Below are 72,089 nucleotides of genomic sequence, written 5' to 3'. Positions count from 1 at the left end.
GTGTTATGAAACATCTTCAACAAAATCAACGGTACATAATCCAATAATGGCAAAACAGTGTATCACAAGTAACTCTAAGACTATCGTCCCCCAGTGTTACAAGATCAGAGCATGACCGACGCGACCCAACATAACCGGATAAACTCTACGAGTCATCCTCACCAATCGCTTAAGCCACTACTTCAATCTGAAATCATCAAAGTAAGGGTGAGACTACATCATAATTAAGTAGCATTATAAATCGTCAGATATAGAATTCATAAGCAATTATCCACCCTACTTAGCATATTCAGATTTATCAATTCATACCAATCATAAGAACAAGTCAAAAGTTTGCACCAATAACACCACACAATCATAACACCGGATTTCATCCTGACATGTCACAGTTTATACAAAGACCACGCAGACTCTTATGCATGTGGTACCATACATGGGCTAAACCCATCCAACTGATCTTTTTCATCACCAAGATACAGTTCAACCAGCACAAATTCCTCACAATGGGAATTATGCCCACCATTTTGATCCACAAACATCACCGGGATCCATCACCAAAATGCTTATGAATGAATGCACACATATGACATACTTACAACATCACCGATCCGATAAAAAACATCGTCTCACATAACTCAACATAGTTATCACCAACAAGTATGTACATGTATCATGCATCATTCAAAACAAATCAAATTATCATTATACGATCACAACAATCACCACATGATCAAAATGAACAGTGTCATTACCAATAACTCACCAAAAGCAACACCGAATGATATATTCGGTTTCAACACCATCTACAATTATATCATATATAATTCACACCACATATAACGTCAAATCACAGTTATATCATTACAACATCACCACATTGTCACATTAACCAAATCATGCACACAATGTACAAAACACGCCATAAACGAAATAAATCAAGATTTTCAAAACAAAATCAAGTTATTTTTTTTTCTTTAATTTATATCGTAGAGTATTTAATTTAAGAAACAACGTCCAAAACAGCGTCTAAAACGGACTTACGGTTCAAAAATTAGAAGCTTTTAAAGTTAGAATAGTTTTCAAAACGTGCTGCTGGAATTTGTACTAGAACCCGGTTCCTCCCACATGGGAACCGGTTTCTGGACCCAAAAATGCTATTTTTAACGTTCTAAAACAGTGGAACCCGGTGCCTCCCACATGGGAACCGGTTCCCACGAACCCAGTAGCTGAAAAACATGATTTTTAAGGCTTTTATGCATCCCAAACACATACCAACTCATACCATTACGAAATTGATCACCAATAACATCAAAATACTCCAAATACATGATTCTAATGCACAAACAACATACCATAACACCATGTAACAATACTTCATCACCAATTGCAGTCAATTCATCAAATCATGCATGTCAGTGTTGGTATTTTACAAAACCTAACATTCCAAATAGAGATTCTAATTCCTTAATTCAATCCTATCATCATCAAAATCATAATACCATATAATTAGAGTAATTACCCCTTACCTTGGCCAAAGATTTCTCGATTGGTTTTCTTCTTCTTTGTTCCTCTTTACGTATCAGCTTTCCAATCTCTCATATCCCTGCTCTGCTTTTCACGTTCCTTTTTCCTTTCTCCCAATTCCTTATTATTTTTATAAAATAACCTTTAACTAGAATAAGACCTTTACTAATATAACACCCTCTCATTCCTTAACACCACACATGGCCCAACATCATAAACCATTCTTTTCTAATTAAATTCCACAAACCACTAATAATTCTAATTATTAATTAAATTTCCAATTAACTTAGAAATTAAAATATACGGGTGTTACAACTCTCCCCCACTAAAAGAGTTTTCGTCCTCGAAAACATACCCCAAGTGAAAAGTTCCGGATAAGAGTCCTTCATCTGACTCTCCCGTTCTCAGTTAAAACTTTCTTAGTCGAACCTCAAAGTTCATCTGACATAACCAACATAAGCATGTCTCATGCATTCAATCTCAGCTCTTACGTCGCATTTGACCATCCCAAGGTATACCACTCGCTATATCTCCAAAGGTTAACGACAATGAAACGTCGAGGTGCGATCCATACAATACGCTCAATAACTGAATAATACAATTACACAATCCATGGTATGATCACAACTGATCAACACTGCAGTAATGGATTCCATCTACCCACGTACCAACCTTAGACACACTCTTCCATCTGAGCGATAAAGTAATACTTACACTTACTCAAAACAATTTCCTGAGTTACTACATCTATTAAAACATTCCCACCATCAGAACGAGTACTCGCAAGTAGTTATAATAACACACCTCATCAGCCTCAATATACCATTGCCTACAAAATAGCTCAATATACCATTGGTTCAAACACATGAGGTTCAGAATCAAGAATAGGATGTTTTCCTTTATGTTAGAACAAGATTTGTTCTGATCAATTATCTTAGTTTTGATGATAACAATAATATGAATTTTGCTTAAGATAATATGGTACTCTAATCCAATGCAATTTCCCTTTCAGGAAATATATATATAAAGAGTACGCATAATTCAGCGCTCAGAAGCTTTGTCTCAAAGGGTTCAGCATGCAACATCAGAACATGGTCTGGCAAGACATCAGAAGATGGTCGAAGCAGAATCAGAACATGGGTCTATGGAAGCATCAGAAGAACGAGATCAGAAGCACTGAAGTTCTGATGGTATCACGCTCAGAAGCACTTCAAGGTCAGAAGATCAGAAGATGCTATGCACCAAGCTGTTTGACTCTGATGATATTCAAACGTTGTATTCACAAACATCAGATCAGAAGAAAGTACAAGTGGCAAGCTACGCTGACTGACAAAAGGAACGTTAAAAGCTACTAAAGGCTACGTCAGTAGACACAGCGTGAACAAGGCTCGAGGTAGTTGACAAAAGCGTATAACATTAAATGCGATGCTGTACGGAACACGCAAAGCATTAAATGCATTCAACGGTCATCTTCTCCAACGCCTATAAATATGAAGTTCTGATGAGAAGCAAGGTTAACGATCCTGAACAATATAATTCAAATTAACTTGCTGAAACTCTGTTCAAATCCAAAGCTCAGAATCTTCATCTTCATCAAAGCTCACTACATTGCTTTTGTAATATATTAGTGAGATTAAGCTTAAACGATTAAGAGAAATATCACAGTTGTGATTATCGCTTTTAAGAAGCATTTGTAATACTCTTAGATTGATTACATTAAGTTGTAAGGAACTAGAGTGATCGTGTGGATCAGAATACTCTAGGAAGTCTTAGGAGTGAACTAAGCAGATTGTAACTAGAGTGATCGTGTTGATCAGTAGACTCTAGAAAAGTCTTAGAGGGTATCTAAGCAGTTGTTCCTGGAGTGATCAGTGTGTGATCAGAAGACTCTGGAAGACTTAGTTGCTGACTAAGTGGAAAACCATTGTAATCCGTGCGATTAGTGGATTAAATCCTCAGTTGAGGTAAATCATCTCTGCGGGGGTGGACTGGAGTAGTTTAGTTAACAACGAACCAGGATAAAAATAACTGTGCAATTTATTTTTATCTGTCAAGTTTTTAAAGCTACACTTATTCAAACCCCCCCTTTCTAAGTGTTTTTCTATCCTTCAATTGGTATCAGAGCGCCGGTTCTAAGGTGCAAGCACTTAACCGTGTTTAGAAAAGATTCAGGAAGAGAAAAACGCTTCAGTAAAAGATGGTTGATGAAAGTGAAAAGTCTACACCTACACCTGCATCTACATCTGGCTCTGCTGAGCAATACAACGGTAACAATGGTTATACTAGACCGCCGGTATTTGATGGTGAAAACTTTGAATACTGGAAAGATAAACTGGAAAGTTACTTTCTTGGTCTAGATGGTGATCTATGGGATCTTCTGATGGATGGTTACAAACATCCAGTAAATGCCAGAGGCGTAAAGCTGACAAGGCAAGAAATGGATGATGATCAGAAAAAGCTTTTCAGGAATCATCATAAATACAGAACTGTTTTGCTGAATGCTATCTCTCATGCTGAGTATGAGAAGATATCTAACAGGGAAACGGCCTATGACATATATGAGTCCTTGAAAATGACTCATGAAGGAAATGCTCAAGTCAAGGAGACTAAAGCTCTAGCTTTAATCCAGAAGTATGAAGCCTTCAAGATGGAGGATGATGAAGACATTGAAAAGATGTTTTCAAGATTTCAAACTCTTACTGCTGGATTGAGAGTTCTTGACAAGGGATACACCAAGGCTGATCATGTAAAGAAGATCATCAGAAGCTTACCCAGAAGATGGGGTCCTATGGTGACTGCATTCAAGATTGCAAAGAATCTGAATGAAGTTTCTCTGGAAGAGCTTATGAGTGCCTTGAGAAGTCATGAAATAGAGCTGGACGCAAATGAGCCTCAAAAGAAAGGTAAGTCTATTGCATTAAAATCCAATATCAAGAAATGCACTAACGCTTTTCAGGCTAGAGAAGAAGATCCTGAAGAATCAGAATCTGAAGAAGAAGATGAACTGTCCTTAATCTCCAGAAGGCTGAATCAACTCTGGAAGACCAAGCAAAGGAAGTTCAGAGGCTTCAGAAGTTCAAAGAAATTTGAACGTGGAGAATCTTCTGATGACAGAAGATTTGACAAGAAGAAAGTCATGTGCTATGAATGCAATGAGCCTGGACACTACAAGAATGAATGTCCAAATCTTCAGAAGGAAAATCCCAAGAAGAAGTTTCATAAGAAGAAAAGTCTTATGGCAACCTGGGATGAGTCAGAAGATGATTCAGACTCTGAAGATGAGCAGGCTAACTGTGCGCTGATGGCGACAGAAGATGACGAATCAGAATCTACATCAGAATCAGATTCTGAAGAGGTATTTTCTGAACTTACTAGAGATGAGTTAGTTTCCGGTCTAACTGAACTTCTGGAACTCAAGTCTCAGATTAGTCTCAAATACAAAAAGCTGAAAAAGCTATTTGAATTTGAAACAAAGAAGCTTGAGTTGGAAAATTCTGAATTAAAAGAAAAACTTTTAAAATTATCCAATAATGTTGGATCTCCTTCTGATTCAGAAAAATCCACTCCTAGTCTAAACCATATTCTGAAAGAATATGATTTAAGTTTCAGGAAGTTCTTATCTAGAAGTATTGGCAGAAGTCAGCTAGCTTCTATGATATATGCTGTGTCTGGAAACAAAAGAGTTGGCATTGGTTTTGAGGGTAAAACCCCATACAAACTTGAACCTGTTGATGAAATGAAACTCACATACAAGCCATTGTATGATCAGTTCAAGTATGGCCACTCCCATGATATTAGGCACACTTCACATGCTCAAAGTTTTCACTTAACACACACCAAAAAGCATGTGACACAACCTAGGAAATATCATGAAACTCACATTAAAAATTATCATGCTGTTCCTCCTATTGCTTACAATGTTAAACCCAAGTTCAATCAGAACTTGAGAAAATCTAACAAGAAAGGACCCAAGAAAATGTGGGTACCTAAGGATAAGATTATTCCTATTGCAGATATCCTTGACTGCAAAAAGGACAAAGCACAACATGTCATGGTACCTGGACTCTGGATGCTCGCGACACATGACAGGAAGAAGGTCTATGTTCCAAGACCTGGTGCTTAAGTCTGGAGGAGAAGTCAAGTTTGGAGGAGATCAGAAGGGCAAGATAATTGGCTCTGGAACTATAAAGTCTGGTAACTCTCCTTCCATTTCTAATGTACTTCTTGTAGAAGGATTAACACATAACCTCTTATCTATCAGTCAATTGAGTGACAATGGTTATGATATAATCTTTAATCAAGAGTCTTGCAAGGCTGTAAATCAGAAGGATGGCTCAATCCTATTTACAGGCAAGAGGAAGAACAACATTTATAAGACAGATCTGCAAGATCTTATGAGTCAGAAGGTGACTTGTCTTATGTCTGTTTCTGAAGAGCAGTGGGTCTGGCACAGAAGATTAGGTCATGCTAGTTTGAGAAAGATTTCTCAGATTAACAAACTGAATCTGGTCAGAGGACTCCCTAATCTGAAATTCAAATCAAATGCTCTTTGTGAAGCATGTCAGAAGGGCAAGTTCTCCAAACCTGCATTCAAGTCCAAGAATGTTGTTTCTACCTGAAGGCCATTAGAACTCTTGCACATTGATCTGTTTGGCCCAGTCAAAACAGCATCTGTCAGAGGGAAGAAATATGGATTAGTCATCGTAGATGATTATAGCCGCTGGACATGGGTAAAATTCTTGAAACACAAGGATGAGACTCATTCAGTGTTCTTTGATTTCTGCATTCAGATTCAATCTGAAAAAGAGTGTAAAATCATAAAGGTCAGAAGTGATCATGGTGGTGAATTTGAGAACAGATCCTTTGAAGAGTTCTTCAAAGAAAATGGTATTGCCCATGATTTCTCTTGTCCTAGAACTCCACAGCAAAATGGGGTTGTAGAACGAAAGAATAGGACTCTGCAAGAAATGGCCAGAACCATGATCAATGAAACCAATATGGCTAAGCATTTCTGGGCAGAAGCAATAAACACTGCATGCTATATTCAGAATAGAATCTCTATCAGACCTATTCTAAATAAGACTCCTTATGAATTGTGGAAGAATAGAAAGCCCAACATTTCATATTTCCATCCTTTTGGATGTGTATGCTTTATTCTGAACACTAAAGATCATCTTGGTAAGTTTGATTCCAAAGCACAAAAATGTTTCCTTCTTGGATATTCTGAACGCTCAAAAGGCTACAGAGTATACAATACTGAAACATTGATTGTAGAAGAATCAATCAATATCAGGTTTGATGATAAGCTTGGTTCTGAGAAACCAAAGCAGTTTGATAATTTTGCAGATTGTGATATTGATATATCAGAAGTTGTTGAGCCAAGAAGCAACGCATCAGAAGCAGAGCTTCTCAGAAGCAAAGAATCTGAAGATCAAGTATCAGCTTCTCTGGAGGATCTAAGTATTTCTGAAGAACCATCTGTCAGAAGATCATCCAGACTCATCTCTGGTCATTCAGAAGATGTCATTCTTGGAAAGAAGGATGATCCAATCAGAACAAGAGCATTCCTTAAGAACAATGCAGACTGTCAATTAGGTCTTGTATCTTTGATCGAGCCAACTTCTGTTGATCATGCTCTAGAAGATCCAGACTGGATAATTGCTATGCAAGAAGAACTGAATCAGTTTACAAGGAATGATGTTTGGGATCTTGTTCCTAGACCAGATGGATTCAATATAATTGGTACAAAATGGGTCTTCAGAAACAAGCTCAGTGAGAAAGGTGAAGTGGTAAGGAACAAAGCCAGACTGGTGGCTCAGGGTTATAGTCAGCAAGAAGGGATTGATTATACAGAAACCTTTCCACTAGTGGCCAGGTTAGAATCTATTCGTCTATTAATTTCATTTGCCACTCAACATAACATCACTCTTTATCAGATGGATGTCAAGAGTGCCTTCTTAAATGGTTATATAGATGAAGAAGTTTATGTCCATCAACCTCCTGGTTTTGAAGACTCTATGTCTCCTAGTCATGTTTTTAAACTTAAGAAATCATTGTATGGATTGAAACAGGCTCCCAGAGCTTGGTATGAACGCTTAAGTTCTTTCCTTCTGGATAATGGTTTCACTAGAGGAAAAGTGGACACTACTCTCTTTTGTAAAACCTTTAAAAGGGATATTTTAATTTGTCAAATATATGTAGATGATATTATTTTTGGAACATCTAATGCTACACTTGGAAAGGAGTTTGCTAAGTCTATGCAGGCTGAGTTTGAAATGAGCATGATGGGAGAACTCAAGTATTTCCTTGGAATACAAATAAATCAAACATCAGAAGGAACGTATGTTCATCAAACCAAGTATGTGAAGGAACTTCTGAAGAAGTTTAATCTTCTAGACTGCAAAGAAGCCAAAACTCCTATGCATCCAACATGCATCCTAGGTAAGGATGAGGTAAGTAAGAAGGTAGATCAGAAGTTATACAGAGGTATGATTGGATCTCTTCTATATCTGACTGCTTCTAGACCTGACATTCTGTTCAGTGTTTGTTTGTGTGCTAGATTCCAATCAGATCCTAGAGAATCTCATTTAACTGCTGTTAAGAGAATTCTAAGGTATCTGAAAGGTACTACTAATGTTGGCTTAGTTTACAGAAAATCTAAAGAATACAACTTAGTAGGATTCTGCGATGCTGACTATGCTGGAGACAGAATTGAAAGAAAAAGTACTTCAGGAAGTTGCCAATTTCTTGGAAGTCATTTGATCTCTTGGTATAGCAAGAAGCAAGCAACTATTGCTCTATCAACAACAGAAACAGAATATGTCGCTGCTGCTGGTTGTAGTACACAGATGCTCTGGATGAAGAGTCAGTTAGAAGATTATCAGATATTTGAGAGTAACATTCCTATATTCTGTGATAATACTTCTGCTATATGTTTATCTAAGAATCCTATTCTTCATTCAAAAGCTAAACATATTGAGATTAAACATCATTTCATAAGGGACTATGTTCAGAAGGGTGTTATATCTTTGAACTTTGTTGATACAGACCATCAATGGGCTGATATCTTTACAAAACCCCTGGCTGAAGATAGGTTTAAGTTCATTCTGAAGAACATCAGTATGGATTTATGCCCAGAATGAGAAGATGAGAAGTTCTCATGTATGAGTATCTTCTGAAATGAAAATGGATTATTTTTTATATCAGAAGTTCTGATTGAAATCTTTTAGAAATTATGATTCGGTTATTACTAACGTTTCATTGTCTAAGTTGATTCAGAACCTCTTCTAAAGCAAAACAGCTGTTACGTTTTATCTCGGGATGGTAAACCTGTCGTTACTATTCGTGGATAAACGTGCGTGCAGTTGAAGGGACACCGACCATAGGTAACTGTGCTAGTCACCTCATTTGTCTTTATTATCTCTCCTCACGTCACGTAACATTAAATGCTATTCATCATTCGTTTCATTTTATTTTCTTTTAAATACTCTTCAAACTCTTCTCTTTCCCTCTCATCTTTCTCTATCTCCTTGCATTCCTCATCAAGTTTTTCTCTCTCTCTCTTCCATATCAAACCCTACCTGTTCATTTTTCTGCAAACCCATCATGAACTCTTCATCAAGCCCAGGAAATAATGAAAATGATCAAAACAACAAAAGAAAAGCTGTTGAAACATCACCTTCCAAACCCAAAAAGATCAAAATCACCTATGATCCTCTCAAGGTGAATCCATTCGAAGCAATGTTGTCTGGAAACTATTCTAGACGTGTGTTTCATCCTCCTGGTGAAAGCCCTCCATCATCTCCATCTTCTTCCTCATCTTTCAACCTTCAAGACTCAGCTTCCTCTTCATCTAACCCTTCCTCTCCCTTAATCGATTCCGAAGAAATCTCTTCATCTTCACCTGCTGGGAATGCTGTCTCTGGTAAAGATGGTGGAAGATCTGCATCAGAACCAAGTCTCCCTGACTCCTCGCCTGAAAGCCCGAGAAGCAGTCAATGAGGCGTTTCACTCCTTCTTGGCATGCTGGCACAGACTTTGTCTTAGCTAGGGTCTTAGGATTTGGTCTTTGTAGTTTTCTTTTCCTTGTTGCATCTGCTTGTTAAACATAGGAACTTCTTGTAATATCTTTTGATTATTAATGAAAAGTTTCTTTGCTTTTACATTCCAGTGATTCTATTTGTCGTTTTATGCATCTAAATCTTTTGAAATATTCTTTTTGATGTTATGACAAAAAGGGGGAGAAGATAAATGATAAATGATTTGATTAATCTATCAGTTGCTGGGTAAAGCTCCCACACATTTACTAACAAGAACTGCAAGTTCTACATGGTTTAAGTGTTTTGCAGGTATAAAGAAGTGAAGAGAATCTTCAAAGCAAACACAAGAAGCAAAACCATGGAAACTGAAGCAAGCCGAGTGCTGTCAAGCTTCAGAGATCAGAAGCAAGAAAGAAGAATGAATCAGAAGCATTGATAATAGAATTTGATCCATATTTGTCTATCTGATTTAACAAAATTCTATTTGCTCTGATATATTGTTTGCTCTGATACATATAATGTTATGGCTCTGATACATATAATGTGTTCAAACATATATTTTATGTTCTGACTCGTTCATGCTGACTTTTGTCGTTTAGTTTTTGTTCTGTAACATTTCAGGATGTAGAGATGCTCAGATGATGCTCTGGTTTATTCAACAATGTTCTGATACAAATCTAGCATGAAGTGATGTTGGTAGAAATTCAAAGCTCTGAAGCTATCCGAGGGAAGCAGAAATCAGAAGCTGCGAATGTTCTAAAGATCCAGAAAACTCAAATTTTGAAGCTGTCCTAAATGGAAGCAGAAATCAGAAGCTGTGAATGTTCAGAAGATCGAAGAAATTCAAGTTCTGAAGCTGTCCTGAATGGAAGCAGAAATCAGAAGCTGTGAATGTTCAGAAGATCAAAGAAATTCAAGTTCTGAAGCTGTCCTAGATGGAAGCAGGAATCAGAAGCTGTGAGTGTTCTAGGGATCTAAAGAAATTCTAGTTCTGAAGCTGTCCTATGGAAGCAGAAGTCAGAAGCTATGAATTCTCTAAAGACAGAAGCTTATATGATCGTCTCTACCGAAATAATCAGGGAAGTCTTTTATTAAAGTTCTTCGAGTATTTATTTCAGGGGGAGATTATTTATCTCAGGGGGAGATTGTTAATCTCAGGGGGAGACATATTCATATGCTTATGCTATAGCTGTGTAATTTGTCTTTTGCCGTCTGTTCTTTCTGATCGCAAATTCATATCATTTATATATGTTTTTGTCATCATCAAAAAGGGGGAGATTGTTAGAACAAGATTTGTTCTGATCAATTATCTTAGTTTTGATGATAACAATAATATGAATTTTGCTTAAGATAATATGGTACTCTAATCCAATGCAATTTCCCTTTCAGGAAATATATATATAAAGAGTACGCATAATTCAGCGCTCAGAAGCTTTGTCTCAAAGGGTTCAGCATGCAACATCAGAACATGGTCTGGCAAGACATCAGAAGATGGTCGAAGCAGAATCAGAACATGGGTCTATGGAAGCATCAGAAGAACGAGATCAGAAGCACTGAAGTTCTGATGGTATCACGCTCAGAAGCACTTCAAGGTCAGAAGATCAGAAGATGCTATGCACCAAGCTGTTTGACTCTGATGATATTCAAACGTTGTATTCACAAACATCAGATCAGAAGAAAGTACAAGTGGCAAGCTACGCTGACTGACAAAAGGAACGTTAAAAGCTACTAAAGGCTACGTCAGTAGACACAGCGTGAACAAGGCTCGAGGTAGTTGACAAAAGCGTATAACATTAAATGCGATGCTGTACGGAACACGCAAAGCATTAAATGCATTCAACGGTCATCTTCTCCAACGCCTATAAATATGAAGTTCTGATGAGAAGCAAGGTTAACGATCCTGAACAATATAATTCAAATTAACTTGCTGAAACTCTGTTCAAATCCAAAGCTCAGAATCTTCATCTTCATCAAAGCTCACTACATTGCTTTTGTAATATATTAGTGAGATTAAGCTTAAACGATTAAGAGAAATATCACAGTTGTGATTATCGCTTTTAAGAAGCATTTGTAATACTCTTAGATTGATTACATTAAGTTGTAAGGAACTAGAGTGATCGTGTGGATCAGAATACTCTAGGAAGTCTTAGGAGTGAACTAAGCAGATTGTAACTAGAGTGATCGTGTTGATCAGTAGACTCTAGAAAAGTCTTAGAGGGTATCTAAGCAGTTGTTCCTGGAGTGATCAGTGTGTGATCAGAAGACTCTGGAAGACTTAGTTGCTGACTAAGTGGAAAACCATTGTAATCCGTGCGATTAGTGGATTAAATCCTCAGTTGAGGTAAATCATCTCTGCGGGGGTGGACTGGAGTAGTTTAGTTAACAACGAACCAGGATAAAAATAACTGTGCAATTTATTTTTATCTGTCAAGTTTTTAAAGCTACACTTATTCAAACCCCCCCTTTCTAAGTGTTTTTCTATCCTTCACTTTAGACTTGGGGGAAACAAAAGATGGAGGATTAGAAATTTTGGTGGTTGGAGGAGGATTTTTTGGGGCTTTTTCTTGTCAATTTTCAGCTGGAGCTTCTGTTGATATATTTTTTGAAATTAAAACAGGAGCAGAAACAGGCTCAGAGATAGAAATACCTGAAGATTTTTTCTTCTTCTGAGGCTTAGCAGGACCATCTCCAACAGTCTTCCTCTTCTTCTCCTTCTGCTTCTCTTCCTTCCTTGCTTCCTTTTATTCTTCCTTCTTCTTTTCCTTCTTCTATTCCTTCTTCTCTTCCTTTTTCTCTAGTTTCTTTTCTTCTTTCTTCTCCTCTTTCTTTTCTTCTTTCTTTTCCTTCTTATCTTTCCTTCCTTCTGGTTGGTCTAACTTTCTTTTCGTCCTCTTTTCTTTCTCTTTCACTAACTCTGGTACTTGATCAGCTATAGTGAGAGCCTTCTGTTTGCTTATCCATATAGGATCAAAGTTACAACCTTCCTTTTTACACATAGCTATATAGCAGACAACAACGTCAGGATGTTCATTTTTGAAAAAACAATTCAAATTCAGCCAGACCAGGAGCTTTTCTGGTCAGAGCTTCATAGTCCACTCTAGAAGTAGCACCAATGGTCTCAATTAAGCCCATCTTCTTCAGAGTGTTAGCATTCATAGCGCTTCCACTCGTTGCATATATATCCTTGATAATTCCATCTTTCTCCAAATCACCAACAATCCTAGTTTGAACCAGAAGATCTGTAATAATTCTTCCAAAAGGAATATTGTTTCTCTTGTGCTTGGGATTCTTCAATCTGAATTGTTCTCGAGAGTCCCTCACATGATTCCACATGTGGTTGAAAATGATGAAAGCAAGATCCACCTTCTCTTGTTTACCAATACAATACAGAATATATTGTTGATCCTTGTTGACATAGTTGGGGGAAACAATTGTCTTTCTATGATAGATGCAACCCAGAAGGATCTTAGCCCAGATTCTGTAAGGAGACTTCAGTTCCTTGATTTCTGTAGACTCTTTTCCAGACTTGAAGATTTCTGCACACACATCATTCCAATCTTTTCTTCCTACTATTGCTCCAGAAGCACCTTCAACAGTTTCCAAACCAAACAATTTTCTTACCAAATTTTCAGTAATGGAGAACGGTTCGCCATGAACAATAGAAAGAATAGCTTTAGGCATGATTGTTGCATGAACCCAAAATTCTTTGACCAAATCTGGATAAACTGGTCCACAAAAACCGTAGAAGAATGCTTCCCATTTTTGAAAAATCATGTAATCCTTTAGAAGAATGTCATGTTCTTCAAGATTATCAAAATCGACCATCATTTCACAGATAACTTCTAAATCATCCAAAGGAATCAAACAAGTCTTTTGCGGAATAAGTTGTTGTTGCTGTTGATCTTGATCTTGTTATTGTTGATGCTGAGAAGACGAAACATTTTTGGGATTTGATGAAGAAGCCATTGAAGCACAACTGAGATTTTTGGGTTTCTTACTTTTAGGGTTTTTGAAAAGAGACAATAGAAGGCATAAATGCATAAATAAAAGATGATGAATGCGTGAAAAGAGAAGAAATGGTTATGATAAGTATTTAAATAGACACATACTTCAAAACAAAGTGCAATGAAGTTCTGAAAGGGAGCAGTTACAGAATGCAAAGAATCAATCACATTTAATGTTGAATGACGTTAGTGGAGAAAGCGTGAGATTTGAAAAGATTTGCACAGTTACCTAGGGCGGCATCTCATCAACTGCACGCATGCTTGTCCCTTCAGAATGAACACGTGGTCATCATCTAGAATAGCTGGTGATAACTGTTTTGCTTTAACAGAAGTTCTGTATCATACTTAGATATATGAAACGTTAGGAATAACAGAATCAGAGTATGTAAATAATCATACATAGACAGAACATCTGATAAGAAAATAAATAACCATTTCAAATCTAATCCATATATCAGATCTTCTCATAATCTTCATTCTGGGCATAAATCCATACTGATAATCTACAAAATGAACTTAAACCTATCTTCAGCAAGGGGTTTTGTAAAGATATCAGCCCACTGATGTTCTGTATCCACAAAGTTTAAAGAAAGAACACCCTTCTGAACTTAGTCCCTAATAAAGTGATGTTTAATCTCTATATGTTTAGCCTTAGAATGTAAAATAGGATTTTTAGATAAACAGATAACAAAAGTATTATTAAAGAATATAGAAATGTTACTCTCATATATCTGATAGTCTTTTAGCTGACTTTTCATCCAGAGCATCTGTGTACTACATCCAGCAACAACAACATATTATGCTATTGTTGTAGAGAGGGCAATTGTGGCTTGCTTCTTGCTATACCAGGAGATCAGGTGACTTCCCAGAAACTGACAGCTTCCAGAAGTACTTTTCCTTTCAACTCTATCTCCAGCGTAATCAGCATCACAAAATCCTACTAAGTTGTATTCTTCAGATCTTCTGTAGACTAAACCAACATTAGTAGTACCTTTCAGATACCTCAGAATTCTCTTAACAACAGTTAAGTGAGATTCTCTAGGATCTGATAGGAATCTAGCACAGAGGAATACACTGAATAAAATATCAGGTCTAGAAGCAGTAAGATATAGAAGAGATCCTATCATACCTTTGTAGATTTTTTGATCTACCTTCTTGCTTACCTCATCCTTACCTAATACGCACGTTGGATGCATTGGAGTCTTTGCTTCTTTGCTTTCAGACAGATTAAACTTCTTCAGAAGCTCTTTGACATACTTAGTCTGATGAACATAGGTTCCTTCAGAAGTTTGATTAATCTGGACCCTAAGGAAGTACTTGAGTTCTCCTATCATGCTCATCTCAAACTCTTCCTACATAGACTTAGCAAACTCCTTTCCAAGTATAGCATTAGATGTTCCAAATATAATATCATCAACATATATTTGACAAATTAAAATATCCTTTTTAAAGGTTTTACAAAAGAGAGTTGTGTCCACTTTTCCTCTAGTGAAACCATTATCCAGAAGGAAAGAACTTAATCTTTCATACCAAGCTCTGGTAGCTTGCTTCAGTCCATATAATGATTACTTAAGTTTAAAAACATGTTCTGGAGACTTAGAATCTTCAAAACCAGGAGGTTGATGGAGATATACTTCTTCATCTATATAACAATTTAAGAAGGCACTCTTAACATCCATCTTTTACAGAGTGACGTTATTCTAAGTGGCAAAAGAAATTAATAAACGAATAGAGCATAGTTGAGTCTAGAAGATCTTCTGAGTGTTGGCTCTTCACAAATTTTGAGATTCTCTAAAGACGCTGCAACTTGATCTTCTGATACATCCTTACTTTTGGGTTCTTCATGATCTGAGTTAGAGATATCTATATCTGTAAAATTCTCAAACTGCTTTGGCTTCTCAAGACCAAGCTTATCATCAAATATAATAATGATTGATTCCTCAACTATCAGCGTTTCAATATTGTATACTCTGTAGCCTTTAGAGCGTTCAGAATATCAGCGTTCCAAATGGATGGAAATAAGAAATGTTGGGTTTTCTGTTCTTCCACAATTCATAAGGAGTCTTATTTAGAATAGGTCTTATAGAGATTCTTTTCAATACAAATGGTTCCTGAGCCATTGATTTTGCCCTTCTGATTCCCTCCAAACTTTACTTCTCTAGCAGATTTAAGTACCAGATATTGGAACATAGACTTTCTTCTCGTCATGTGACGTGAGCATCCAGAGTCCAGGTACGATGACATGTTTTCCTTTTGAGCTTTGAAGGAGATCTGCAACAGGAATTATCTTATCCTTAGGTACCCACATTCTTTTGGGTCCTTTGGGGTAAGTCCTTCTCATGTTCTGATAGAACTGAGATTTAGCATAAGCTTTAACATAAGATTTTCCAGAGTGTGTAATAGCATGTTTCTTTGTGTGTGTTATGTGGAAACTCTTAGAGTGAGAAGTGTGCTTAGTATCATGAGAATGGCCATACTTGAACTGTTCATACAAGGGTTTGTATTTGATAATCATCTCATCAACAGGTTCAAGTTTATATGGGGTTTCACCCTCAAAGCCTATGCCTATTCTCTTGTTTCCACTTACACCATATATCATAGAGGCTAGTTGACTTCTGCGTATACCTTTAGATAGAAACTTTCTGAAGCTCAAGTCATATTCTTTCAGAATATTGTTAGTGCTCGGAATAGACTTTTCTGAACTTGAAGATGTTTCAGCATATTTAGATAGTTTTAAAACTTTTTCTTCCAGTTCAGAACTTTCTGTTTCAAGTCTCTTAGTTTCAGATGCAAAGAGATTTTTGAGATTTTTGTATTTGATACTAAGCTGACTCTTGATTTCCAGAAGTTCAGATAAGCTGGAAACTAAATCATCTCTAGAAAGTTCAGAAAATACCTCTTCAGAATCTAAGTCTGATGTAGATTCTGATTCTCCATCAATAGTTGCCATAAGTGCTATGTTTGCTTTCTCATCTTCAGAGTTTGACTCTTGATCAGAAGAATCTGAGTCATCCCAAGTAGGCATTAGACCTCTCTTCTTTTCAAATATTTTCTTGGGCTTTTCCCTCTGAAGCTTTGGACATTCATTCTTATAGTGTCCAGGTTCCTTGCACTCATAGTACGTCACTTTCTTCTTGCCAGATCTTCTGTGTTCAGAAGATTCTCCCTTTTCAGGCCTCTTGAAGTTCTTGAAGTTTTTGAATCTTCTCTGCTTGCTCTTCCAGAGTTGATTTACTCTTCTGGATAAGAGAGATAGTTCATCTTCTTCTTCTTCTTCTTCTTCTGATTCTGACTCTTCATATTCTTCTTCTTTTGCCTGAAAAGCGTTAGTGCATTTTTTATTATTAGATTTTAATGCAATAGACTTACCTTTATTTTGAGGCTCATTTGCATCCAACTCAATCTCATGACTTCTTAAGGCACTTATCAGCTCTTCAAGAGATACTTAGTTCAAGTTCTTGGCAATCTTGAATGCAGTCACCATGGGTCCCCATCTTCTGGGTAAGCTTCTGATGATCTTCTTTACATGATCAGCTTTAGTGTAGCCTTTATCAAGTGCTTTTAATCCAGAAGTGAGAGTCTGGAACCTTGAAAACATTGCTTCAATGTTCTCATCTTCCTCCACCTAGAGTGCTTCATATTTTTAGATTAGAGCTAAAGCCTTTGTCTGCTTTACTTGAGCATTTCCCTCATGATTCATCTTTAGAGATTCAAAGATATCATGAGCTGTTTCTCTGTTCGTTATCTTCTCATACTCAGAATGAGAGATAGCATTTAACAATATAGTTCTTGATTTGTGATGATTCTTGAATTCTTTCTTTTGGTCATCACTCGTAGCTTGTCTTGTAATCTTGACTCCTCGAGCATTTACAGGTGTCATACCCCAAAGTTTTCCCATCATATTTTCATATTTAAACTCAGCTGAATGTCAGAAGCACAAGACTTGATTGAATGCACACTCTCCTAATCCACTACCCTCCAACTAGGGTTTTGTTCTTCTCAAGGAGAAATCAACTGCTGATGCCTCAAATGGACCCTATGGCCTCTCATATGATTCAAAGGATCCCCACCTCAACTTTCAAGCCCTGGTTCACAAGATTGATCAATCAACTGCTCAAAAGATCAACAATCGACTAGTTTGACCTAAAAGTCAACTGTGGTCAAAGTACATTCAAAATTCCGGATTTTTGGTCAACATCAACATTTTAATGTTAGATTCATCATTTGATCAAGTTTTGATCATGATTCATCAAGGAGAGCTCAGAAATGATCAAAAGGACAAGTTGCTAAGTTAGGGTTTCTAGGTAAAAGTCAACTGAACTTTGACCAGCCATATCTCTCCCATACTTTCTTAGAAATTCCTCAACCAAAGCTCATTCTCAAGGAAATTTTATTCTCTACAACTTTGATGTTGGGCCCAAGGTCAAGAAATGCTTCCGCCTAAGAGATATAAGTCAAAACATTACAGGTCCTTCTAGAAGCTCGCAAAATGCTGTTTTTTGTCAGGAGCCATATCATCAAGATAAAATTCTCAAATGCAAAAAGTATTCCAAAGTAGCTTATAGAGGACATCTTGGGCTTTCCAAAAAGTCCTAGATCATCTCCATATGACAAATATTGAATGAGTTATGGCTCGTACAAGTTGGTCGATTTTGAGAAAAATACAAAAAGGCAAAGTGAAGAGTTTTGACCTTTTGAGTATTAGGCCTTTGAATTTGAGTTTCCCACGTGACTGTAAGATTGTGGGAGGCCCGTGAATCAATTATTAATTATTTTATGATTTTATTCCATTTATCTTTGAATTTATTCATTTAAATTCAATTTAAATTAATAAAATCATGATTTAATAATGAGATTTTAGGAATCATTCTCCCAATATTTGATCAATCCAAATCATCTTTCTAAGGCCAATAATACGTGGAAAAGGGCATGGAAATAAATTGCAATCCAAAAAAGAAAGTTTTAATGCAAGAATAAAAATCAAATATTTCTTCAATCAAACATTGATTCTTTCCAAATATTTCTAAACCTAATTCACCCTCTATATATTCTCACATCATTTAGCATTAGGGGAAAGAAAATAGATGAGTGGGCAGCCTCCATGAACCTCACAAAAAATTTCCAAGTCTTCAAGAAATTCGGGCATGCGAGAATTTTCTATAGCCATTCTCATTCAGTTCCAGAGGTTGAATCGTTCTCCTGAGGGTCCCAAACGTTCACTCAAATCCCCCAAGTAAAGCCAATCACGCCCAGAACCACGCTGCACAGCCTCACCTAGCGTAAGATTCCTTCAAAGTTCGTATTCATTTATTCACGACTTACTAACTTGTTTGAGGGACATGATTGTGTTCAGGAGGTCATTTAGAACAGGTTTAACGTATGACATGTGAGCATCAGGGATTGAATCGCGAATTTCCATGGCTAATTGTCCAAGGCCAGGTTGCTTCGAAACCCTAGTTACGACCACTTTCAAACCAAACTAAGGGCATAATCATGTTTAGGGGATAATTTTACATGTGAATGGGCTATTCTCGTTATTGTTAATCTTGTTTTTTGCAGGTTTTAAGTTCCAAGGATTTTCCGCAGCAGAATCCGCAGGAAAATCCATGGCAGATTCCGCAGGTCACAAGGTAGGGGACGATGACGTGGAACAAAGGACTTGGACCAAGAGGCGCAGAGTTTTTATTGGTTGGTCAAACTTCACTGATCCTCTCTCCCCATGCTATTGGACAGTCAATAGTCTACATACCTCTCTCTCTCTATGCGATTGGTCATCCATGACGTCTGGGTCCCACGTGGTTTGACTTTGTTGTTTTTTATTGTTGTTATCACATTATATGTTTTTGTGTCCCTTACATTGAGACTAACTAGCAGCGATGAAGTGGCATGAAAGAGGTATTGTTCACCCGGGGAACGAGGGTTTGAACCTTGTCTTCCCCATGTTATTTTCATTTATTTTTTGAACAGGCTTGATGAGAAATTATGTGCGTCTCACCACACGCGGACCTACGACGCATCCTCAGGTGTCCACCATTGGATCTACCAGTGATCAAATCCAATGTGCTCAGGAGTGCTTCCTCACCATGGACTGCCACACTCCAACCGCACTGGAACGCGCGCCCTACCCCTGGTTTTTTTTCTTTCTCTTTTCTTGCTGTGTGTTTTTTTTAATTATTTTTTATAGTTTAATTACTTTTCTAGTTAACTACCAATTAGCAAATTAAATTAATAATTAGGACTAGGTTTTTTTTCCAGCTGATTCAAGTTATATGACTTTGATATAATTTAATCTTAATTAAAATAAATTAGAATTTATATTTTACTTAATCAATTAACCTCTTTAATTTTAGTTAATTTAGTCAATTATGGTTATTTATTTAATTTTTAGAGTTAGTTTTTTTTAATTAATCAGGATATTTAGGTTAGTTTTAATTAATTAAATTTATAATTATTTAGGTTTAGTCGAAATTAGATTTTTGCTTTTAACTTAAAAATTATAGATAACCCTAAAAATATTAGGTAGGTGTTGCCCATTAACTGTAAGTATAGGTTTACCTTTTGTAATTAAACATTGAATTTCTTCAAACGCGCATTCTCTTCTCATCCCATACTCCATTGATTGTCGAATGCCCTCTATTTAATTTTTCCCTCTCATTCTTTATATTTATTTAATTTTGCCTTTATTTAAAATTCTGCCTTCATTTTAATCTTGCCTTTTTATTTTACTCATTTGTTTATTTACCTATCTATGTAAGTTTCTGTCATTTATTTATTTATTTAATTTCCGTCATTTAAATTTTGCCTTTATTTAATTATGTCATTTTATTTATTTATTTAATTTCTGTTATTTAAATATTAGAAGGTGTATAGGTTGCCTATTCAATTTTGATGTAATAGTAATTAGGGCCTTTTATTTTCTGCCTTTTAAATTCCGCCTTTATTTTTCTGCATTAACAAGTGTTTTTTGTAATAGCGTAGATTTTTTAAACTGCTGTGGTTAGTAAATTAGGGAGTGCAAACCATGAACTGGATCTAGAATGAATAACTTTACAAGATAAATGTAATCGAAGTTAACCACGTGATTGTGCACCCACACACCTTTAGGGTAACCCCTCTTACTGTTTCCTGTTGCCTCTAATTATACCAAATATAGTCAAGTCCCTCGGATGTAGGGATACCTTAGCATATGGTGCCTACGAATTCAAATCATCATAGTCCCTCCGATAAAAGATCATAGTCCCTTCGAGTTGCCTACGATAAATATGATCTCGTCCCTCGATAAAATGGTGATAGTCCCTTCGAATGCTAAGGTATCCTTACTGTTGCCTAAAATGACTATTATATCCTTCCCTTAGACTACCTGCCCTCTTTATGGTAGGGACAGTCTTGTGGCGAACGATAATTTCTCGATGACCCTTAACATCCAATTGAAAGACTTCCTGCCCTCTCATGGTATGGATAGACCCTTTCGCCTGAAAGACTTAAAGAACAAGAAAGACAATCTGAAGCTAGGTGTTCTCAATTGCTTGCTCACATTCAAACTTTCAAAATGCTTTTCACACCTCTCTTTTCAAATACTTTCAAAACAAGGCTACGCTTATTTACAAGCTAAAGTCCTTAACGAAATCTTTTTACTATTCACACACGACACTTCAAACTTTTCAAACAAACAAGTGAGCTAAGCAATTAAGAGCCCATGGATAACCATGGATACAAAGGGTGCCTTACACCTTCCTTTTGTATAACCTACCCCCCGAACTCAAAATCTTTCAAAGGTCTTTCCTGTTCTTTTTGCCTTTCCAATTGGATAAAATAAAAGTCGGTGGCGTCTCTTGCTTACCGCGACATTTCAAATAAAGTCAGTTCACCGTATTACAACAGGATGTCTGTAAACATCTAACACTAAGTCCCATAGATCACCATCTTTACATAGAAAATAAATTTCATGTCTCTTTCCATTACTCAAAGTTTTCACCATCAAAGACTGGTGGTCTATTGTAACCATTGAAGATACTGCTTCCATTGTTACCATTGTTGTTTTGCTCAGGAGGATTTGAAGTAGTTGTTTCAACCATTTTGTGTTTTTCTCCCTGAATATTTTATCTAACACGGTTAAGTGCTTGCACCTAGAACCGGCGCTCTGATGCCAATTGAAGGATAGAAAAACACTTAGAAAGGGGGGATTGAATAAGTGTAACTTAAAACTTGGCAGATAAAAAAATTGAACACAATGTTTTTTATCCTGGTTCGTTGTTAACCAAAATCCTCCAGTCCACCCCTTAAAGTGATTTACCTTAACTGAGGATTTAATCCACTAATCAAACTGATTACAATGGTTCTCCACTTAGATACCCTCTAAGTTTTCTAGAGTCTACAGATCACAACTTGATCACTCTAGGAAATCCTTTTACAATCTATGTAAAATAAATATTACAAGAGTTTAATTTGCTTCTAATAAAGCTGTAATCACCAAGTGATATTTCTCTTAAGTTTTAGTTCTTACCACTCACTAAGATATTACAAAGATGTGAGGTTGAAGATGAAGTTCTTCTTTGCTTTTCACGATTTCAGTTTGACAGTGTTTTTGTATAATGCAAGAGAGTTGGTTGCTGCTACTGAATCAGAACTTCTATATACAGGCATTGAGAGGAAATGACCATTGGGAACATTAAATGCTTTTCGTAAATAGTACAACGCTGCATTTAATGTTTCACACTTTTGTCAACTACCTCGAGCCATGCTTTTACTGACTTTGCCTTTTGTAGCTTCTAACGTTCCTTTTGTCCGTCAGAGATTTGACGTTATAGCCTTTTCATCTTGTACTTTCTTCTGGACTATTTGTAGATAACAACGTTTGAATATCAGAGTCTCCAGCTTTGGTGCAGATGCAACTCCTGTCTTAAGACTTTGAAGTGCTTTGAGCGTGATACCATCAGAGCTTTAGAGCTTTTGCTTCTGACTGCCATCTTCTGATGCTTTCCAAATCATGTTCTGATTCTGCAGGATCATCTTCTGATATCTTGCCAGACCATGTTCTGATGAAGCCATCCAAAACTTTTAGGTCAGTGCTTCTGAATGCTGATTTGTGCATACGCTTTATAATTTTCCTGAAATGGAAAACTTAAAGGATTAGAGTACCACATTGTCTTATACAAAATTCATACTTAATGGTATCATCAAAACTAAGAATATTGATCAGAACATTTCTTGTTCTAACAATACTGATCATAAAGCTTGTTACAGCTGACAACACATTTAATGATCATAAGCAAACATGAAACACTTCTTCGAGCAACAACTCAGTGTATTCAGTTTCTCAAGTCACTAAATGTGGACAATATATGTATTGATCAAGTATTGGTGAACTTCAGATAACTCCAATGGATAATTCTGCTTAACAGCGGGGATTTCTTCTATGCTTATATTAGGCATATGTTTAGTGTATCACAACACAGTGGATTATCACATACTATGTATGTGTTGCCTCTTCTGGAACTTCTAATGCATGATTTCTTGAAACTTCTCATCTTGCATTTAATGCTCAGCTCCCTTCACTAATTTTCTCTCAAGATCTCCTATTTTTCTGCTCTCTGTAGATGTATCCTAGATACATACTTTGATACTTATTCTGGATGCATACTTCAGATGCATACTTGGACACACACCAGAACGCATACCTTCACATTTTGAGATTTGATCTATTTATAGAGCTTGGTATGTTACTGTTGGAATCTAGCCGTCGAGATTTGTTTGAGTATTGCTTTGAATGCTTCGTCTAGATTTAGCCTTTTGTGACAAGTGTTGTTCTTGGCAGAACCTTATCTTTAACTTGATGATTATAGTGGATGGCGTGTGTCTTTCCAATGCGCTGCATGTGGGTTGCTTCTTCTTTCAACCTTGGAAGTTATTCCCTTTAAATGTTGCAACTGTTTTGCATGTGATGATGTTTCTAACGGCTCTCCCTTAGATTCTAAGTTCTTTTAATTTAATCTGTATGATGAGCTGTAGATTCTTCATTGGCTTGTATATGTCTTTAACTGATGTTTGTATTTCAATGTTGCTGCGATGTACTTTCAGAACTTTTGATCTTCATACTTAAGTGATCTTCTGATGTTTGCAAAGCTTCTTGCAGTTGATCTTTCTCGTTTACTTCCTTGTAGCTTCTGATGTAATTTCTGATTGAGACTATTGTATGTAGGCCTTGATATTGCTTGTTCTTCTGAGTAGTCTTGTCTCTGATTGTTGCTTCTCTTGCTTCTGATTTGCGGTCTTTGGCTTATTTAACGTGTTCTTAATCAGAACATCTGATGAATGATGTTTAGCTTTGTTAATCTTTTAGATGTAGTTGTATTCTTTTTCTGATGAATCCTGTATTAGACTTATAACAAAGTATCTGCACACTAAATGAAACCATTAGTAATAAAATTGTTACTTCACAAAATATATGTTTGTTATCATCAAAACCAGATTCTGAACATAGATTCTCAATTTTGTTCTAACAATCTCCCCCTTTTTGATGATGATGAAAACCATGTATTTTGATGGAACAATTTTATGAGAGGATAATAGTTAAGCAAGTAAACTTCATCTCATTCTTCATGATCAATCAAGCAACTTTAATTTTCATCAAAAATGTACTATTCTTCTTCTCTTTCATTTTCCCATCCTTTTTGTTATCATCAAAAAGCGTTTAAGAGTGTATAATTAGATGTAAGAAATAAATTTAAACAACTCATTTATTACTCAAAGATCTAATCTAATCTTTCTCTTTTCTCCCCCTGAGATATATACTCTCCCCCTGAGCTAGATACCTTTATGAATTACTCTCTGGTTTAAGGCTCCCCCTGAATTAGGTAATCCTATTTGTTTCTAATTCAGATACACCTGATTTCTAACAATCTTCTCTTGACATAGATTCTTCTGATATATAGTTTAAAAGAATTTTTGGGCATTTTAACATAACATGTTTTGTTTTCAGAATTTATCTTTGATTTCACTTTTATATATTTATTAGAGTTCAGAGATTTTGGCAAGGAACATAAAAATAGAAGGTTTAAGCAGAACACGGATTTTTACTAAAGATTAACACAGATAATTAAGGGCTACACATTGTCGCTACCGCAAAAATCAACAGAGTCGCCACTAACATATTTAACCTGAAAAGGAAGGGAATGCCAGCAAACCACGAAACAAAACAACGGTCTCACGACCAGATAAGAGGGTAAGGGAGTCGGTTACGCGAGGGGAAGGTATTAGCACCCCTCGCGCCCATCATACTCGATGGTATCCACGCTAGTGTCTAAATCTATGGGTGTGTAACAAATCTATGCTAATCTGGACTAAAATGAATGCAGAATGTAGGGAAAAGAAAGAGTTATACTCGCACGGGCCCTAACACGCTGCCTACGTATCCCTTTTGAGGAATCAGAGGTACCGTAGCTCGACTAACTAATTTCTGTTCGTTTTGTGTTTTTTAGGTGAACGAGTTACATTCGCACTCCGCTGCTCGACCTTTGGAGACTTATGCTAGGAATGGAGCGGAAATAACAAGCTCTTAAGAAAAGAAAATCAAAGAGTGTGGTTTGTGTTTTAAAGAATGCATGAGAAAAACCTAAGCTAAGGGGGGAAATCTTGCTACCTATGTTACCATACAAAGGGTACAAGTCTAAACTAAACTAGCAACCTATGTCGAAAAGCAAAAACAACACACAAGAATATCACACAAACGAGCTCCGCTCGTAAAAGCAAACAAAACCACCGGCGCAGGCCGAGTAGTAGCAAAGCGGTCCCACCATAGCCAAGGGGAGCGGATCACCCGAGTCAACCAAGCATTAGACCTCACAAAAATGATCGGGCCATAGACAAGAGGAGCGAGTCCCTCGCAGCAACCAAGCTGTCACGAATCTGAAAGGAAAACCGTGCGTGCGTACACCGAGCATCAACGTCGAGCGACGCGAGCTGTAGGAAATGCGGGGGTTCAATTGCATGAACCCTTTTCCTGACATACTTGATAATAGGATCTTGTGCTAGTTCAGAAGCGAACCACGCATAACGTACGCATACTGAACGGACTCGATGAGATTGGGCGGAGGTTGATTGCTAACCCTTTCCGCATGCCTTCCATGAGGACTTAACAGAGTGCCATGTAGGTCTTATTACACTGTGACTCCCTGCCGCAAAGCACAAATATAAACACACCAACAAAAACAGAGCCTCTTTCGAGGGCTTGGCCAGATGAATGTCTAAGTCCTACTTCTCATGTTATAGGATGATGCGAAAAAGCGATAAAGTGCAAGAAAGATAAAATGAAACGGGATCAATATCGAACGGATTATGATTCGTAAAATGCAGCGAAGAGAGAAAGAAAACTAAGGATCTCGCGAGCAAGCTAGCAAAGGCAATAGCAAATTGTCAGCACACCGATTATCCATGTAAGCAAACAAAGGTCGACATGTGCGTCGAGCATAATCACAATACACCTGCAAGAGGAACAAGCAAACCAAGCAAGCAGATATAAAGTAAGAGAAACGTGTCTCCAAGATGAGAACACGACACGAGTGAATGAAATTGTGTCCCGCAAATAAAGCGGAACACTCAAGTGATAAGCGTTGATCGGTGACTATCCAAATGCCTTGCACACTAGCACACAAGTTAGAGATAACAAAAACCGCAATCGGAATTGCGTTGGTGCTTTACACCGAAAATGGATAACAAAATGAGAAATTTACACACTTTTTAAACATAAATCGAGCGAAAGTAAGATAACAACCAGAAATAGCGCTCAAATGTTAATCAAATATGTACACAAGTATTATGGAAACCAAAGCAAGTATTTACAAATCAAAAGGTACACCAAAACGGTAAAATTGGGTAAAAACGATAAAAATTAAACTATATAACAAAACATTTAAATTCTAACAAGCAAAATATTACATGTTTTTGATTCTTTTCTTTATCATGCTCAAAAAATCTAATCAAATATAATGTTTTTTTTCATGGCAACTTATCAACTAACAAAAATAAGAAACAAAAACTAATTCTAAACATGAAAAATGGTTGTGTAGCCTAAGGAAAGGCGCAGGCCCATATAGGAGGCCCAGGGTAACATTTTTGTTATTGAGTTCAGCACAAAAACGGTGTGATTGGGCTATGGGGGTGAGAATGGCAATAATTTCTGTCTAGGCCCAGGGATAGTTGATCCATATCACATACATCATCCCATTGTTCACATTTTTTATTCAATTAATAAATAATTTCAGATTAACAGGCTCAATTAACTCAATTAACCACTCATTATCTTCAATTGATCAAACAAAATTGGAAAGGGATTAGGGTATAGAATTGTGACCATTGAGATGAACGAAGCTCTCTCTTCTCAAATGGTGAACGGCGCATTTTGCTTCATCACCTCTTCCGATCGGAACCTCACGATACCGGCGCACAAACAGCATTTAACCATCGTCTCTCATATCCGCCGTGAACGAAATCAACCATGGATTGGCCTCACCTCTCATCTTTCCACTCGATCTCTCTCGTTAATCTCTCACACTTCGTATTCTTCTTCTTCTTTTTTTTTGCGGCGAACTTCACATGATGATGTTGTTGTATTGTTGCGGTGACGATTACTGATGAACTCTGTTGTCGTTGCAGATGCCGATGGAGAATCGTTGACGATTGCGTTGAAGTCGTCGTTGGTGAAGTGGATAGATTGAGGATGTGGACGGAATCGGTGATGATATGGAGAATTGAAGAAGTATGCGTGCGAAGCTTGTGATAATTCTTTTGGTTTCTTCTGCAGAATAATGATAGAGTGGTGAAGATGCAATAGTTCGAAGAAGTCTATTACAGATTGTTGAAGATTGAAGGGAGAATGTTGAAGATTCTGTTATGCTGTGATTGAGATTGAAGAGAAGAAGATGAAGATTAGGGAAGGAGAAGATTGTTGAGTCTAGAGGAATTCAGCGAGGGAAAAGATGAAGATTCAAAGAGTTGGAGATTGAAGATGACTCCAGAAGAAGATTGAGAGAGAGGAAGTTTGAAGCTATGGAGATGGTGAATCGAGAGAGAAAGATGAAGGTTCTGGTTGTTACGTTGTAGGTTGAAGAGAAGATGAGTTTCCAAAGTTTGTTACCATTCTCTTTGAGTTTATTACATTTTTCCTTTTCGTTATCTCCCTCCCTCTCTACTTTTTCTGTTATTCTCTTTTGCGAATTTCTGTTATGCAGAACCTTTTGTACTGGTTAGCTTTCCAATCCGGTTTTCATTTTGATGAGCTTCGGTTTTGTTTTGATGCGGTTATTCTTTCTTTGATCCTCCCTCTCAATTTTTCTCTTTGGTGTTACGGTGTCGTTTTGTCCTGCTAGCCGAACCGATTTGAGTGGTTATACAGGTACAGTCTTTTTGAAGGCAAGTTCACAGTTGATTTTCTGAAGTCTTCATTTTCTGGACTGTTTTTTTTTTGGTTTTTATGCAGGCTCGGTTTTCTTTGTTCATGGGCCAAAACATATATCATTTTGAATCAAAACAACTTTGTACACCTTTGCTTCTTTTTTGTGCAAGGCCGTGAATGATAATGAATGATTTAGATTGTGAAACTTGTGTGCCAAAACATATGATTGAATCTTTCATCCATAGCAAGCTCGAATTAATTCTTGACAACTCAATTACCTAAGAAGTTGGATCCAATCAATTAATCTTGAACATCAATTTGAACTTGGAATTCTTTGAATCCTCCCCACCCAAATCATCTTGTCTTGCGCCAACCGTAATCTATGTCTTCAAACTCAAGCAACGAGCATACATGATATCCCCATAGACGTACACATAAGAGTAAACAAATAGATTCATGATCCCACAGGAAACTCTTTAATTTTTCTTGATTTTCTGAGCTACGAAATATACGTCCTTGATAACTTATAGCTCAAAGAAGAGGGAAAATTTTGGGGTGCAACACACATGAGAAAGCTACAGATATCCTAAGCATAGAATGGTTCACATTCTTCTTCCAGGAGAATGTCTACATTGTCCTCAAATTCTGCATTCCGGATAATCTGAACTAATTCAGTGGATACAAACAGAGCGGATAGAATTCTTCCGTAAGGAATATGAAAGCTATGGCCATATCCAAAAGCAGTGAGAGATTCTTTAAGATGACAAAAGATAATCTTTGGGTAATGCAGTGGTTGACCATTTTCGAGTTTATAGATGAGAAAGCGATCTCTATTTGATAGGATTTGGTGAAAGTTCCCTCTAGGAGTTATGATGGACAAGACAAATCTATACAGTACTTGTCTGAAATAAGTTAGACGTTCCACATTATTGGCGATGCGTCTGTTATTTCTGCTCATAGTGTGGTTAGCATTCCAACGATCAAATGATCCGAGGCTAGTTTCAGAGGGGTTGGGACTATATCCTATGGTTTCGGCAATGGATTATTCTGTGATGATAAACAGGATATCATAGATTTTGGCAAAGATGCTGCGGTGATTTTCGCAGATGGATGCTTCCACCCAGAAGGTCTTTACGAGGTTTGTGAAGACCGGACCATGAAGGTGAACAACGTAATCAAGCTATCCTTGCCTATCTAGAAGACTCATAAAGTGATCATTTCTCTCAGCTAATCCTATGTATTGTTCTTTGATGATGGTAATGCTCGGTTGAAAATCCATTGATGATGAATTTTTATCGTGCTGATAAGAAGGTAAGTTTAAGGATGAAAGAAGGATGAGTGATGAGAATTCTGGGGGGGGGGGGGGGGTTTATAGACTTTTACTTAAAAATGATAGAAATGATGAGTTAAGGCTTTATTAAATGATTTTGACCGTTTGAAGAGAGTCACGAGATGTGGAACATTTTCTTAGAATTTTTGTCTGGGAAGCTTGACCACCTGTTCCTTTTTTAGGAAGATTTTGATATCATGCGCTTCAGGGTAATTTATGCTTTTAAGAGGCAAAGTGTCTTATTTCCTAAGGTAATGAAAATGCAAACAATTTTATTTAAGAAACAAAAACATACATGCAGCTTGATTTAATTAGATCCTAAAGAAGCTGCCCTTCGTCCATAATAACATATTTTCAGGTTGGGTTTCTATTTCAAATTCTTCTATTATATCTTTAATAAGATCTATAATATCTTCTCGAATGAAGATTTCTGACAGGATTCTTCCAAAAGGAATGGAGGACATTGTGTGATTTCTGGAGACGGAGATTGAATTCCATAGATGACTAAACATGGTTTGAGGTAAATTAATGCAGATGTATTCATCAAAAAATAGATGAAGACTTGGTCTCCATAGGTTAGGACATTTTGGTTTTCTTTTCTGGGGAGGAAATTTGAAACGACAAGTTTGAACCAGGTTTTTGGAATAGGCAAGAGACTTTCAGGATCAGTTGGGTTATAACCTAGTGAAACATCATGAAGAGATTTCAACTTCTCAGGATCGATGAATTGAGTTTCAAAAGAGTTAACCGGAATTCCTATGTTTTCACATCCAGTTGCAAGAACAAATGAGAAGCAGTTGATGGTGATTGGGATATCAAATATGAAAGATTTGATGTTTTTCTCTTCAGGGTTTAAAGATGCATGTTTCCAGAAGTATTTAACAAGGTTTTCATAGATAGGTTTGTCCATAATAGAATGATATCTTGACCAATCTTGATTGAAGGTTACATCCATGAGACTACAAGAAAAGGTGTTATCAACAGCTGAGACTTCAACTTGTTTTTCTGGGATAACTTCAAGAAGTTTTTGGTTTCCTAGATAGGTTAATGGAGGCATAATGAGGGAGAAGATTTTTGGGATAATTAGAACCTATTTGTGTAAGAGATTATATAGAACAGAAACAACCAAGTTATTAAATGCAAAATAGATGAGTTAATAAGGCGGTTAAACTGTGTTATCGAGGAGAGGTGGGAAAACGCAAGGGCAGTCAAGAGACACTGACATATGCTTAGATGGATCAAAGGTAATAACTAAGAGTTAAAGCTATAGTTAATGTTAATCTAAAAACATTAAGATTAATGACGGTGGCTATAGGAGATTTTTATATGGACATGCTAGATGCACATATTAACAGAAATTTTAAAAAAATATATAGTTTTAGAAGGATCTGACCGTATTGAATGATAAACCTTTCTTCTTGATTTTGTCTGAGTTTTAGCATCTTCTGAGGAAGAGGATTTGTCTTTTTCTTGCTACAGAGTCTTCGTTCCTTCGGTCGTTCTCTTCTTTATCTTTGAATACTTCTGACTGGTGCTGATGAGTCATGAGTCAGCTATACTTATTCGTCTTTGAATGTTTCCATTGAGCGTATTTTCTTCCTTCTGATGTCTTGAGCTTTGTCAAATATTATTTAGTTGATCTTCAAACTCCTTTTGATATGTAGGTGACACGTTCAGAGTCTTGAGATCTAGCCTTGACATCTCCTGCTTATACTGAGTGTTGGAATTTGTCTTTGATTTCAACTCAGTGTGGTTTTTCTCCTTCTGGATCTCTCTACACTATTAATTGTTTGATCTTGAGATCAATACAGAGCCATGCTCTCATACCAATTGAAGGTGGAGAAAAACACAAGAAAGGGGGGATTGAATTGTGTTTTTTATCAATTAAAATACCCTTTCCTTTTCTTTAATGTCTTTTCTTTCACTTAATCATCTATTAGATTATGCTTAATGTTGCGGAAGCATGAAGAATACATAACCAGTAAGATGTTCATTTTAACTTCTAAAGGATATCAGAAATTCTGACTTGTTCAGTACAGTTATGCAGATTAAGGCTTCGAAGTTCTATGTTAAAATGATACATGCAGAATGTAAAAGACACATTAATTTTTATCCTGGTTCACCTTCTAACTAAGGCTACCTCCAGTCCACCTTCTTCAAGTGATTTGCCTCTCAAGAGAGGTCTTAATCCACTATAACCAAATCATGATTACACCTGCACGAACCTCCGTCGTGACTCACAACCTGCACAGCCAACTGTTGTGACTAACCATCTGGATAATGACCCATTCAGTGATCTCCGCGAGACATAACGTCCAGTGACTCAGGCACCCTGCACAACTAACCTGTTGTGACTAACCCTGCACAGCAAATCATTATGACTAACTTCTGATAATGAACCGTTCAGGGATCCCAGTAGGATATAACATTCATCTATCTTCTGGAGATAATCGATGTGCTTCTTAATCAAGCAGATGCTCTCCCGGTCTCAAATCGTATGTTTACGACACTCTGACTAGCAGTCACTTCTGGTGCCTAAACAATCTTTCAGAAGATTCTAAGATATAACACACTACGAGCAACTCTATATGTTTTACATTTAAATACAAGAATAAAATATCTTGTAGTCTTCTTGTCTTCAACTTTTGTGTGAGATCTTCTTCTTCTGTAAGCATATTAAGAGACAACGCTCTTGTGTTGAAAGCTTCTGGTCATGATCTTCATCTTCAAATCTTCTTAAGATGATTTAGAGCAGCAGCTCTATGTTGATTGCTTCTTGTGGTCTTGTCTTCTCTTATCTGAGTAAGGAGTTTAGAGCATCAGCTCTTAAAATTAATTCCTTCTTGTAAGACCATCTTCATATTTTCACTTATGCAGATATGGAGCATCAGCTCTCATCTTGATTGCTTCTCGTGAGTACATCTTCATCTTCTTCTTGAATACTGATCATAAATCTTGTTACAGCTGATAACACATTTAATGATCATAAGCAAACATGAAACACTTCTTCGAGCAACAAATCAGTGTATTCAGTTTCTCAGGTCATTCAATGTGGACAATGTATGTATTGATCAAGTATTGGTGAACTTCTGATAACTCCAGTGGAGAATTCTGATTAACAGCAGCGATTTCTTCTATGCTTATATAAGGCATATGTTTAGTGTATCACAACACAGTTGGATTATCACATACTAAGTATGTGTTGCCTCTTCTGGAACTTCTAATGCATGATTTCTTGAAGCTTCTCATCTTGCATTTCATGCTTAACTCCCTTTACTAATTTTCTCTCAAGATCTCTCATTTTTCTGCTCTCTGTAGATGTATCCTAGATACATACTTTGATGCTTATTCTGGATGCATACCTGGACAGACACCAGAATGCATACCTTCACATTTTGAGATTTGATCTATTTATAGATCTTGGTATGTTACCATTGGAATTTAGCCTTTGAGATTTGTTTGAGTATTGCTTTGAATGCTTCGTCTAGATTTAGCCTTTTGTGACAAGTGTTGTTCTTGGCAGAACCTTATCTTTAACTTGACAATTATAGTGAATGGCGTGTGTCTTTCCAATGCGTTGCATATGGGTTGCTTCTTCTTTCAACCTTGGAAGTTGTTCCTTTTAAATGTTGCAACTCTTTTGCATGTGGTGATGTTTCTAACGGCTCTCCCTTAGATTCTAAGCTCTTTTAATTTAATATGTATGCTGAGCTATAGATTCTTCAGTGGCCTGTATATGACTTCAACTCATGTTTGTATTTCAATGTCGCTGCGTTGTAACTTCAGAACTTCGGATCTTCATACTTAAGTGATCTTCTGATGTTTGCAAAGCTTGATGCAGTTGATCTTTCTCGTTTACTTCCTTGCAGCTTCTGATGTACTTTCTGATTCAGACTGCTGTATGTAGGCCTTGATGTTGCTTGTTCTTCTGAGTAGTCTTGTCTCTGATTGTTGCTTCTCTTGCTTCTGATTTGTGGTCTTTGGCTTGTTTGACGTGTTCTTAATCAGAACAACTGATGAATGATGTTTAGCTTTGTTAATATTCTAGATGTAGTTGTATTATTTTTCTGATGAATCCTGTATAAGACTTATAACAAAGTATCTGCACACTTAATGAAACCATTAGTAATAAAATTGTTACTTCACAAAATATATGTTCCTTATCATCAAAACCAGATCCTGAACATAGATTCTCAATCTTGTTCTAACAATATCCACTTAGATAGTAATGCTTTGTTAAACTTTCCAATATCCTTGACACTGAGCCCCCCTGTTTTTAGACTTGCAGACGGTATCTCAATTAACCCACGACATTCCTCCCTTATCCACCACACCTTGCCACAAAAACCTCATTTGGATTTCCCTAATCTCCTTAATCACTTTAAAAGGGACTTTGCAAAAAGACAATTGATAGCTCGGTATATTAGAAATAACGCTATTCAAAAGGGTGACTCTACCACCTATGGAAAAGAGCCTTCCCTTGCAAACTAAAAGCTTAGCTTTCAAGGAATTAATCACTGGTTTCCAGAAGTTAACAGACCTTTGATTACTGCCCCGTGTAAATCCCATGAAATTAAAAGGGTATTTGTCTACCTTACACCCCATAAAAGCCAAGGCTGCTGGCAGGAAGTATGAGGAACAACAAACACCAAAAACCTTACTCTTACCCAGGTTAATTCTTTGGCCAGAAACCATTTCATAACTTATGAGTAAAGCCTTTATTGCTCACAAGTTAGCCCATGAGCATTCACCAAACATGATAGTGTCATCAGCAAATTGTAACAAGCTATATTCCACTTCTCTAGATAGTTTAAATCTTTTGTACATACCTCCATGAGCAGCATGTCTCACCATTCCCGCAAAACCTTCTGCCACAATTGTAAAATCTATACCATCAAGATATCCAAAGATTAACATCAAAATGTATAAAAATAAATTATAATATATATATATATATATATATATATATATATATATATATATATGGAGAGTTATCATGAAAGAATACCTACAAACAACAAAACATTAATAAAGCATAAATTTAATCATGGAAAATAAAAATATAAATAGAGTATATTGAAAATATGTTTTCATTACTAATCATTGTTAGTCATTTTGGCTAATATTTATAATATAATTGTTTATAAAATTACCGTGTGTGATGTAATGACCAAATATAAACACGCATGTGATGAGATAACCAAATAGAGATAATGAAATAGGTATTTATAAAGAATAACAAAAAATTATAAATATGAATTAATGTATTTATGGGAGTTATAAAATATTAATTTATATTAATTTATATTTTTATTATATTAGTTTTTAAGAATTGATTTATGAGTTAATTGAATAATTTTTAAAAAAAAAAGTGATATAAATTTTTTTACCGGCAGTCTCAAAGATATGAACGGGTTTGGTTAACGTAAAATTCTTTTAAATTCTAAGGATATGAATTCTTCAAAGATATGAATGAGTTTGGTTAACGAGTCAACCAATTTCACATCCAACTTCTAGGCTTCTCTGACACTATCCAGAAAATCATTGTTATTCTTCAACATACCCAAACGAACACTCTTAGGGGTCACTTCACACACCAAACTCATGTCTCGGAAATGCTCAATCAACTCTAATTCCTTAATCATCATTGCCGACATATGCAAAGTCTTACGACTTAAGGCATCGGCAACAACATTAGCTTTTCCTGGATGATAATTCAAACCAAAGTCATAATCCTTCAACAGTTCTAACCATCTTCGTTGTCTCATATTCAATTCCCTCTGATCAAACAAATACTTCAAGCTCTTGTGGTCACTAAATACCTCAAATCTAGAACCATAAAGATAGTGCCTCCAAATCTTCAACATGAACACTACAGCAGCAAGTTCCAAATCATGTGTAGGATAGTTCTTCTCATGAACTCTCAACTGTCTCGATGCATAAGCAAAAAACTTATCATTCTGCATGAGCACACCTCCTAAACCCATCTATTATAGCTTGATTCTCAACAGACATCGAAACAACCAACGGGAACACTTGAACATCTTCTTTCATCAACAAACGTAACTGTCTGGCCGACAACAACTCCAAGCTTTCCTCTTCAGGAGAAGAAAACCTCACAGACTTATCAAAACAATTGATGTGAACATGGTTATGCCCTAACCAGTTCATCCCCAAAATCACATCCAAACTTCTCAATGGCAAGCAAACAAGATCAACAAAAAAGTCTCTGTTAAAAATCGACACGGGACACTTTAAACACACAAGAGAAGTAGTCACCAATCCCTTAGCCGGAGTATCGACAACCATTTCTCCGTTCATAGCAGATAACACAAGACCCAATCTTTCAACACAATCAGCAGATATAAAGCAATGCGTAGCACCAGTATCAATAATAGTAATCAAAGGAATGTTATTAACGAAACATGTACCTCTGATGAGTGAATCCTCACTAGTGGTCGGAGTTCCCGACAAGGCTAACACCTTGCCACTAGATTACTCCTTCTTGGGCTTCTGACACTTGCTCCCAATATGGCCTTCTTCACCGCAGTTGAAACATACCATCTCCTTATGCTTGCATTTCGGTGCTTCATGTCCAATCTTACCACAACGGAAACATCTCTTGGCACCAGCAGTATACACAGTGCTCTTGTGACCAACCTTGCCACACTTGAAGCATACAATACCAGCAGGAGCATCTCCCCCACTAGTTCTCTTACCCTCAACCGCTTTCTGCTTACCCTTTCCACTCGGAGCTTCATAAGGCTTACCACGACCTTGTTAACTCTTTCCCCTATTCTCATTTATCACACTAATGAGCATTGTTGTCTTCTTCATAGATCCGACAACAATCAACCAAATCAGCAAAGATACGAATCTTCTGGTAACTAATTGCTTTCTTAATCTCCGGGCGCAAACCATTCTCAAACTTAATGCACTTCGAAAACTCGCCATTCGGCCCATCATAGTGTTGGTAAAACTTTGCCAGCTCACCAAACTTAGCAGCATACTCCAAAACAAACTTGTTCCCGTGACTTAGCTCAAGGAATACAATTTCCTTCTTGCCACGGACATCTTCCAGAAAGTACTTCCTTAAGAACTCCATGCGAAACACAATCCAAGAGATCTCCTCAACACTCGCTTCCGATCTCCTAAGGGTCTCTAGCCACCAATCATCCGCCTCAACTGCTAGCATATGAGTCCCATACTGAACCTTCTGTTCAGGAGTGCAATCCATGACACGGAAAATCTTTTCAATCTTCTTAAGCCATGTCAACGCGCCATCAGGATCATAAGTTCCCTTAAACACAGGAGGTTTCTCTCTTTGGAAGGTAGCCAAACTTCGAGAAGCATCATTCTTTCCACCATTCGGTTGGTTCTCCAAAGCTTGAGCCATTGCTTCCAAAGCAGCAACTATAGCAGCATCATTCCTTCCAGCCATCACAAGTCTTCACTACAACACAAAAGCAATCAGCACAAAACAACAATACACGCTTGTTAGACTACACTACGACACGACACATGACCAGACAAGAACGACCTGCTCTGATACCACTAATGTAACACCCCAAATCTACCCGCAATTAACAGAAAATATCAGAGTACAAAATCTCAAAATAATGGAACAGAACGATTCAGGGCATCACAATTTAAAACAACCAAAGTCACATGCACATATCATGCTCATTTACTTAAACACATAACACACATATAGAAGAACAATATCGAAATCGTTAATCATCAATATTCAAGAAGTACTCACGTCGCAGCGGAAATCAAGTATCAATAACAATATAAGTCATAACATCATGGGCACATGGCACAATATATCCAACAAACCTCAACATAACATAACGGTGAAGTTTAAAAAAGATAAACAATAAGAAACAAAACATAAACAACTAAATCCAACGTCCCCCGAGTGCTACGTATCAGAGCATCAACACACACCGACTCGAGCTAAAGGTACACGACTAGTCCAGGTCATTACCTGCACGTTACCAACGAAGGGTAACATTCAAACAGAAGGGGTGAGATATCATTCATTATAAAGGAGCGTATGATAATATTCAAAGCAAGGAAATAATCATACATTTGGTCACCACTTCTCATCACATATCACGTACCGTAATTCACATCATTCGATATATTATCAGCAACAATAAGATCAAGTTCAATTAAGGCACACACGATCAATTATCACGTACAATCGACGAAGCAATCAACACTTCAATATCATTTAACATTCATGTCATGCACACACAAACATCCAAATACGACTCTTTATGTGACATTACTTATGCAACTCAAACAATGCAAATGCATGTGGTACCATTCGAGCGACCTCCCGTCTCAAACATCGCCATTGGGCCTTAGTCGTTGCCATTCCCCATGCTAATAGTTGTTGCAATCTTTCAGGCTAACAGTCATTGCCATTCTCGGGCTAAAAAAAACTTATGCAATTGATGCGACACAATAACATATATCCACAAATCACATTGTCATAACGTGCAACTACATCATCCTACGATCGGCTAAACATCATTACTTTTGTAGTAATTATTCACCTCGCAACCACGACGCTATGTTGTACCATCATACAACAATGGTTCATCTCACAACAACATATACATCTTATAACAAACCAATTCAAGAAAAGATTCAAAGAGTTTCCAAGTTTATACTAAGCATATACAATGGTAAGACATCAATTAGAGCTTACGTAGGTTCATACGGGACATGAAAAGGAGTTACGGTTCAAAAGTTACATCATTTTAAATTGGAACAATTCTGTAAAAACAAGGTCCGCTTAGCGAGCCACTAGCGAAGGGGTCCAGAAGCGAAATACAAACAAGGTCCGCTTAGCGGAGCACTAGCGACTCGCGACAGAAGCGAAATGCAAAGCAAGGTCCGCTTAGCGGACTAGCTCCGCTTAGCGGAAGCGCGATTGTGCAGAAACACAGTATCAGTATCATACCTGCATAATCCCCTTCCCCTCACCCATAACTCATTCTAAACATCAATTAAATAGGTATAAATACGAAATCTATCATCATTCATCATTAAATATCAATTAAAATACATTTCAAATCATAAATTCATGTATTTTGTTCATAAACCCTAGCATATCTACACACAACTTCCATGGATACAAACATACAATCAAATCCCACCCAAAACATCATCATACATCCCTTTAGCATGAAAGAATCACACCTTTACCTTAGGTTTGGATTGAATCCAACTCTATGAACTTGAATCTTGGAACTCTCCCTTTCTCTTCTCTTCACTCTCCTCTTCTATTTCCAAAGTTATGAAAAATGAGTTTCTATTCTTTAAACCTCTAAAACCCTTGTTTTGGTTAACCTTACTATCTTTCTCATAATGCTAATGGGCCCTAATTAGTACCCCTCACTTACTAGTACCTACTTAGGCCCAAAAACCAAAAGTTTCACTAACTTATATTAACTTATGCTATTTACCATTAATTCTCAAAAATAACATAAATACCACATAAACACTTAATTAGTGAAATAAAACACATAGCATAACATGACATAATTAAATAAAATGCGCAACCTATAAATGGGAGTTACAACTCTCCCCCACTTAGAATATTTTCGTCCTCGAAAATTACCTCAAAAAAAATAACTCGGGATACGACTCGCGCATCTTGCTCTTCAATTCCCACGTCAAACTTTCACCAGTAGCACCCGACCAAACGAACTTCACCAAAGCAATCTCTTTGCCTCTACGCAACTTCGTCTCGCGATCCTTAATCCTTATAGGCATAGTTGATCGGTAAAATAGCAAGTGTACTATTTTGCCTCTGTAGTAATAATAGGGAAATTCCCCGAATGTCGATCTCAAGGACTGCGTAGTAATATCGAGTTCAAATTATAGATCAGTTAAACAAAAACTAATATTGGGGTTTTGTTTGCAAATTGTCACTAAACAATAATTAAAATAAGCAGAAAAGTATATTGGCTTTTTGACAAATATGAGTATTATGCTAGGGGTATAGTGTGTGATTGTTCCTGTAATAACCTTGGATTTAGATCTCTTCAACAAGTTCATAACCTTTAATTACCGCCCTTTAGATTATTTTCCCCTAAGTCCTTAGTGGGAAAACCTTTGAACATTCATCCTAACTCCTAAGTCCTTAGAGAATTATGATGAAATCAAGCCTTTATGTTATCAAGAGTTAACCGGTAACTATAGGGTATCCCTAGTCCTAGGTGATATCTACTATAGTCTAATCGTACAAAAACCTTAACAACCGCTGTCCAACTGGTTGTTAACCGTAAATCAATCTTGTTGGTCCGACAAAGAAAGCATAAAAACCTTGTACAATTAAATTAAATAAGAAAACAAATCTATTGATGAACTCAGGAATTCAAAATCATTACAGAGTCAAATCAGGGACACCCCCTAGCATTAGGGTTTAGTTACTCATATTGTTCAAAGAAAACAAATTATAAAATAGATACATTACAAGAATTGAGATGAAAGTTGATCTTCAATCGCTTCCGTTCATGAAGACCTTCTTCTCTCCCAAACCCTTGTTTTCTCTAATCTTCAATCGTGTCTTCTCCTCGTCAAAAAGTCCCCTTTTTCATCATTAAAACTCTTCTATATAGTGCATACTCACTTAGGTTGGTTGGAAGTACCCAAAATGCCCCCACAGCTTAACCCATGGAAAAAATATGAAAAAATCATAAAATCAGCGTCACATGCTGACACGGGCCGTGTCAGCCAACACGGGCACCCGTGTCAGACTTCTGTCATCTTAAAACTTATTTTTTTTCTCCCAGGCCTCCTGACATGGGTGCCCGTGTCAGGTAACACGGCCCGTGTCAGCCCATAACTTCATATTTTGGCTTTGAGTTCTTCATTAAAGTTGTAGCCCTTTTCGTTAGCGAAATTTTGCCACCGGAACCGCGTCAATCGGGGTTATGAAGCTCTAGTTATGATCAAAATACTACACACCTATCACGATGAGAAACATGCTGGAAATTTCCAGATCTCACACTTGCTAACACGAGTCGTGTCAGCCCCGTGACTTTCATCTCTGTTGCATTTTCTTGGCCACGCTTCATCCTAACACGGCCAGTTTCAGGTGACACAAGTGGTCGTGTCAGACCTCATGTAGCTTGATTTTTCACTTCCTTCGAAACTCCCCTTTTTGTACTTTTTCGCATTGATTTGTCTCGATTTATTCCTTTGAGCCTGCAAACAGTAAAATACACAACCAAAGCATAAAATGTAGAAGAATGAAGTAAAACGCTTGACAATATAAAGCAAAGACGACTAAAATCAATGGTAAATAAACGCGTAAAAACCACTGATCAATAGTCTCCACCGTGAGATTATCTCGCACTTGCACATCGTCCATATGAATCACATGCGAAGGATCCGAAAAATACTTCCGAAGTTGCAACACATGAAACATGTCATGCAAATTCTAAAGATTAGGAGGTAAGGCCACTCTATACGCCACATTACCAACTATCTTGAAAATCAGATATGGTCCGATAAAACGAGGAGTTAGCTTTTTCGACTCCAAGGCTCTTCCCACGCCAGTCGTTGGCGTAACCCTTAAAAATACATGATCACCAGCTTGGAATTTCAAATATTTCCTCCTCTTATCATGATAACTCTTCTGCCTACTCTAAGAAGCCTTCATCTTCTCCCGAATCAATTTAACTTTCTCGGTAGTCTCTCAAACAATCTCAGGTCCAAGTACTACACTCTCCCCAGATTTGTGCCAACACAACGGAGTCTTACATCTCCGACCATACAACGCCTCAAAAGGTGCCATTCCAATACTTGAATGGTAACTATTATTGTATGTGAACTTGATCAATGGAAGATAAGTATCCCATGTACCTCCCTGCTCAAGAACACAAGATCTCAACAAATCCTCCAAGTATTGAATCGTCCTCTCCGTTTGACCATCTGTCTGAGGATGATATGCCGAACTCAACCTCAACCTAGAACCCAACGCCTCTTGCAAACTTTTCCAAAAATCTGAAGTGAACATCAGATCTCTATCTGAAACAATACACAAAGGAACACCATGCAACTTCACGATCACACGGACATAAATTTCCGCTAACTTCGGAACCGGATAAGTGATGTTAATAGGTATGAAATGCGCCGACTTTGTAAGCCTATCAACAATCACCCAAATCGAATCATGACCTATCACTGTATTCGGCAAACCCGTCACAAAATCCATAGAAATACTATCCCATTTCCATTCTGGACTTTCTAACGGTTGAATTAAACCAGCAGGCTTCTGATGTTCGACCTTCAACTTCTGACAAGTCAAACATGCATACAAAAACTGGGCTATGTCACGCTTCGTTCCAGGCCACCAAAACAAACTCTTCAAATCTTGGTACATCTTCGTAGCTCCGGGATGAATACTCAGATTACTCCTATGACCTTCCTCAAGAATAGCACTTTTCAAATCCACATCATCGGGAATACAAATCCGATCACGGAACCTCAACACACCGTGTGCATCCAACTTGAAATCACCAATCTCAACTTGATCGACTCCAACCATCGAGTCAACCAATTTCACATCCAACTTCTGGGCTTCTCTGACACTATCCAAAAAATCATTGTTAATCTTCATAATACCCAAACGAACACTCTTAGGGGTCACTCCACATACCAAACTCATGTGTCGGAAATGCTAAATCAAATCTAATTCCTTAATCATCATTGCCGACATATGCAAAGTCTTACGACTCAAGGCATCGACAATAACATTAGGTTTTCCTGGATGATAATTCAAACCAAAGTCATAATCCTTCAACAATTCTAACCATCTTCGTTGTCTCATATTCAATTCCCTCTGATCAAACAAATACTTCAAGCTCTTGTGGTCACTAAATACCTCAAATCTAGAACCATAAAGATAGTGCCTCCAAATCTTCAACACGAACACTACAACAGCAAGTTCCAAATCATGTGTAGGATATTTCTTCTCATGAACTCTCAACTGTCTCGATGCATAAGCAACAAAGTTATCATTCTGCATGAGCACACCTCCTAAACCCATCTATTATAGCTTGATTCTCAACAGACATCGAAGCAACCAACGCGAACACTTGAACATCTTCTTTTATTAACAAACGTAACTGTCTGGCCGACAACAGCTCCAAGCTTTCCTCTTCAGGAGAAGAAAACCTCACAGACTTATCAAAACAATTGATGTTAACATGGTTATGCCCTAACCAGTTCATCCCCAAAATCATATCCAAACCTCTCAATGGCAAGCAAACAAGATCAACAAAAAAGTCTCTGTCGAAAATCGACACGGGACACTTTATACACACAAGAGAAGTAGTCACCGATCCCATAGCCGGAGTATCGACAACCATTTCTCCGTTCATAGTGATAACACAAGACCCAATCTTTCAACACAATCAGCAGATATAAAGCAATGCGTAGCACCAGTATCAATAATAGTAATCAAAGGAATGCTATTAATGAAACATGTACCTCTGATGAGTGAATCCTCACTAGTGGTCTAAGTTCCCGACAAGGCGAACACCTTGCCACTAGATTGCTCCTTCTTGAGCTTCTGACACTTGCTTCCTATATGGCTTTCTTCACCGCAGTTGAAACATACCATCTCCTTATGCTTGCATTTCGGCGTTTCAAGTCCAATCTTACCAAAACGGAAACATCTCTTGGTACCAGCAGTACACACATTGCTCTTGTGACCAACCTTGCCACACTTGAAGCATACAACACTAGTAGGAGCATCTCCCCCACTAGTTCTCTTACCCTCAACAGCTTTCTGCTTACCCTTTCCACTCGGAGCTTCATAAGGCTTACCACGAACTTGTTGTCTCTTTCCCCTATTCTCATTTATCACACGATAATGAGCATTGTTGTCTTCTTCATAGATCCGACAAAAATCAACCAAATCAGCAAAGATACGAATCTTCTGGTAACTAATTGCTTTCTTAATCTCTGGGCGCAAACCATTCTCAAACTTAATGCACTTGGAAAACTCGCCATTCGGCCCATCATAGTGTTGGTAAAACTTTGCCAACTCACCAAAATTAGCAGCATACTCCATAACAGATTTGTTCCCTTGACTTAGCTCAAGGAATTCAATATCCTTCTTGCCACGGACATCTTCAGGAAAGTACTTCCTTAAGAACTCCATGTGAAACACAATCCAAGAGATTTCCTCACCACTCGCTTCCAATCTCCTACGGGTCTCTAGCCACCAATCATCCGCCTCAACTGCTAGCATATGAGTCCCATACCGAACCTTCTGTTCAAGAGTGCAATCCATGACACGGAAAATCCTTTCAATCTCCTTAAGTCATGTCAACGCGCCATCAGGATCATAAGTTCCCTTAAACAGGAGGGTTCTCTCTATGGAAGGTAGCCAAACTCCGAGAAGCATCATTCTCTCCACCATTTGGTTGGTTCTCCAAAGCTTGAGCCATTGCTTCTAAAGCAGCAGCTATCGCAGCATCGTTCCTTCCAGCCATCACAAGTTTTCACTACAACATAAAAGCAATCAGCACAAAACAACAATACACGCTTGTTAGACTACACTATGACACGACACATGACCGGACAAGACAGACCTGCTCTGATACCACTAATGTAACACCCCAAATATACCCCGCAGTTAACATGAAATATCAGAGTACAAAATCTCAAAATAATGGAACAGAACGATTCAGAGCAACACAATTTAAAACAACCAAATTCACATGCACATATCATGCTCATTTACTTAGACACATAACACACATATAGGAGAACATTATCGAAATCGTTAATCATCAATATTCAAGAAGTACTCACGTCGCAGCGGAAATCAAGTATCAACAACAATATAAGTCATAACATCATGGGCACATGGCATAATATATCCAACAAACCTCAACATAACATAGCGGTGAAGTTTAACAAAGATAAACAATAAGAAACAAAACATAAACAAGTAAATCCAACGTCCCCCGAGTGCTACGTATCAGAGCATCGACACACACCGACTCGAGCTAAAGGTACACGACTACTCCGCGTCATTACCTGCACGTTACCAACGAAGGATAACATTCAAACAGAAGGGGTGAGATATCATTCATTATAAAGGAGCGTATGATAATATTCAGAGCAGGGAAATAATCATACAATTGGTCACCACTTCTCATCACATATCACATACCATAATTCACATCATTCGATATATTATCAGCAACAATAAGATCAAGTTCAATTAAGGCACACACGATCAATTATCACGTACAATCGATGAAGCAATCAACACTTCAATATCATTTAACATTCATGTCATGCACACACAAACATCCAATTACGACTCTTTATGCGACATTACTTATGCAACTCAAACAATGCAAATGCATGTGGTACCATTGGAGTGCCCTCTCGTCTCAAACATCGCCATTGGGCCATAGTCGTTGCCATTTCTCAGGCTAATAGTCGTTGCCATCTTTCAGGCTAATAGTCGTTGCCATTCCCAGGCTAAAAGACACTTATGCAATGGATGCGACACAATAACATATATCCACAAATCACATAGTCATAACATGCAACAACATCATCCCACGATCAGCTAAACATCATTACTTTTGTAGTAATTCATCACCTCGCAACCACGACGCTATGTTGTACCATCATACAACAATGGTTCATCTCACAACAACATATACATCTTATAACAAACCAATTTAAGAAAAGATTCAAAGAGTTTCCAAGGTTATACTAAGCATATACAATGGTAAGACATCAATTAGAGCTTCACGTAGGTTCAAACGGCACTTAAAAAGGAGTTACGGTTCAAAAGTTACATCATTTTAAAGTTGGAACAATTTTGTAAAAACAAGGTCCGCTTAGCGAGCCACTAGCGAAGGGGTCCAGAAGCGAAATACAAACAAGGTCCGCTTAGTGGAGCACTAGCGACTCGCGAATGAAGCGAAATGCAAATCAAGGTCCGCTTAGCGGACTAGCTCCACTCAGCGGAGGCGCGATTGTGCAGAAACTCAGTATCAGTATCAGACCTGCATAATCCCCCTCCCCTCACCCATAACTCATTCTAAACATCAATTAAACAGGTATTAACACGAAATCTATCATCATTCATCATTAAATATCAATTAAAATACATTTCAAATCATAAATTCATGTATTTTGTTCATAAACCCTAGCATCTCTACACACAACTTCCATGGATACAAACATACAATCAAATCCCACCCAAAACATCATCATACATCCCTTTAGCATGAAAGAATCTCACCCTTACCTTAGGTTTGAATTGAAGCCAGCTCTATGAACTTGAATCTTGGAATTCTCCCTTTCTCTTCTCTTCACTCTCCTCTTCTATTTCCAAAGTTATGAAAAATGAGTTTCTATTCTCTAAACTTCTAAAACCCATTGTTTTGGTTAACCTTACTATCTTTCTCATAATGCTAATGGGCCCTAATTAGTACCCCTCACTTACTAGTACCTACTTAGGCCCAATAACCAAAAGCTTCATAACTTATATTAACTTATGCTATTAACCATTATTTCCCAAAAATAACATAAATACCACATAAACACTTAATTAGTGAATTAAAACACATATCATAACATGACATAATTAAATAAAATGTGCAAACTAAAAATGGGCGTTACACATGCTAACTTGATTTGAGATGCGATAACAGGCCTGTAGCATTCCCACGAGGTTAGCTTATCTTCGAATCTTGCCAAATTTCTAGCCCTCCAAATTTGATGAAACATAGTGGTGAAACAAGAGGAAACAGTTAGCTTAGCTTGGGGAGACCAATTCGCCTTTAAAACAGAAAAACAGTCCCCTATCGATGCAGTTGGAAAACAAAGAATCCTGCTGTATAACCAATTCCAAAGCTGCTTGGCGAAGGCACACTCAAAGAAAATGTGTTGAGCGGATTCAGGGGAGTTCCTACAAAGCAAGCACATAGAGGGGAAGCAGATGCCACGAGATTGAAGATTATCGTCAAAAGGAATTTTATTATGTATGAATCTCCAAACAAGCAAAGAATGAGATGGAGGTATACAGTTATTCCAAGGAAAGGGGGACCAAATAGCAGACAAAGTAGGTTTCATTATGAAATCATAGGCTACTTTTGTAGAAAGAATGCCATCACCAGTGGTGGTCCAGACCAGAGTGTCTTTGGTATCTACAGTTTGAGGCATAATCTTAGTGATGAGGGGCAACAAGGTAGTTAAAGCTGCTTGAATGTTTGCTGGAATGATCCAGGCCCCATCAACCAACCAATCACTAGCTTTGATAGAGAGGTGACTATGGTATATGCTGGGAATATTGAATTTTTGAGCAAGAGCTTCTCCCAACCAATTATCCAGCCAGAAATTAACCTTAGTTCCATTACCAATAGGCCACTGACAATTATCTTTAACAGTTGTGTACTTATCTTTAAAGCTGCTCCAAAGAGAAGATTTAATGGAGTATGATATGGGACCTTTGTTCCTTTTAACTATGGCAGCAAGAATATGGGCCCAGTTGCCAGAATCATTCATAAATTTGCAGCACATCTGCAAATTTGTAGCTTCATTGAAAATTCTAATAGACTTAATGCCAAGGCCTCCTTCTTTAAGACTTTTGCAGCAAGTGCTCCACTTCATAGTTACCATCTTCCTCTTGTCCATGTTGCCACTCCAGATAAAATTTCTCATCCACCTTTTAATAGTTTTGATAATGCTGATTGTCCAATTGTAGATGGATATGCAGTGAACCAACATGCTCAGGATAACAGCCATCACTAACTGGACTCTTCCAGCTATGGTGAAAATATTAGCTTTCCATGAAGCCAGTTTAATCCAAACTTTATCTACAATATATTGAAAATGAGATGCTTTAGGTCTGCCAATAAAGATTGGAACCCCAAGGTAAATAAAAGGAGGGGTGGCCATTTTAAAACCAACAAGATCAGCAAGGTTTTTGTGCCTAGAGCTAGACATTCCCTAAGCATATATGAGAGATTTTGATTTATTGCAGTGTTGGCCAGAACAAGATGCATATTCATCAAGCAAAGTAGAAATAACAGACAAAGATTTATGATCACCTTTATAGAAGATCATAATATCACCAACAAAGATAGTGTGAGAATAAACAATGCTATTTCTAGAAGCCTTCACAAGGTTAATTTTATCAGTTTCTACAAGTTTAGAAAGACCTCTGCTGAGAACCTCCTCAGCAAGACAAAATAGCAGGGGAGACAAAGGATCACCTGGTCTCACCCCATTTGAACATTTGTAGGAGCCAACCTGCTTACAATTAAATCCAATGGACATGGTAGCAGAGCGAAGAATGACATATATCCAATTAAAAAAAGTTTCATTAAACCCAAAACAACTAAGAGTTTTCAGGATGAAAGGCCAGCTAATTGTGTCAAAAGCCTTGGATATGTCAATTTTTAAAGCAACATGACCACTGAAGCTCTTGTTATTTAAAAGTTTAATAGCCTCAGAGGTTAGACAAATGCAGTTCCTAATATTCCTACCAGATATGAAACCATTTTGCTGTTTGGAAATTATAAAAGGAAGAAAAGTGGCAAGCCTGTCAGCAAGTATTTTAGAGATGATCTTGAAATTGAAGTTGGCTAGGGCACTTGGTTTATAATCTAATATGGAAGCAGCCTCATTGACCTTAGGAATCAGCACAATGGTATTAGCATTATAGTTGTTAGGAATCCATCCCTGCAAGAAAAATTGAATCACTGTATTAGTTACATCTTTTTCTATAACATCCCAATACTTATGGAAAAAAATACTGTAACATATAATCAGAGTAAATAAGTATGCATATAAACAGAGGGCGTCACATCAACGTTTCCAAAAACTAAAAGCTTTCAAAAACTAACAATCATTCATCATCAAACATACAATTACACCTGGTCATCAAGGTAACACATTTCACTTGTCATAATTCATCAAGAATATGCATTCACAGCAGAAATAATAAATACTCATGTATTCCATAAATGATCATGTCCCAAACCATAATCATATCTCAATAATAATCCACAAGATAATATAACATCATATCCATGATATTCGGCACTATGGCCTCTCAACAACAAATAACAAAACATACATGTTCACAAGATAATATCATATCACATATCCAAAACAAAACATGAGTTCAATACTACTAATCCCAACCCAGTGTTACATGATCAGAGCATTGACTCACTACCTAAACTCCCTACAAAACTCGGACGCTCTCCGGCTAACCTCACACGAGCTACTAAGCTTCTAAACTTGCACGTTATCAACAAAGGGTAACATTCAAACAGAAGGATGAGAATTCAAATCATTATGAAGAAAATATAATAAAGTACAATGATTTAATTAACAATCATAGGAATTCATCACACCTCGCATAATCATGTAAGTAGGTATTATTCAATATATTTAACATGTTCAAGTATGCAACAAAGTTCAATAGTATAATATTCAAAAGGATTCAATACTATAAATCCAAATATGTACTCAAACCATCATTAGCATATATTCATATTTATCACCAAATTATGTATCCAAACATCACCGAATTCAATTATCACATCTCATACACACATAACAATCACATAATTGCATATATTCAAACATCACATAACACCAATGTGACTCAATGCAAGACATGTGACTCTATGCATGTGGTACCAAATGTGAACCCAACATTTCACCGCTTTCCAAACCAATATCTAGAATCCAAGCCACGCTTCCGATCCGGACAAGACCAAAGCCCACCAAATGTAAACATATAGCTTACCTCTTCTATATCCATCTCAAGGATCAAGCCATCGCTTCTATTTCAAAGAAAATAACCTCTATCTCAAGGCAAACTATGCTATGAATGTATGCACAATTATCACCAACACATATGCAATTAAGATCATCTCTACCATCTTAACATTCCGCATATAACAATAATTCAACTCTATGAATTATCCACCAATTGTACATATACACATTCATAACGAATATACTATTTACACATATAGGGCACTTATCAATTACGAACACAAATTCCAATTAACACTAGTAATCATACTATCTCATGTTAATTCACATTTGCCAATATATATGAATACACACTTTCACAGTCAATCAACTAATCACTAGGATTTATGCCATACGGCTACCCACAGAGAACATTCTCAAAACAACATCATTGACATAGCAATATATTATTCTCAACATAAATATTCAAACCAAAAACACAATTACGGTCAAATTCTCAAAATACCGTAATTTACTGACAAACCGAATAATTGATTCAACTCCAAGTATATTCCAATCAAATAGACTCATCGCAATTAATTCAACTATTAATTTAATCAACCAATTAATATCACACTATATTAATTTCAAGCACAATTAATTATCACATATCAAAGATTATCATCAAAACCTAATAATCACAAATCATAGAAATTTAGGAGTTTCACCCTAAACATGTCAAAACCTAGAATTTGAAGAACAAAATCCCTAAATCATGTTGATCTATCCATTGACTCAATCATACTAACCCATAATAATAAGGATTCTCCCCCTTACCTTGGTAAATTTGGACTCTTTCACCATAGCTCTAAGCTTTTCTAAAAAAGAAATCCTTTCTAACATCATTTGGAGACACACCTAAAAACCAGTTCGGGAATCAGCTTATCAGACGAACTTAAAACACTCAAAATCAAAATCGCTCCTGTCAGAACTTACCTCTATGAGTCAGGAACGTTGTGTCCAAGTACCGCAACGATCCAACGGTTGAATTGAGAGATACGCCCGTTTTGCCATGGTGACTCTATGCTAAAACTTGCTGCGAAAATTGAGGCTTCCTCCATAATTTTTATTCTTCTCTCTAGTGCTCCTCCCTTCTTTCTCCCCCAAAATGAGTTATGAGACTCCAACTCTAAAACCCTAAATTTCGACTCTTACTATCTCTCTTATGTCAATTGGGCTTAACCCACCAATCCATCCATTATGTTTCTATCACTTAGGTCCATTTAGTTATATCTCTCTAATAACTCAATTAAGTCAAACTACACAAACAGTCACATAATTAAATACTTAAATAATTATTATATCACATAATAACTAAATAAATAAGTAATTATCAAAACACCAAATAAATATAATTACTAATATAATTAATAAAAATATTAATAAAAATCGGGATGTTACAACTCTCCCCCATTTAGAATATTTTCGTCCTCAAAAATACAATCGACACAACCATCTCATAGCCAAAACCACACTACTCTCTCCAGATTCGTATCCAAACAAAGGCGTCCCACACCTTCGGCCATACAATGCTTCCAAAGGAGCAATACCAATACGAGAATGAAAACTATTATTATACGCGAACTCAATCAACGGTAAATAACTATCCTAAGCACCTCATTGCTCCAAAACACGAGCTCTCAAAAGATCCTCAAGCGACTGAATCGTCCTCACCGTTTGACCATCAGTTAGCGAATGATAAGCAAAAATCAAACATAACTTAATAATCAAAGCATTTTTCAAACCTTTCTGAAATCTCGACATAAACCTCGGATCTCTATCAGAAACAATACTTGACGGAATACCATGCAAACAAACAATCTTCTCAATATACAACTTTGCAAGTCTCTCCATCGGGTAATCCATTCTTATTGGAATAAAGTGAGCAGATTTCATCAATATATCCACCATGACCCAAATCGCCTCACAATTACTCGATGTCCTCGGCAAACCTGAAACAAAATCCATAGAAATGCTATTCCACTTCCACTCAGGAATGGATAACGGTTGCATCAAACCAGACGACTTCTGATGTTTGATATTTGACTTCTAACAAGTCAAACACGAATAAACAAATTCCTCCATATCCTTCTTCATACCTTGCCACCAAAATATCCTTCTCAAATCTTGATACATCTTAGTAGCACCAGGATGAATACTCAAACCACTACGATGCCCTTCATCCAAAATCCTCTTTTCAAATCCGAACATTAGGAATACAAACTTGATCACGACATCTCATGACACCGTTCTCATCAAATCCGAAAATCACTATCTTTTTCTTTGATTAATCAATGTCATCTTGTCAACCAATTTCAAATTCAATTTCTAACCTTCTCTAATCTCATCAAGAATACCAAAAGTTAGCTTCCACATACATAGCTTAACACATGAAGAAGTCGCTTTACAAACCAAACTCAAATCTCGAAATTGTTCCAATGATTCCAATTCTCGAATCATCAACATAGACATATGCAATGGTTTCCTACTCAATGCATCGGCTACGACATTCGCTTTTCCCGGATGGTAATTTCAACTAAAATCATAATCTTTCAAGAATTCCGACTATCTTCCTTGCCTCATATTCAGCTCTTTCTGATCAAACGAATACTTCAAACTCTTGTATTCACTATACACATCAAATCTAGATCCAAATAAGTAGTGCCTTTAAAGTTTCAAAACAAAAACAACGGAGGCCAACTCTAAATTTTGCGTCAGATAATTCCTCTCATGAATCTTAAGTTGCCTTGAAGCATAAGCTACCATTTGCCCTTTTTGCATCAACACAAAGCATCACATAACCTTCCTTCTTCTTTAACCAAAAGAACAGATGCACCCCACGGCGACACACTCGGACGAATAAACCTCTTCTCAAGCAAATCCTCAAGTTGACTCTTCAACTCTTTCAACTCTGAAGCTGACATCCAATATGGAGTCATCAACACAGGACTAGTTCAAGGAACTAAATTAATCAAAAGCTGAACTTCTCTTTCCGGTGGTAAATCACTTACATCTTCCGGAAACACTTATACAAATGCGCAAACTATCAGCAATTCCTCAATCGTTCTTTGCTCATGAACATCCAAAGTTGCCAACAACATAAACAACATCGCACAATATTGCACACACTCATTCACTTCCAATATTATCAAGCTGGAAAGATAAGTCTATTACACCCAATACGATCCCGTCTACTATCAACAAGAGATTAAGGGTGATCAGTTCCTCAATTTGTCAATAGATAGACGACAACCATAATGGAGTATACACCATCGTTACCAAACTATAATAGTATTCCTTACGTTACCAAAAGCACCCTACTTCAATAACAACTAAAATCATCCGGACGTGCCGACACACACCTTGTGATAACATCATTACATAATTCATTTACACTATTATCAACGGTTTTTATTCTTGGAATCATACTCGTCTCTTCGCATTTCTAACTCCGACTTGAACGTTCCAACAAATTCGACAACTTTTCCAATCTCTTGCCAAGGATCCCTTGACAAGGTCTACCGTAATCCGTCGCTTAATCATTGTTCTTACGTCAACATCCTATGCAACAGTTACTCAAACTGATAACTTTACAGTCCACCAACAATGCTGAATATAGCAACTTCCTAAATTCCATCTTATAACAATTATCCTTATCCAAGACGTTCCGACTTGTTAAACAACCAAAATCTTAAATCCATGTTACCTTCGAATTCGGAAACCAACAAACTTCTACATTGCTTGCTCTGTCTCCTTAAGCAGTATATTGCACCAACAACTTACAACTGAAACATATCCGAGAAGCACAGCTTCTCCCCCACTTCGCTCAAACTAACCCTGCAATAGTGTTCCAAACACATGTCGCGTACTAAGGAATAAAACACTGACGGCATGCAACTGTCACACAACTCAACTAAATCGACAACTTGGCCGGAAGGAAAGACCTGTTGTGATACCACTAATGTAACACCCCTTTCTAATACCCCAAATATTTAACATATAATTAGAGTAAATAAGTATGCATATGAACAAAGGGCGTCACATCGACGTTTCCAAAAACTAAAAGCTTTCAAAAACCAACATTCATTCATCATCAAACATACAATTACACCTGGTCATCAAGGTAACACATTTCACTTGTCATAATTCATCAAGAATATGCATACTATTACACATTCATAACGAATATACTATTCACATATATAGGGCAATTATCAAATACGAACACAAATTCCAATTAACACTAGTAATCTTACTATCTCATGATAATTCACATTTGCCAATATATATGAATACACACTTTCACAGTCAATCAACTAATCGCTAGGATTCATGCCATACGGCTACCCACAGAGAACATTCTCAAAACAACATCATTGACATAGCAATATATTATTCTAAACATAAATATTCAAACCAAAAACATAATTACGGTCAAATTCTCAAAATACCGTAATTTACCGACAAACCGAATAATTGATTCAAGTCCAAGTATATTCCAATCAAATAGATTCATTGCAATTAATTCAACTATTAATTTAATCAACCAATTAATATCACAATTAATTATCACATATCAAAGATTATCATCAAAACCTAATAATCACAAATCATAGAAATTTAGGGGTTTCACCCTAAACATGTCAAAACCTAGAATTTGAAGAACAAAATCCCTAAATCATATTGATCTATCCATTGACTCAATCATACTAACCCATAATAATAAGTATTCTCCCCATTACCTTGGTAAATTTGGACTCTTTCATCATAGCTCTAAGCTTTTCTCAAAAAGAAATCCTTTCTAACATCATTTGGAGACACACCTAAAAACCAGTTCAGGAATCAGCTTATCAAACGAACTTAAAACACTCAAAATCAAAATCGCTCCTGTCAGAACTTACCTCTATGAGTCAGGAACTATGTGTCCAAGTACCGCAATGATCCAACGATTGGACTGATAGATACGCCCGTTTTTCCAAGGTGACTCTATGTTGAAACTTGCTGCGAAAACTGAGGCTTCCTCCATAATTTTTCTTCTTCTCTCAAGTGCTCCTCCCTTCTTTCTTCCCCAAAATGAGTTATGAGACTCCAACTCTAAAACCCTAAATTTCTACTCTTACTATCTCTCTTATGTCAATTGGGCTTAACCCACCAATCCATCCATTATGTTTCTATCACTTAGGTCCATTTAGTTATATCTCTCTAATAACTCAATTAAGTCAAACAACACAAACACTCACATAATTAAATACTTAAATAATTATTATATCACATAATAACTAAATAAATAAGTAATTATTAAAACACCAAATAATATAATTACTAATATAATTAATAAAAATATTAATAAAAATCGGGATGTTACAAATACCACCAAAGCCATCAGGCCCAGGAGCAGAGCCTGCCTTCAGACTAAACACAGTTTTCTTTATCTCTTCAACAGCAGGAATCACTGTAAGAATGGCATTGGCTTGATCTGTGACCAATTTAGGAATGACCTCGTGGATAGTGGCATTATCCTCCCTATTTTGAGCATTAGCCTCCCTATTCTGAAGACTATCAGTGTAACCAGCCCTAGATATCTCATCCTGCAGCAGCTTTAACTTTTTTTCAGCCTCCAGCACCTTTTCCTTAACATTGCCAGAGTTGAATTTGTTCCAATCTTTTAGTTTTGCATTTAAGATTCTAAGTTTCCTGTCAAGATTGTACATAAGGAAGCCAACAATGTTAATATTCCAAGCCTCTTTAATGACCTTGAGACAGTCATCATCAAAAGTCTACAATTTCATAAACTTAAATTGGGAAAAATTATCAATTTTATCAAAGTCACAAGAAATTAAAATAGGGTAGTGATCAGATCTAAGCCTTGTAAGAGTATTGCACACCACAGTGTTGCAAAAATCAAGAAAGTCCAAAGTGCACACAGCTCTATCAAGTATTTTTTTCAGTTAATTGAGTTCCCTTCCTACCATTGCTCCAAGTGAATGGATTACCAAATGTAGGCAAGTGGATAAAGTTATTAGAATTAGACCAATTAAAAAAACAGCCATAGGAGTGGTGGCAGGAGTACATCTTCCTTTGTATTCTTCATTGCTAATAATAGCATTGAAGTCTCCAATGAAGCACCATGGTGTTCCAGGAGAAGCAATGCCAAGCTTGTTTCAAAGATGTCTTCTCTGTAAGTAACTTGTAGAAGCATAGATCATAGAAAACCAAGATAAATGTTAGATACATTGACAGTAAAAGCAACATGCTGGTCATCCTTGCAATTAATGGAAGGATTGAGATGACTCTTACAAAAGCACCAAATGTTAAGTAAAAGATTAGCTCTATCATTAGAGGCAAAAAAATTCAGATCAAACTGTTGAGCCATCTTTGAGGGAAGCTCTCAAAGTTCATCCAAGGCTCAGCAATAAACACAAAATCAGGAGAGTTCTTTTGGATCAGTTTTCTAAGGGCGAGTCTCTAAGCTTTATTTTCCACACCTTTGATATTCCAGAAGAGGGTCTTCATAAGGTTAGATTTTTTTTACTAGACCTCAGTCTAGTTTTGCTAACTGCTTTGGATTTCTTATTTCTCACAGCTCCATTTATGTTATCCCAAGATTCATCTAGGAATTTTTTGACTTCATTCCTCTTTAGTTGCTCATCCTGAGTTCAGGAACTATATCCCCCAACTGAGTGGCATCAACAAAACCCTTTGTTGCACTCCCATCTGAGGATTGAGAGTTAACTACAATTGTGTTAACCACACTGGCTTTATCAGCAGCAACCCCTCCATTTACAATCGAAGAAGCTGCTACAGGGGTTAAGATTGGAACGAGAACCACATTGTCCTCCTTGTCTCCACCATCCAGAATACCTTCCATAAGGTTGGTCTAAACCACTGGCTCATCAACTTTCTTCCCAAAGTTAGAATTAACCGCCTTATCCGGTTTAGAGTTGCTCTCCTTACCTTTCATGAACCAAATCTTTTATTTTGCGGCTGGTCAGGTTGTGACTAATACAAGAGCAATAGGAGCAGGAATCCGATATTTTTTCATACTCAATGTCAACAAAGAAGGCAAACCCTACTCTTTCCATCAAGATTTTGAAACTAAGATCTTTGGTTAAATCCAAATCCACCTAGAACCTAACAAAGTGACCAAAAGGTCTATCAAAAGCCGACATATTAGAAGCTGAGTCAATGCATATCGGAGTTCCAACACTACTTGCAATGGCTAAAAGAATTCTAGGTCTCCAGTATTCCTGGGAGAGGCCATGAATCATAATCTAGACTTCGGCAGAAGTTTGTTTGAGGGTAGAAGTAACAAAATCCTTGGTCCAGGGAAAGAGCTTCAGCGCTCCTTGAGGAATTTACCATGCATTCATTGAACAGACCCTCTGCACATCTTCAAGAGACGAAAAAGTAAATTCGAAGAATCCTTTGCCCAATGAGGTAACTCCCCATTTTACAATCGAAGGCCATAGCATCGTCAGTTTCTTTTTAAGTTTGAAAACCGTCAATGGAGTGGAACCTTTTGCCTAGATCACTCTACCATGAAGGTGATGCTTGCAGGCATCAACTCCAAGTTTTTTATTTATCTTCAGGATTGGTGATGGCCAATTTATCCCCTTTAAGACAAGGAACGAGAAGTTGACTAAGAGGAATGTCGCATACACTACTTGAAACCGTCGATGCAAAGGATTTTGCATGTTGAGTTGAGATGGGGGGTTTGACATGACAATAGTTGAGAAGAGACAGGGTAGTAGTTTCACGGAAGAGCTGAGAGGGGTCGATGGCGAAGGAACGGAGGAGAAACAAAGATCGGCGATTGAAACTAGCTGTTGAAATTAACTTGAAAATTTGTACCCAATTCTTCAAGAACGATTAGTTTCAAGACATTGTATCCCTCAATCAATCACATATCTCTCATTATCAAGATCTGAAATAAAAACAAAGGTTGAAGAAGAAAGAAATTCGAATGCAAGGGTTTTGAACTTTTTTAAATGTGAGATGAAGTTGATTTCAAAGAAAAACACAAAATTATTATGAGATTAATTCCATGAAAAATGTTGACAAAATGTTTTATATTTGCTTGAGATTAAGCCCAAAAATGAGTGGTAAACATTGTTTAGATTCGAATCAAGAACAATAAATGGTCTGAGTAGAATGAGCAAGTGAAGTAGAATAAAAAGAAATCAGATTGTTGACTCATTTCATTCTTGATTCGAATCAAGAAAAAAGTCTAATTTGAATCAAAGATCTCGTGATTCGAATAAAGTGCCAATCCTGATTCGAATCAACTGCAACAGACCCTAATGGAAAATGCTGAAAAAATGGTATGATTTGAACCAGGTGCGAAGTCTGATTCGAATCAAACTAATCAGGGGAGATCAGGAGGGGATTAATTCGAATCAAGTGTAAACATTGATTTGTAAAAAAGTGTTAAAAATCATTGGTTTGCCTATACTCAGTTTGATTTGAATCTGAATGTGTGCTTGATTTGTTTTATTCAAATTAAAAACACCAATCTCATTTTTTCATGGTTTTAAAAGTTCTTTGAGATTTTTCTTTGCCCCTAACTTAAATAGAAAACACATATTATTTTTACTCCACTAACTCATGCAATTGACTAAAGTTATTATATTCAAGTTCAAATATAACCATCAATGTATGCATGCTAAAGCAAATAACAAATAAATTTCAACCTTGATTCAAAGATGTGAAATCATGAGGGAGACTCAAAACATGATAATAAATGAAAGCGATAAGACAAGCAACAAAATAACTGTAGTGGGGATACTTCCCCTGTGGGTGTTAGGGACATGCAACAGTCTCCCTTAGGGATATGCAGCTTCACACTCTCCATTTTCCATGAGGCTAACTGAACGCAAAGACAACTCATTCTAGTCGCAGACGAAGTGTTGTATTTCTAAGACCTTCCACTTAAAGCAATTCTCCCATACATGCCTTGTGCTTAGGGAAAGTGTAATTTTAATCCTGTTTTTATAAGAAGAACAACAAGAGACCTCGAAAATGCTATAATATTTAAGCTATAATATAAAGAGATCCTACCATCATTTTCCAGGAATATTTGAGCTATAATATAAAGAGATCTTACGATCATATAATAAGGCAGAGTGCCGTTATTTATTAGATCAATTTGGCCCTCAATATTAAGGTCGGCTAAATTAGGCCCGAACCTAATATATATGAAACATGAAGGTTTGGAAAACACTTAGAAGAGGGGTGAATAAGTTTTTCTTTTTTTTTGTAACAATAATTAACAAAATACAGTTATTTTTATCCTGGTTCGTTTGCAACACAAACTACTCCAGTCCATCCGCCAAGGTGATTTCGCCTCTATCAGTCGAGGATTTAATCCACTATAATTAAAATTGATTACAAATGCACAACCAACTGTCGTGACTAACAATACAATGCACAAGCCAACTACAAGTGACTAACACTTCTAAGACTAACTAGTCCTAGCCCTCTTGAGAAATCTGACCCAACTGGTCTCTCAAGGAACAATTACAAGTTAAATTCTAATAATAGTGATTCAGGTTGCTTCTAATATGCTTTAATCACAACTATGATTTTTCACTAAGTTTTTAGCACAAGGAATATGAACTCAGTATATTAAAACGAAAAATAATTTTCTTCAGCGTAAGTGTTCTTCTTTGTATGTGTACTTCTTCTTGAGTGAGCTAGCTCTATATTCTTTTTAAGAATTCTTCCATATATATAGCTTCAAGAATTTGTCCATTGTATTGATTTTTGAGAGAGCATTAAATTTTGCGTGTCTTCTTTTGTTTTTGTTGCGTGTTTGTCTTTTGTTTTTGTTTCTCCAATGAACTGCATGTGATTTTTGTTTTTCCAATCATTCTTGGAAATTGTTCCATATGAGTGCTTCAGCCGTCTTTTAATCATTATGTTTTTAACAGTATTCTATGTTGTATCAAAACTTTGAATTGTGACTGTAATACGGTGAACTGACTTTGTTTGAAAATGTTGCGGTAAGCAAGAGTCGCCACCGACTTTTATTTTATCCAAATTAAATAAAAAGGCTAAAAGAACAGAAAAAAAACCTTTTTTGAAGAAAACTGAGTTCGGGGGGTAATTTATGCAAAGGGAAGGTGTAAGGCACCCTTTGAATCCATGGTTTTCCATGGGCTCTTAATTGCTTTGCTCTTTTTCGTTCAGAAATGTAGAAGAAGTGAAAACGGACTTTAGCTCGTAAATGAGCGTAGCCATATTGATGTTTTTAAGAAAATGGTAGAAAAAGGCATTTAAACCAGAGCATGCAATTAAGGGCAAATTACCTTGGTATTTGTAAAAAGGTTCTTTTAGCCTTTCAGGGCGAAAGGGTCTATCCATGCCATAAGAGGGCAGAAAGCCTTTCATTTGGAGGTCGAAGGGTCGTCGCAATGTCGTTCGCCATAAGACTGTCCCATGCCATAGAGAGGCAGGTAGTCTAAGGGAAGGACCAGAATAGCCTTTCGTTTAGGCAACCAGAGGATACCTCAGCCTTTCGTAGGCAACTTCCGAGGGACGAGATCATATTTGTGTATCGAAGGCAGCATCATTAGGGACCTATGATCTTTGCATAATCGAGGCAACATGGCTGAGGTATCCTCGTATTCGAGGGACATGGCTTTTCTGGAAAAAAATGCGAGGCAATAGGCAACAGGCAACAAGAGGGGTTACCAAAAAGTGTGCGTGGGTGCGACAATCACGTGATTAATTCAGAAATTATCTTATAATTAGTTATTCCATATTAATTAACAGGCTTGCACTCCCTAGGATTACTAACCACACAGTAATATGGGGGAGGGGAAAAAGAAACCAGCGGATTCATAATAGGGTTTGGCATAAGTAATAATAATAAGAAAATAAAAAAGATGAATTTCAGGGTTACCGAACATTCGAGCTCTGACTGGTTGACTAACCCTGAAAATTGGAAAAGGAAAAATAAACGCGAAGGGGTGAGTGCATTATCAGCTCAATGACAAATAATGTTAACCCTAATTTAATAAAAATGGCAAAAAGAAATTAAATAAAATATGGACAAAACTTAGCTTTGGATTTGATCTGATATGGTTCGTAGTCGGAGGTAGCCTCGTGTTCAACCCTGAAAAATGGGCAAAAATAAAGGCAGGCAGAAAAAAGACGTGAGTGTAGGCGGAGTTCATTACATTTAAAGGTAAACCCTAAAATAAATAGAAAATAAAAATATTTAAATAAGGATTAGATCGGGACTTAGCTTTGTAAAAGGCGTGGTGCATGATCGAAATAAACCCTGTTGCTAACCCGGAAAAAATGCACAAAGAAAATATTTTTCAGTGTAGGGCAAATTCTCGCTAACCCTGATTCGGGCGTTAATAAAATGATCGATTTAATTAATTATTGGTTTCTTAACCTAATTAATTAAATCGATGAAAAGAAAAATTTTAATCAGAAAAAAGAACATTCTCATAATTAAAGCAAATTAAATATGATTTTATAAAAATATTTGAATAAAAGAAAACAATTTAATAATATAATTAAAAATAATTAAAATAAATAATACTTGTAAAAGAAAAAAGAATTTTAGTAAAAAAGTAAAAAACAAATTAGTTTGTTAAAAAAAAAACTAACATATTAAAAAAAATATATAAACGTGTATATATATATATATATATATATATATATATATATATATATATATATATATATATATATATATATATATATATTAAATAAAACAAACAAATATAGGATCATGTAATTAAAAATAAAAAAAAATTGCAAAAAACTCAACTTTTAATCCTGTGCGGTTGGCGTGTGTGGATCATGATAGACCTGCATGATCTGGCGCGTTGGATGAGTTTGGATGAGGATCTGATGGCTGGAAAGATGCGTGCTCATGGTAGTGCGTACGTCATAATGTACACAATCCCTGGGTTTGAAAAGAGAAAAAACGCGCGCGCATGCACCAATGGGGAGACGACACATCATCGTCTTCTTCATCCAAAAGCATCCCAATTTCTTTTACAACGTCCTTTTACAGAGCGCTATAAAAAGCATATCCTTTTTACACCTGTGCTTCAACGAATACTAGCAAACAGCGACAAAAATTTGGCGCGATGCCATGAACAGATTTGTTTCTTCCATACGAATCTAAAGGTACCTGTCTTATGGCCTAATTTGTGCTGAATCAAAAAGCCCTAATGTAAAACCTAAGAATTCGTTCATGGTGAATTATAGCTATTGTACCCAGAAACCAAATTAAAACTCCAGAAACATTAATAACATCATGACAAACATAAATATGCGTTTAAATCTTGTTAATAATGCATCAATGATCAGATTCGAACAAAGTTTAAATCGGCCAAAGAATGATTTACAGTGATTCGTTCTTGATGCTTCAGAGCCTAGGAATGGTTGGGAAAGCTTCCTTGATGCTCCAAATACGTGTTGCAATCAACAACATACCTTGAATTGGTCTGCAATTCAGAATTCGTGTTTGAGTTTTTCTTGAATTTTTGTGCTCGAATTCTAGGGTTCTTGAGGCAGAGAATTCGTAACCCTTGCTTGTGAATGTGTTTGGTATTTATATTGGAAGGATTTAGGTCAACAAAACAAAAACAAATCTTGTTGAATCTTTGATTTTTAATTTGGAAAAATTTGATTCATACATGTTTCTATTTTAGACCAATTTCAATCTCTCTCAATCCAATTTCTTTCATCACTAATTTGGCACTGAATATTGAATATTTTTATAATTAATGATGATTGAAATTGAGGAGAAATCAAATCTTTGATATTTACTTTGAATTTTTTGAATCATATTAATTTTAAATGAATAAAAAATCCATATAAAATTAAATAAATATTAAAAAATTCATGGTAATTAAACTTGGGGCCTTGGATGACTTCTGGATCAAGCTTGGATCATAAAAACTTGGGCCTCTTTGCAAAAGTGTTCAAATTTCTTCACATTTTTCCCTCCAAAACAGTCCAACTTTGACAAGGCCTATCTCCCTCAATTTTTTAGTTATGGAGGAGTTCTAGGACTTTTTAGAAACCTTGAAGAGTCCTCTAACCAGTGTTTTTGGTCCCATGTCAAAATAATTTTCCATGCTCCTTGTGTGTCCTTTTGAAAAAAATGACTTCTTGTTGACTTTTGAAAAGGACCTATAATGTTTTGGTCCATATCTCTCCAATGAAGCATTTTTAGACTTGGCATGTGAGAGAAAAATTTGTATAGAATTCAATTTCCTTCAAAATGAGCTTTGGATGGAAAATTTCTGATGTTCCATGTGGAATTTATGGCTGGTCAAAGTTCAGTTGACTTTCTCCTATACAAACCCTAATTTAGAAACTTTTTAATTTGTTGATTTTTGATCTTTCCTTGATAAACCATGATCAATTCGTGATCAAATGGTGAATGATACTTCAATATGAGGATCTTGACAAAAAAACAGGAGTTTTGACTGTACTTTGACCACAGTTGACTTTTAGGTCAACCTAGTCGACTGTTGACTTTCTGCACAATTGGGTGACCAATCTTTTGAGCTGAGACTTAAGATTTTTCATAGAGGTAATGTGAGATATCATAGACCATATAGAATGCCTTGGAGCTATTGATTCATTGATTTTCCTTCAGAATAACAAAACCCTAATTCCCTGAGTTTTATTTAGGAGAGTGTGTCTTGGAGCTTTGTATCTTGATTTGACTTTGAATAGGAGAAATAGTATGGGAAAATTTTGGGGTATGACATTGACTTTCTTCATAATTTCTATCAGAATTTGTTTAGAAGTTACTTCATTAGAACTTCAGCGGCTTTTCCTTTTAGCGTTTGTTCAGCTTTACATAAAATTCATGTTTTGATGGTACTTGTATTATAACATCTTATGAAATGAGAAACATATAATTAGAGTACCACATTTACTTATACAAAATTTATTTAATTGTTATCATCAAAACACTAAGATATGATTAGAATCAAACTATGTTCTAACAATCTCCCCATTTTTGATGATGACAAAACATTTACGTTCTGATCAGAAATTTTGTATATAAGAAGCGCTTCTTAGAAGATCTATAAGATTTTCTTTCAGAATGTGATTATCCTGCAACTTTCAGAAAACGTACAATTCTTTGTACACATATCAGTAAATGTTTGGGATTTTAGTTTTTTAGTTGTTAATTATTATCAGGTCAAAATTTCACTACTATTTCTCCCCCTTTTTGTCATAACTCAAAAAGCGTAAATAAAATAGATAATAAGTAATTCTGAGCATAATGAATATATTGAATAAAAAAATGTTTGAGGTTTTGAGTTCAGGTAAGTTGTTATGGTATCCAAATAATTTATGTTCGCCCCTTATATCAATAAACAAATGCAGAAACAAGGAAATTTTTCATTAATGAAAAAAAAAAGAGTACATTCACTATTAACAGAAACAAATAGATACTTCTAATAGTTAATGTCGAAGTCTTCACAAGTGAGGGAAAAAGTTTCACAAGGCTCAGCAAACAGGACTTCGTCGCTATTTGGAAAGTCTATGTTGCGAAGGATTTCCACAACTCCTGCAGACTCGAATAGAGCTGATAGGATTCGACCGTAGGGAATGTAGAAGTTCTGACTGCATTTGAAAGCCAAGAGAGATTCTCTCAAATGACCAAAGATGATGGCAGGAAGGTTCATTGGTCGTCCTTTTTCAAGGCGGTGAATGAGAAAACGATCTCTTGAATGCAAGATTTTGTGAAAGTTTCCTCGAGGCAGCAGGTTGAGGAGTACAAGGCGAAACAATACCCTTTTTGTAGGAGACAGAAAGAAAGGGTTGTTTAAAGTATATCGGGAAGACTTGTTAAGATCATTTAGGACACCAAATGCATTAATATAATCAAAGTATGTTAAACATGCAGCATTTGGATTGGATGGATAACCAATGATTGCAGCGATGGATGCTTCAGTTAGGGTAAAGGGAATTCCATGAATGGTCGAAGTTAAGCTTAGATTGTCATTGCTGACAGAAGCATTTTTCCAGAATTCTTTAACCAAATTAGTGAAGATGGGACCACAGAGAAGGATGCAATACTTTCCCCATCCTTTTTTTCTGAAGCAAGCAATGTAGTATTCATTGTTTGAGCTAGCCAGAGAAATTTCTCTTTGAGGACGGTGAGGGTTGTTTGGAAAGCCGTGAAGAAAATGATTAAGTTTGAGAATAAAAAACTGTTGATGTTTTTATTGGCTGATTGGCATCTATGTTTGGCTAAAACATAATAGCAGCAAAATATAATACAGTGTATAAGTCTTGCAAATATAAAAGAACAAAACAAGTACAAGCAAGATGTTATATGGAGATGTCATGACATCATGCCTGCAGAACTGGAATGAAGATTCAGTTTGATTCTCAATAGATATAGAATATTATATGAATATTATGTAATCCTATGTGGCGCAGATTTAAAGGTCAATAAAATCAAGTCAGAATATTGAAGAATCAAATCTGAATATTGAAGATTCAGTGGTTTCTAATTTAGGAGATAAATTAGGAAACTTGTGATAGAAGACCTTTCTTTTAGCAGAAGATATCTGAAGATTTGTAACAGCCAGGAGTGCTGCGATTTGTAAGCCCAAGTCCAATTGGGAATAGGTTATAAATAGAAACCTTTGTAACCTAGTTTAAGCGACGAATGTAAGCAACCCTTGTAGTGAAAAGATATAGTCATTAGGATTTGTATAGGTAGACCACCCAGGCTGTGGGATGGCTGCCATGTTCTTCTCGAAACCTGTAGGTAAGAGAAGTTATTGTTCTCACTTTAAACCTGTAAGTAAGAGTTGAGTATTTTGTTCTTGATTGAAGCTGTGAAGCAAGATCAAGTTAGTGTTCATTGTTAATTGTTTAAATAGCTTTGTAGGGTTGTAACAGTTAGGTATCACTAGTGTCATACCCTAATTTTGACCCCCCCTGAAATGTCATACCTCCAAGTACCTCATCAAACTCAAGACAGGTACTCATAGCAGTCACTTGTTTGGTTGGTACCCAATCGAGGGTGCTCAAGGACAAAGGAGTTCAGGCAAAGGATCAATCAATATGAGAATAACCTCTAATGCAATCATAGGATTCAAATGATTCATTTATTCACCTATGTTGATTAGACAATAGTTATCAGGACTCAGGTTTGCTCAACTAGGGTTTTGAACCCATCAAGGAATGAAATCAGGGACCACATTTGGGAAACCCTAGAAAACCCCAGGGCATCACTAAAAGGCATCAATCATCTTAAAATGATCCATATGACAATATCCATAAGGCATTACACTTCAATTCAAGATCTACAAACATCAATTTCATCTAGTCGACAACTAGGGTTTTTGACCTAATTCACCAAGATAGTTGACTTTTAATCAAGACATGGATCCAAAACTCAAAATATGACTCAAGAACTTCTATTACCTCAATATAATCCATTCACATCATTCATTTGAGGAGGAGAGTTTGATTCATCACAAAAGTCCAAGATTTCACTTCATCTGGAAAAAGTCAACTGTACAAGATCATCTTTGACTTTTAGGGTTATGGGTCAAGACATGACTTTTAAGGATCAATATCATCAATATATGATTATTGAAGTGATTTTACCAAAGAAAATCAAGAAAATCAGTCAAGAATCAAAAAGTCAAAGATTGACTTTTCATACTTAGAAATTTTTCTAAGTGTTTAAAAGTCTTTTTTTTTTCAAAACTTTGGAAGGGAATATCTCAAAATTTCAAGTACAAACTGAAAAAAACTTCCAACATCAAATTTGTAGATTTTGATCCAATAAACAACTTTGTCACATATGATGTTTTGGCTAGAAATCAACCATTGAAGAGATATGGAGCTCCAAAGTTGCTGCCTTCATAAAACAAGCATAAAACCCTAGTTTTCTTCAAACTTCAAGCTCATTTTTCACAAATTTCCCAATTGATTGTGAAGAAACTCCAAACTAATGAATTGAATTACATGTTAAGGGATTTCCAAATTGTGCTCAACCTTCTCCAAATTCATTTTGAGCTAAGAGATATGAGTGATCAAAGTTAGGCATTTGAAGAGAAATTATAGGTCATGCCTAAGTTTGAATTTTGCAATTTTATGCAAGTGCTTACACTAAATGGTGCCTCTAAACTTCAGAAACATTGCAAGGATAGGAGAGAATCATTTGCATCATTGCACAAATATTTGAAGGGAATATTCCAACACCAAAACATGTGATTATGTAATGATTGCATTTTGAGAATTTATGGCCAAGTGGTGATTCATCAAAGGAATCTTCTCCCAACCAATTAGAGCTCATTTCTGCATCAAATTTGTCCCCTAAGATCAAGCAAAACCGATGGCTAGGGAGTGGTATCAAAGAACTCATCATTGAAACCAAGTTAACCTCATTAAGCAAAGCTCACTCTCTGCAAACACACTGAACTCTTTGCCTATAAATAGAAGAGCATACCTCAGTAATTAAACACACCAAAGCAACAGAATTCTTGCATTCTCTCTTCTCCCTTCATACTTAGGTTTTTCAGAGGTTCTTTGGCAAGAAGACTCGGATTCTTCAAACCAAAGCTCTTCCTTTGAAAGTAAGTATTCATACATATCAAAGGAGGTATTTAGAGGTGATCCAAACCTCTAGAACACTTCTGTATGTGGAGAATCATCATCTTCACCTCTCAGTTGGAGCTGTATCAGTTGGGGTCGATCAAGGAGGTCTGAGAAGTTTCAACCCAAGCTAAGCATCTCAACACCTTCCTAGGGGATCACTGAAGCTATCTGAATCACTGCAACAACTCTGTAGCACACTTTGATCAGAGCTAAATCTCCATTTTTGAGGTAAGTTTCATGAACTTCAAACTCCATAATTCACGCATGATAAATTAAAAATGAAGTTACCAGTTGGTTTATGCACCTTTAAGGATCATTAACCCTCAATCAATTGCATCATATCATGCATATAGAGTATTTCATGCTAAATTCCAGTTTTAGGGTTCTTAGTGTTCACGCGTGCGAATTTTGAATTACACTAAAAATAAATGAAATCAAAGGATACCATCATAATCCTTGTTCAAAAACGAGCAAAATCCATGTTTACATCTTTGAGTTTGGTTGAGAAACGAAGGAGATAGCAAATTCAAATGTTTGAAGCTTGAGGTTGAAGATGAAGATGGTGGTGCCATTTTTTCAAATTTCCCAGGTTTTAGTTTATTATATTTTGAATGATTTGTGTTTAACCTACAAATTCATCGTAGTGTCCCATTGGTTACAGCGCGCGTCCAAAAGCCTTGCCTTGCCTTAGGTCTGGGGTTCGATCCCCCCCTCAGACCTTTTGTTCATTTTATTTTTTAACCACTTTGATGTTTTGCTTTCACATATAATCATATAGTTGCCTTTCTTAAACAGGCCACGCGCGTGGCCCAGTTGGTATATGAAGGATAGAAAAACACTTAGAAAGGGGGGGTTTGAATAAGTGTAGCTTTAAAAACTTGACAGATAAAAATAAATTGCACAGTTATTTTTATCCTGGTTCGTTGTTAACTAAACTACTCCAGTCCACCCCCGCAGAGATGATTTACCTCAATTGAGGATTTAATCCACTAATCGCACGGATTACAATGGTTTTCCACTTAGTCAGCAACTAAGTCTTCCAGAGTCTTCTGATCGCACACTGATCACTCCAGGAACAACTGCTTAGATACCCTCTAAGACTTTTCTAGAGTATTCTGATCCACACGATCACTCTAGTTACAACCTGCTTAGATAACCTCTAAGACTTCCTAGAGTATACTGATCCACACGATCACTCTAGTTACTTACAACTTAATGTAATCAATTCAAGAGTATTACAATTGCTTCTTAAAAGCTATAATCACAAACTGTGATATTTCTCTTAACGTTTAAGCTTAATCTCACTAATATATTACAACAGCAATGTAGTGAGCTTTGATGAAGATGAAGATTCTGAGCTTTGATTTGAACAGCGTTTCAGCAAGTTGATATTCACAGAATAGGTGTAGAATTCGTTCAGAATCGTTAACCTTGCTTCTCATCAGAACTTCATATTTATAGGCGTTAGAGAAGATGACCGTTGAGTGCATTTAATGCTTTGCGTGTTCCGTACAGCATCGCATTTAATGTTATACGCTTTTGTCAACTACCTCGAGCCTTGTTCACGCTGTGTCTACTGACGTAGCCTTTAATAGCTTTTAACGTTCCTTTTGTCAGTCAGCGTAGCCTGCCACTTGTACTTCCTTCTGATCTGATGTTTGTGAATACAACGTTTGAATATCATCAGAGTCAAACAGCTTGGTGCATAGCATCTTCTGATCTTCTGACCTTGAAGTGCTTCTGAGCGTGATACCATCAGAACTTCAGTGCTTCTGATCTCATGTTCTTCTAATGCTTCCATAGACCCATGTTCTGATTCTGCTTCGACCATCTTCTGATGTCTTGCCAGACCATGTTCTGATGTTGCATGCTGAACCCTTTGAGACAAAGCTTCTGAGCGCTGAATTATGCATACTCTTTATATATTTCCTGAAAAGGAAATTGCATTGGATTAGAGTACCATATTATCTTAAGCAAAATTCATATTATTGTTATCATCAAAACTAAGATAATTGATCAGAACAAATCTTGTTCTAACAATCTCCCCCTTTTTGATGATGACAAAAAACATATATAAATGATATGAATTTGCGATCAGAAAGAGCAGACGGCAAAAGACAAATTACACAGCTATAGCATAAGCATATGAATATGTCTCCCCCTGAGATTAACAATCTCCCCCTGAGATAAATAATCTCCCCCTGAAATAAATACTCGAAGAACTTTAATAAAAGACTTCCCTGATTATTTCGGTAGAGACGATCACATAAGATTCTGTCTTCAGAGAATTCATAGCTTCTGACTTCTGCTTCCATTGGACAGCTTCAGAACTAGAATTTCTTTAGATCCCTAGAACACTCACAGCTTCTGATTCCTGCTTCCATCTAGGACAGCTTCAGAACTTGAATTTCTTTGATCTTCAGAACATTCACAGCTTCTGATTTCTGCTTCCATTTAGGACAGCTTCAGAACTTGAATTTCTTTGATCTTCAGAACATTCACAGCTTCTGATTTCTGCTTCCATTTTGGACAGCTTCAGAATTTGAGTTTTCTGGATCTTTAGAACCTTCACAGCTTCTGATTTCTGCTTCCCTCGGATAGCTTCAGAGCTTGAATTTCTACCAACGTCACTTCATGCTAGATTTGTATCAGAACATTGTTGAATGTACCAGAGCATCATCAGAGCATCTCTACATCCTGAAATGTTACAGAACAAAAACTAAACGACAAAAGTCAGCATGAACGAGTCAGAACATAAAATGTATATTAGAACACATGATATGTATCAGAGCCATATAGGCTAAAATAATGTTATCAGAGCAAATAGAATTTTGTCAGAGCAAATAGACAAAAAATGGATCAAATTCTATTATCAGTGCTTCTTATTCATTCTTCTTTCTTGCTTCTGATTTCTGAAGCTTGACAGCACTCAGCTTGCTTCAGTTTCCATGAGTTTATTCTTTTTACAGAATAACACTTCTTATGGTTTAGCTTCTTGTGTTTGCTTTGAAGTTTCTCTTCACTTCTTTATACCTGCAAAACACTTAAACCATATAGAACTTGCAGTTCTTGTTAGTAAATGTGTGGGAGCTTTACCCAGCAACTGATAGATTAATCAAATCATTTATCATTTATCTTTCTCCCCCTTTTTGTCATAACATCAAAAAGAATATTTCAAAAGATTCAGATGAATAAAACGACAAATAAAAATCACTGGAATGGAAAAACAAAGAAACTTTTCATTGATAATCAAAAGATATTACAAAAGGTTCCTATGTTTAACAAGCAGATGCAACAAGGAAAGAAAACTACTAAGACCAAAGACTAAGACCCTAGCAAAGACACAATCTGTGCCAGCATGTCATGAAGGAATGAAACGCATCATTGACTGCTTCTTGGGCTTCCCGGCGAGGGGTCAGGGAGACTTGGTTCTGATGCAGATCTTCCACAATCTTTATCAGAGACAACATTCTCAGCAGGTGAAAATGAAGAGATTTCGTTGCAATGGGTTGAGGGAGAGGAAAGGTTAGATGAGGAGGAAGTTGAGTCTTGAAGGTAAAAAGATGAGGAAGAAGATGGAGATGATGGAGGGCTTTCACCAGGGGGTTGAAACACACGTCTAGAATAGTTTCCAGACAACTTTGCTTCGAATGGATTCACCTTGAGAGGGTCATAGGTGATCTTTATCTTTTTGGGTTTGGACGAAGATGTTTCAACAGCTTTTCTCTTTTTGTTTTGATCATTTTCATGGTTTCCTGGGCTTGATGAAGAGTTCATGATGGATTTGCAGAAAATGAACAGCTAGGGTTTGATATGAATGCAAAAAAATAGAGAAAGAAAACACAGACAGAGTGTAATAGAGAAAATATAAGAGGGAAATAGAAGCGTTTGAAGAATATTTAAAAGAAAATAAAATGAAACAAATGATGGATAGCATTTAATGTTACGTGACATGAGGAGAGATAATAAAGACAAATGAGGTGACTAGCACAGTTACCTATGGTCGGCGTCCCTTCAACTGCACGCGCGCATATCCATGAATAGTAACGACAGGTTTACCATCCCGAGATAAAACGTTACAGCTGTTTTGCTTTAAAAGAGGTTCTGAATCAACTTAGATACTGAAACGTTAGTAATAACCGAATCATAATTTCTAAAAGATTTCAATCAGAACTTCTGATTAAAAAAAAAATCCACTTTCATTTCAGAAGATACTCATACATAAGAACTTCTCATCTTCTCATTCTGGGCATAAATCCATACTGATGTTCTTCAGAATGAACTTAAACCTATCTTCAGCCAGGGGTTTTGTAAAGATATCAGCCCATTGATGGTCTGTATCCACAAAGTTTAAAGATATAACACCCTTCTGAACATAGTCCCTTATGAAATGATGTTTAATCTCAATATGTTTAGCCTTTGAATGAAGAATAGGATTCTTAGATAAACATATAGCAGAAGTATTATCACAGAATATAGGAATGTTACTCTCATATATCTGATAATCTTCTAACTGACTCTTCATCCAGAGCATCTGTGTACTGCAACCAGCAGCAGCGACATATTCTGCTTCTGTTGTTGATAGAGCAATAGTTGCTTGCTTCTTGCTATACCAGGAGATCAAATGGCTTCCAAGAAATTGACAACTTCCTGAAGTACTCTTTCTTTCAATTCTGTCTCCAGCATAGTCAGCATCGCAGAATCCTACTAAGTTATATTCTTTAGATTTTCTGTAAACTAAGCCAACATTAGTAGTACCTTTCAGATACCTTAGAAATCTCTTAACAGCAGTTAAATGAGATTCTCTAGGATCTGATTGGAATCTAGCACACAAACAAACACTGAACAGAATGTCAGGTCTAGAAGCAGTCAAATATAGAAGAGATCCAATCATACCTCTGTATAACTTCTGATCTACCTTCTTACTTACCTCATCCTTACCTAGGATGCATGTTGGATGCATAGGAGTTTTGGCTTCTTTACAGTCTAGAAGATTAAACTTCTTCAGAAGTTCCTTCACATACTTGGTTTGGTGAACATCCGTTCCTTCTGATGTTTGATTTATTTGTATTCCAAGGAAATACTTGAGTTCTCCCATCATGCTCATTTCAAACTCAGCCTGCATAGACTCAGCAAACTCCTTTCCAAGTGTAGCATTAGATGTTCCAAAAATAATATCATCTACATATATTTGACAAATTAAAATATCCCTTTTAAAGGTTTTACAAAAGAGAGTAGTGTCCACTTTTCCTCTAGTGAAACCATTATCCAGAAGGAAAGAACTTAAGCGTTCATACCAAGCTCTGGGAGCTTGTTTCAATCCATACAACGATTTCTTTAGTTTAAAA

The sequence above is a fragment of the Vicia villosa genome, unplaced genomic scaffold, assembly GCF_029867415.1.
Source record: "Vicia villosa cultivar HV-30 ecotype Madison, WI unplaced genomic scaffold, Vvil1.0 ctg.000121F_1_1, whole genome shotgun sequence".
In the NCBI taxonomy this organism is placed as follows: domain Eukaryota; kingdom Viridiplantae; phylum Streptophyta; class Magnoliopsida; order Fabales; family Fabaceae; genus Vicia; species Vicia villosa.
The sequence above is the reverse complement of the archived record's forward strand: the minus strand, read 5'-3'. Positions refer to the sequence as shown.